Genomic DNA, 72,089 nt, shown 5'->3' with positions numbered 1-72,089 from the left:
AGTTTGTAAAATATGGCGCTTGTCAGTGACTTGCAGCGTCAGAAACCAACGAAAAAGGCGTCCTTTAACGTTGGCGTGATATGCAACCGGTTGTGGTTATAGTTTAATGGCACCCAGCGGTGTCAGGGGGAAACACAGCGGGACACGGACAAAAGTTAAGGTGGCGAAAGTCTGACTGGGGCAGGCAGGAGGGGTGGAGGATGGGACCAACAAACACCAACTTTTACCCGAGAGAGCGGTGTTCGCGTCCTGTAAGATGCTAAAGCCAAACCCTGTTCTTTGAAAGAAGAAAATGCATGTAACAGGCAGAACTTGACACAGCGTCCCAGAAAGTAAGCAACCAATGCACCCAAGGGTGTCTTGCACGTCGTATGTGGATGTGGAAAGTCCATGACCAAACGTCATTATGTGACGAGGTTGTAGTGAGAATGTGTTGGATGGCGGGACACTTTGCAGGAAAACATTCACATGTCCAAAGCATCACTTGTATGTTTGAGTGAGCTCCTTGAGCCTTAAATTAAAGAGGAATCAATGGTGATGGGATCTCCAATCAGTGTTTTAAAAGAGATAACGTTAGCCTGTTGATGTCACTATTTTTGTGACAAAGGAAGACTGCTAAAGCAAGCTAATGCTGGTGAGCATTTGTCATCATTTTTTAATTGTGTTGTGGACAGAGTTATTTAGTGAAATGAAGGCTATGTGCGCAGAAATATTTTTTTTACAACCAAGGAGAAAAATATCCATTTTCAAAAATATCTGTGTTGGCCTACTTGTAGACAGGGTCTGAGGCACTCATGTACCCACATGGATCTGTTTCCCTTTGTCCAGTCCTCAAGTGCCTTCCGCCTCTCATTTTTTATGCAGATTTAAAGGTATCCAGGAGGTTACCTCACAGAAAAATAAAGAAGTGAAGGACATGTGATCTAATGGTTGCCTGGCAACAATTTAGAAGAAGACGCAGCAACCTCAGAAAGCGCTCTGTCGGATCGGGCCAGGCTTCAACAAAAAAGGCAGTTCGGTGCGACGTGCTCTGTCTGATCAGGGCCTCATGGGGGTCACAGCACAAGGTTGGGAACCAGCAGAGTAACTGTAGGACATCTATATGTTTTGCACATTTTTGCACATTTTTGCCATTGTGAAAGTTTCAGGGAAACAGACTCTGCTTCTCTAACTATTCATGCTGTGTGTTCACTTCCTATATGTCAGGTGCCGACTCACTCATCCACCAGCCCCCTCACTCGTGCCTTAACTGGCACACATCATCTCCACCCCAAAACTGCTTCTCTTTCAATTTCCTCGCCTCCTTTTGGCAGTGCTGCTGCATTTGTTGATTGAGAGACCTTTGGAGGTTGTAAAGGCTGCGTCGACCCTGCCACCCCCCTCACCTCCCCCCGTCTCCCGCTCTCTGCCTCGTCACTGTCACTTGCTTGGCTACATACTAACTTGCTGCGGGAGGATAATTAGTCAAAGTGATTTCCTGCACCCCTCCCCCCTCCTCAGCCTTGCCCCCTTTTGCTTGCATCTGCTTAGCACAGCTTGGCATGGAAGTCATGGAAATGTCATCACCCGCGCCGTTTGTCTCTCCCTCTTTGACATGAGAATATACACACACCAGATGCAGTAGTCACAGTGAATATATCGTTTGCATATGCCAACTGTGGAGTGATCCGATGAGGGGACACAATGGAGATAAATATATATGCTTCACATATGTCCAGATGGCATTGAAGTCATGCCTCACTGTATTTTACTGCCATTCTTATAGCTGTAGGATCATTTAGAGATGTTAAAATACAGCAAAATATAAGGGCGCAAACAGGAATTAAAAGCATAACTCTCCTATTAGCAAAATAAAAGAGAATTATTGATTCGACAGCAGTGATAATCTGTAAGGGATTTAAGATGAAGAGACTGTGTTCTCATGGATGCCTACACTTCACCCTTCGGGATAGAGTAAATAAATGCAATTAGAAAATGAATTAATATGAACAGAGTCGCATTTTCGTTATCCGCTAATAAATGATTGTTTACACATTATGCGTGGTTGCTCATGCTTAAAATGGAAAAAGTCCAGCTTGAAACGCTGAAATAAGTTTTATGCCTCATTAAATTCCAGCTGTGAGCTCCAGAGTAAACGGATTTGTCATTGTGCTTTGTCAGAGAATGCAGGTGTGTTTGGAGTCAAAAGGACTCCACTGGGTGTATCAGTGAGGTTGTTGATTTACTGAGCAACACAGCATATGTAGGCACAATGTAAACTTATAAATGTTTATTTGGGGTGCAAGGGGTTAAGACACTGACCACGACCGCAGTGACCGTGGTTCGTAGTGTCTGGTCGGGGATCGTGGCTCTCATCCATCATTTCTTGTCATGTCTGTACTGTCAGCTATCAAATAAAGGCATACCCCACAAAAGTAAGACTGCAGTTTTTTTAAAGAATATTGTTTAGGCATTGTCTGCTTTGTTGAAGTAATAACAGAGAAGGGGGTTGCAGAGAGGGTCACATGCAGCAAAGGAAACTTAAAACTGCGTGGTAAGCCTCAATGTTATGTGCTCTAGCAGACGAGGTAGCAGGGTGCCCATGACTCAGAGTTTTCATTGAGTTAATTTGTTAAACTAGAACTTGAAAGGTCAGAACATTTAAATTATCATCTCTTTCCTCTTGTACGGCAGCCATGTGGTGCTCAAATTATAGTAAATTACACCGAAAGCCACATTATTCAATTTCAGTTTCCTTATTTATTTTTCAAATTGGGGTCACTTCTTTATAACAAGCTAAAAATCCCAGACACTTAACATACTATTGTGCATCACCTTATTAATTTGGAGTCATGTCAAGTCCAATATTCACCCCCTTTTTGCTCTGTTTTGGTCTTCACCAACTCCTGAGAAATTTAACTCGATCTTTAGCTGCTAAATGTCGCTGACTTTGTGCTAAGCTGGTAACATATAGTAAGTTTAGAATAACTTCATCACTATTAAAAACACTCACCTGCCTCACCTGAAGTAACTGTAGAGCGATACCCGTTTCTGCCACAAGGTGTCAGTATTGGCTTTGTAACCTGACTGCCTGGTGCTGTAATCCTAGCGTAGAAGGAAACAAGCTAAGTGGTAAAACCAAAACATAGCACAGTCAAGATGGCCGCGCAGAGAGCAGATACTCATCTAAAACAGTTTTCCTGTTCTGTTTGCAGGTGAGCAAAGTGCACAAGTGCCTAAAACACTTATATTAAGTTTGTCCTTAAGTTGTGGTGCCATAGTTTTATGTTTACAGTGCAATTTATTAGGGATGTAACGATACCAGAAACTCACGATACGATATTATCACGATAAAGAGTCCACGATACGATATATATCATGATATTTATACAAGGGGGACAAAAGAGAAAATTTATTGTTAAAAATAGCTATTTTATTCAAAAATAGTTCATGTACACTGTACAGCATGTTATTTTTAACTTGGAAGCGTATCATAAACAAATTAACACACAGTTGAACATGTGCTTTCATTTCCCCCCTATTACTGCTAGGCAGGCAGACATTAAAGTGCCATAACAAAGTCATGTCAATTAAAACTATAGTGACAGAATATGAAAATGGAAACATTCAGTATTTTTTAACCTACTCTGAACAAAAGTAGTGTAGTACTGTTACTAGAAAGTCATCTGAATGACATTAAATTATGAGGATAGAGTAGTCATAATATTCATCAAATATACAGAACTTAGAACAATCAGACCCTGCAACAACAACAAAATTAACAAATCAGAAATAATGTAAACTCAATAACACACAATCCCTCACTCACAGATACACAGAGAGAGAGAGAGAGAGAGAGAGAGAGAGAGAGAGAGAGAGAGAGAGAGAGAGAGAGAGAGAGAGGTGGGCAGAGATGTGTGTAAAAGAAAACCAAAATAAATAAAGCCCAGCCATTTCCCTGGAAGTCATAGAAAAACTCAAAAACACACATTCACTGTTTGTTCACGCCAGGTTGACAATCTTGACATCAAGGAGTCCCTAACACTTTCTCAGAACAGGAGATGAGGAGAGGAAAGCTCTGGTCCTGCGCTTTCATGTGATATGCGTGGCATTTCTGTGCGACCCTGCATTCGCGAGTAATCCATCCAAAAGTAATGTGTGTGCAAAGCTGTATGAAAGCTTTGTTATACATTATTTTAGTGTAAATTTAGCATTTTTTTTCGCTGTGAAAACATTGGACTACCGACAAGTGCTTGGTCTTGTCGGAAAGCCACGATTCCGCTGTTTCACGTGATATGTGTGGCTTCTCGCTATGACGAACGGTCGCGGAGAAAATCCACAGAGAAGAACAATCAATCTCCTTACTTTTATTCGCTGTTTCCTCCGGTCACGCACGGGTCAGAGTCGGAGGCTGAGAGGCTGAGCTGCACGAGTCTGCTCTCACCTGCGCGCGCAGTTGCATGCAAAGGATTATGGGGAATGTAGTCGCACAGTCATATTACCGGCTCTGTAGGAGAACGCAGCTATATAACTACCGTGGCATTCCCACGACGGTATCGAGAATTTATTTTATCGCGACACCGCGAAATTCGACATATTGTTACATGCCTACAATTTATGTCTGTAAAGAAGGCAGCTAACTGTTGCTAGCCTCAGCTGCTAATAGGAGCATGTTGCGGCTGCCGTAGTTTTCATCTGAGAGCCTTGTGTGAGCCTAAATACTAGTTAATGGCGTTGCGCAGTAATGACAGTGATCTTATCTTGTACTTGAATTATTTATTGTGTGAATAAATATTGCACTCAGAGATTAGATATGAAGTAGCATATATAAGCAGCTACTATGAGCAGTTTTAAACAAGTATTGTGTTCAGTAAAATATGTAGAGCAGCTAATATGAGCAGTTTATTTGGTACGCACACAATGTGTAAACTGGCTGATATGACAAAAGTGAATAGGTTCAGTTTACATGAGCTATGTTACAAATAAATACAATGCTCAATGGCAGACAACAGTAAGCAAAGGATATAAGAAGCTAAAAATATGGAGTTTGTTAGTGTGTAGGCTACATATGTCATTTGTGATTAGTATTTATTTAACTGTAGGACATTAATACTTATGTTGTTTGTTACTGTATTGATTTTGGCTGTAATCCTGGCATAGTAGGAAGCAAGCTCAGTAGTAAAATACTTTCCAAGGACACACCAGTCCTTAGAAAGTATACCATGCAGTACTAAAAAATGGGAGGATACCTTAGACTGCCCTAAACCATGAAAACTGATTTTTGGGTTGATATATAAAACAACTGTTGACTCATTGACAAGGTACTTTCAATTAAAAATAGTTTATAACTTTCTAGCAACTAAAAAATGCTAAACATATGGGCTGTTAGGTAATCAGATGAATGCCGGGTTTGTGGAACATTGCATTTTGGTGTGAGGTTTGAAAAATGTGCTCAAAAATGACTTGAGCTGGATATCTGCTGTGTGATGTTGGAGGACGTTACAGAAACAAAGACCTATACTGTTATTTTGGGTTTTAAATCTAACCAAAGCGGTAGGGGCTCTTTTTCGTTGGCCACTAATCTGTCAGATTTCACACAGACCCTTGTACAAGATAACTCTCTTTAGTAGACAGTAGTTCCAATGAAAACTGTGAGACTGCTTCTGGAAAGACAAACTTCTGCTTATTTTTTTTTTTTTTTTTTGGAAAGAATATTTTTCAGTGCTGTGAGCATCTCACATGAACCTTCAGTCACCTTAATTATATTGGAAATGATGTAGAAATCAAATCAAACCTATCTGCATGGCTAGAAACCACTAGTGAGAAATAATTGAATATGTAATTTGATATTTTTTGTCATTTTGGATAGAGCAACCCTTTAATATTGACTGAATTCATAATCCTAGATGAATAATTCAACTTAAATCAGCTGAAACAGGGACGTCTGAAATCTCACTGAGCCAATCATGGAAACAAATGGGGGTTCTTATTTTTATGGACAGTCAGTTCCATTCCACAGAGATTTCACATGCATTCAACACCCCTTTTCTGTGTCGCGTGGTAAAATCTCAGCGACCCGGGATTTACTGACTTGTGAACAATGGCTTTATTGAGACCACCCACCACGCTTGGGCTCCTCTCCTCATCTGCCCTCCCATTCACAGGCTTGTTACAGCAAGGTACATTTCTCTAGTACAGGATTACTTATGCCCTGCACATCTTTCTTTAAGGTTCCATTCTTAGTTTGGTGGTTGGTGTATGTGTGTGTGTGTGCGTGTGTGTGTGGCAATAATCTCTGTAAGGTTTCTGCAGTAATGGGTAGTTGTGTGGGAAGGCAGACAATGCTTCTATCCCTAAATGTCCTTAAGCCATGTTATTCCTCTGCAGTGCTTGAGTCTTATGTAAATTCAAATCTAATTTAGCGGATTCTAATAAAGAACTTGTACGCACAGTGTGTGTGTTTGTATGTGAGAGAGTTCATCTCCCACTCGCCGTTACACTGCTGCTGTTAAAGGGATCACTGAGGTACTAAGTAAATCAAAGTGTAGAAACAAACCTAAAGAAACAACCTGTGCAAGTGCATCATTTCGAAGGCCACGCAGCATTTGATAGTAGGATGGCTTGTGTTGTACAAAATGGTGAAATTGATCTGCTGTTCAGATGGTATGTGAATGAATACTCAACTGGTGTCTGGTTGTCTTGCTACAGCTCTACAGCTCGGTGGAGTTTGGGAGGAGGTGGCAAGTGGTGCACGAGAGAGTGGCCCCCAATCGTTTCTACTGGTAAGTACAGAGATTTGGACATTGTTAAACAAGTTGTAAGCAATATGAAACTATAAACTAGGTGTAAAAGATTAAGATGTAGTTCAGTGTTACTTGTGGTAAACTTGACAGTACTTGATATTGTTCAAAATGAATCATGATGGTCCAAATAGCATGATGTTAATTGATCACAGATTCATAGTTGCCCATCCATCCATTCATTCATCCATTTTCATTCTGCTTATCCAGGGCTAGGTCGCAGGGGCAGCAGGCCAAGCAGGCCATGGTCATGGTCATGTTGCCATGTTGCCATGGATATTGTTGCCATAAACTATGTTAATAATGACAAACTGTTTGTTAAGATAGCTGGTTCATCTTAGCTAATGATACAGTCAGAAAACTGCCTATCACAAGCTCACTGGTCAAAATACTTTGCCTTGTAACCTTTTATGGTAATACTACTCGTACTCGTACTCGTACTCGTCGTCCTCCGCTTCTCCGGGTCCGGGTTGTGGGGGCAGCAGCCTCAGCAAAGAAGCCCAGACAGTCCTCTCCCCAGCCACTTCGGTCAGCGCTTCCGAGGGAACCCTGAGGCGTTTCCAGGCCAGCCGGGCGATGTAATCCCTCCAGCGTGTCCTGGGGCGGCTCCGAGGTCTCCTCCCGGTTGGACATGCCCGAAACACCTCCCAAGGGAGGCGTCCGGAAGGCATCCTTACCAGAAACCCGAACCACCTCAACCCGGATGTCCGAGCTCCTCACCCTATCTCTAAGGCTGAGCCCAGCCACCCTGCGGACGAAACTCATTTCGGCCGCTTGTACCCGCAAACTCGCTCTTTCGGTCACTACCCAGAGTTTGTGCCCATAGGTGAGGGTTGGAACGTAGATCGACCGGTAAATAGAGAGCTTCGCTTTCTGGCTAAGCTCCCATTTCACCATAACGGACCGGTTAAGCGCCTGCATCACTGCTGACGCCGCCCCAATCCGCCTGTCAATCTCCCGCTCCATCCTACCCTCACTCGTGAACAAGATCCCGAGATACTTAAACTCCTCCACCTGAGGCAGGACCTCCCCCCCGACCTGGAGTGGGCAATCCACCCTTTTCCATCTGAGTGAATCTGGGGTTATGCCGTGGTTACTTCACCTGACCAATGTTGGTGTGGTATCCCTAGTTACATTGAAATGAATCATAGTTCTTTTGCCAGTCTGTACACATGTTCATTTTTTGCCGTAAATTTGGACGTTTCAACATGGATGTCTATGGGAGCCACCTTGGAGCCAGCCTCAAGTGGCCATTTGAGAAACTGCAGTTTTTGGCATTTCCTTGTTGGCCTCATTTTTCAACCCAGTCTGACTCCGAAGTCGTCGAAATCCGGTGCTTTGGCAGTAACATGCAGCGCCAGACACTGATGAAAAAAGGTGTTCTTTGCCTTCGGCATGATGTGACCAGTCGCTGTTATAGTTTAATGGCGCTCAGCAGCGTTATGGGAAGCGCAGCAGGACAAGAACAAAAATTAAGGCAACCAAAGTCTGAGTAACGTGGGTGGGAGCGGTGGTGGATAGGTCCAACAAACACCAATGTAAGATGATAGAGCCAAACCCTGTTCTTTTTTCTGAAACGCAACGTCATGATTTTGTTGCTTTTACCTAACCACAAGTGTTAGTTGTTGATGGAAAAATGACAATTTGCGGCATTGTACCGATGTAGTGTTTTAACATTAAATTTCCTTTGAAAACGGAAGTGTATTTTGAAAGAAGACAATGCATGTAACAGGCAGAACGAATCAACACACCCAAGGTACCTCGCATGTTGTATCTGAACGTGGAGAGTCCATGACCAAACATCAGTATGGGACGGGGTTGGAGTGAGAATGTGTTGCATTGTTTAGCTCTAGAGGTTGCCACTTGGTCATTTCCACTTAACTAGTAGTAAGCCAGCTGGTAATTAGTTCCTGCATGAAAATGATGAGATATAAACTGCCAAATTTTTATTGACAAAGACTTCACCACTTTTTTGGTCTTTTGAAAAACAACAAAACAAAACATTTCACACTCTACCTTTCCAAATCATCAAAGTGATACAGAATTCTGTTTCCTTTTTGAGGAAACCATCTTTGACTGTGCTTTTTTTTTTTTTGTACCAGCATGCAGAGAGCCCGACCAGACAACAGCCAAGAATTTCATTTTGCAGTTTGGCCACCTCGCAGAAATACTGTTTATTGGCTAGCAGACTGAATTTGCAGGCGACAGTTGTCATGTCAATGGGTACAATAAACTTTCAGCAAGCAAAAGTTTTCCTGCAGCTTTTGAAGAAGTTAATGAAAATAAATAATGATAAGTACTTATTCAAAATGCTGTTACAGTATAAAGGTAATCAATCGTTCTGATGGTTTGAATGATCAGGTGAAGTCATTTCTACATGTATAGCACAGAAAACTATTGAATGTGTACTTCCTTTTTGATACTGTATACAGTATATTTCATACAGCTCTAGACACACTGTACTGCTGTTAAAACAATACTTGCGTGACAACTAACTTTAGTAGAACTACTGTTAAAGTCAAAACCAAATGAAGAGTACTTTTGACTTTGTAAATGCCCCGGACATATTACGTCATTGCCTCTCCACAAATTGAGGAGCAGATAAGCCAGAGAGGTTTTTAAGATTTTCATTATTCATGTGTCTGACATGCCTGATCTTCCTCTGTGGCAGACAGTTACATTATGTGACCGACAGTGTTCAGCTGTGCAGAGAGGCTTCAAAATCAGTTCTGGGTGCAATCTGCGTATTGCTATCCTTTGTGATGAAATAAAATATATGAAGACTGAAATAACCTAATGGTTCCTTTCAGCGATGCCTTTGAAGCCAAATTGGGATGTTAAGCATCTTGTTGCGTAGTCAGTGTTATACGGGTGTAGATTTCAGGGGGGATTAAAGGGACACATCCTCCTTGATATTAAGAACATGTGCACTTAATTTGTTTCCCCCCCATTTGTTGAAACAAATCTTTCAGATGAAGACTTACCCAACTTTTAACTGTTACATTTAACGTTACTGCTCCCTGCCCTCCTGTCTTTTCCCTCAGCTAAATGGTCTCGCCGTCATCAGGTCACAGGTGCTGTCCACCTGACTGGTATCTAGCATGTCTGGCCTCTATACAGTAACTAACTGTAACAAAAAGCTTTCACCTCAACAAACTGTCAGGGTAGTAACAAGCTGGGCAGCCAGGAGTGAAGGGAGCCTGGAGGGCTGATACTGCAGAAGCTGTCAGAGTTCTATTTTTGGGACGCGCACTGTGCGGTAGGTGTGGTGGTAGCCCTGGTAATGAGGCTGCAGAGGGAGCTTATATCCGCTGTGCACGTGGCCGCCAAACATGTAAGGACAGAGACGCGTAAGCTCATTTGGTCATCCTGAGCGGCGCTCTGTCACACAGCGCAGGTCGGCTGTGTGAAGCGCAGACTTGAACAAGCGGCACTCTGAATTCCACCGCATTCAGCTGTAATCAGTTTGCAAGCTTAGCTGGTGCAGCCGTGAAATGCTTTGCATATGACATTACAAATCTCTACAAAAACATCTGGAGCTGCCTGTACGTGATATCTTTGCTAGGCAACAGCTCCGGCTCCACCTGTTCTGACATCAAGTGTCCTCAGAGACCACACAGCTGTCCAAACTACTGTCATGCATACACAGAGACACTACAGTAGGCCGGCAACTTCCAGGCTGAGCTCTGCCTCCCGTCACTTAGCGGTGAAGATATACTCGTTTAAACAAACCGTATAGCTCCGCTAACTCAGAGAGGTATTGTTTGCCTGCCTCGCACTGTTCGTGGGTACCTGAATGGATTATTCAGTGAAAATGGAAATGCGGTTTGGATAAGTAGGCCATCCTATTCACAGCTGTGTTTCATCTGGGAAATCACCAATACTACCAATAAGTACCATGATTGGAAGCTGTGGTGGTCTCTCACTGTGTCTGCTTCTCATTCCCCTCGCACAGACCCCCCTTTATTTCTCTTTCCATTAATGTGTGTGCTACCTGTGGACACATTCTCTCTTTCTCTTTATCTTTCCCTCTTTCTCTCCCCGGTCTCTCTCCGCCTCCCCGTTCTGCCTCCATGTGTGTGCTGCCTTTGCTTCTCCTCTGATCCCCCAGTCTTTTTAATACATATTTAATGCCGTAATGATTATATGCTATTCCATCTGCGGACATCCCTACTGTAGAGAGAAAATCAATGGCTTTTCCTCTCCTAATGATGTCAGGAAACATCCTCCTCCATCCGTCTGGAGGGAAAAGGACCTTCTGGGCGCTCTAAACATTTAGATCACACAGTAAACCTGAGGTCCTTTCCCCCCCCTCCACACACACTCTAAACTGCCATCCACAATGAAGACAAAGACACGGCAATTCCTTCACCCAATTCCTGCTGATGTTTACCACAATTGCCACAGCCGATGACTTAACCTCTCTGTAGTTATAAATGTGTATGACTTTGCAGCGTGCAATCTATCAGGTCGGACAGCAGCTACGGTAGGTGGCATCTGCCTGAAGGCAGAAAGACCAATGGTGATGTTCCTGAAACACATTTGTCTGCCTTTCAGGTCGAAAATGGGTTTGGACAAAGAGCCGGGCTTAATTCACCTGGAAACCAGCATCTCTGAAGGACGTGAGTAATTGAATTCCGAGTTCAGCGCTCCATTTTCCCGTGTCTTTGTACTGTATCGTGAGCATTGTGCTAAAGTAGAGAGGAATTGGGAGTTGTGTGGACAATTCTGCTGAAGGGTAATGCGAAGGGACAGCGGAAATGGCCGAGTCTGGGGACACACAATGACAATGGAGAGAAAAGTAATGCATATATTAGAATGCTTTTAAAAGCAAGTGATTTAGCTCAGTAGTGCTCACATAGGTATAGAGAAATATCACTCATCCACCTGAATGACAATAGACACTGGGATATTGAGAGGTTGATATATAGTATTTGACTTGATTTGCTTACTGAGGCTGATGTCACAATCCTGAGGGGGAAAAAGGTAGTTTTAGTCTTTTTTACCCCTAATTCCTTCGTTTTATTATCTGTTAGTATTTGTCTGCACAATTTGATATTCGAAACAAATCACGCATTGACAATCTACATAATAAACTTTGATAAAATCCTCTTTCAAAAGGGAACTCCACTGATTCTATATGTAAAGGTCAATTTGTAGACATGGGAAGTGCGACTCAGCATGTAAGAATTGTCATATAATGTCCTCTGATGCCTAGAAAATGATATCAGAAAGTTTGTGTTACAACCTAAGATGTGGTTGTTAATCAGGCAGGTAGTGAATGACAAAAAGACTAATGGGTGGAGCATGATTATAACTCATTTATTTTCTGTAACTGCTTATCCTGTTGGGGGTCACGGGGGGGGCTGGAGCCTATCCCAGCTGACAGTGGGCGAGAGGCAGGGTACACCCTGGACAGGTTGCCAGACTATCACAGGGCTGACATATAGGTCCTGTTTATACGACAACGATTTCAACTGAAAACCGTAAACTTTAGTTGCGTTTTGGCTGATAGTTTACACGACAGCGGCGTTTTAGGTGCCTGGAAACGTGGTTCCAGAGTGCATTTTTTTGGAAACGGCAGCGTCTCCATTGTCATGTAAACTTGCAATATGCAGTTTTTCTGAAAACGGAGACTTTTTGCACATGCGCATTACAGTTCCAGTCACTAGGCATGCGCAAGAAAGTCGACCATCACAACAACAATGCCGAGCTCTGTTTGTGCTGCTCACACTGTTGAATTTTTCTACTGTAGCAGCTCCACCTCGTCGTCCGTCCAGACAAAGTTATCTGTGCATGCTTTCGCCAGTGTGTCTTCTTTGTTTTGCATTGTAGAGGAAGGCGCTTCAGCGCAGGCACATGGCGTCATGCCGTGGTGTTGCTTTGCAAATTTACACTGCCACCCATTGGCCTGGCATGCATACTACAGCATTTCCAGTAGATTTTGTGGTTCCGTGTGAACGGGGATCGTTTCAATAACGTTGTCATATAAACGCGGAAGTTTTTTAAAACGTAAAGGACAGACTTTTCCGTTTTTAGAGAAACCGTTGTCGTCTGAACAGGGCCATAGAGACAGACAACCATTCACGCTCACATTCACACCTACGGACAATTTAGAGTCACCAATTAACCTGCATGTCTTTGGACTGTGGGAGGAAGCTGGAGTACCAGGAGAAAACCCACACTGACACAGGGAGAACATGCAAACTGCACAGAGGGGCTCCCCCACCCCTGGGTTCCAACCCTCCACCCCCAGGTTCCAATCAGGAAATGTCTTGCTGTGAGGTGACAATGCTAAGCACTGTACCACCTTGCCACCTATGTTGTTATTAATATTATTATTATTGCAAATATAGGATACAGCATTTTTAAAGCATCACCCATACCAGGGACTGAATAAGTCCTTTATTGGGTCAGGTTCCTGTGAGAACCTGCCGATGACCCAAAGAAAGGTGATTCATGGGTGGTATTTTGGCTTGTTTTTATTTCCAGGTTTTGTTGTGGGTGAAAAATAATCATGGGGGTCAAATAGCGTTTGTCGGGTGATAAATTTATTAAAATAAAAGGAGAAAAATAATAGTTAAATTTAATGTTTTAATCCTCTGACTGCTGACTTTGTGTGTTGGCTCTGTCTTCTGTGCCAGCTGGAATGTGAGAGCTGCTTCAGCCAGGAGAGATTAACAATGGAGATGTGCTGCTCAATATTTGGAGAATAAGCAAAAAAGTATTCATTTAAATTGTTTTTCCTGAATTACCGTTATTTTAAAATGTAACATCTCAGTTTCACATGTATCAATTGTCCCAAAATGGTCACTTTGAATGTGCTGCGTAACAGAATTATTTGATTAGCATGTGTTTGTAACAGAATTTGTGGTTTCAGGTTGGCCCACAGATCGATAAATACTGCAATCTTTCCCTGTTTCTTAGTTTCAAAAGGCCTTTAAAGTTTCAGTGCCACAGTTCTGTCAGAGCGCTCTCTTTGAGGCCAGCACAATAGAGAAAAGCCAATCATACAAACACACCTAGCAAACATCAGTCATGTCAGATGTTACGGTCACACAGCCAGAGACTATCACTATTGATCATGTGCTTGTGGACGAAGCCGACACATAATTGGCAGAGGCTAACATGTGGGGACAGGCTCTCTCCCAGCGCTGCTATTGAAGGCAAAGAAAGCAATTGGCCTCTCTGGTCATCTGTCTTCCCCTCCGTCCGGCTCCTCCCTTACTGGGACCACTTTTTTTGACACGAGTAATGTGGGAAGCCACAAAAGGCCGCTTGGCTTTGGGTGAAGGCTGCCTTTCTTCATTGCCTAATACCATCACTGATGCCATGGCTTGACGTGTGTGTATGTGTGTGTCTTTGTGTGTGTGTGTGTGTGGGAGCAGAGGCGCTGTATGTCACCTGCAAGCTGCAGAACTGCACGGATGCCAACAAGGGCAAACCATTCCCCGGCTACATTGACCCCAATTCTCTGGTGGTGCAAGATGAGTATGTGTTTGTCCAGGTAGGTAATTGACCAGTTTGCTCAGTGAGAAACATTAGAGCGGTGTATGAGGCACCAAGTGTGAGGATTTTGTAGTAAATTTTTCAAGGTCGTTCTTAAAGTTGTTGTATTAGTTCAGCTTTATGTGTTCCTGTGGTGGTGAAATGCTTTGTCTGTTTTCTTTATGTGTCTCCAAAATGTTTTCACTCAACGGTTTCATCACCCTAAGGTGTCAGCTGCAGGAAGGCCGATCTACTATGTGTCTGCTAAAAGAGACGTCTTTACACCGATGAAGCTGCCCAAGTACACACTGCCCAAGGTAACAAATATACCACCTGATTAAAATTCAATTAACATGACCAGACACTCATGATCCTGATGATTAAGAAATAATGAATTAATCCGCAGTGAGAGTCCATATTTTATCACGGGTCACTAAGAATATGTGAGACAAATTTCAAATTCAAATGGAGGCGCTGCTGTTTCATGGAAACGTTTCTGCATTCAAAGACACATAATATGCTCCCAGCTCTGTTTGGTATGTGGGCTAAAGTTGCAGTTAGGCGTCAGTTCATCGCCGGCTCTGCGTGACACTCTCTTTGTTATTTATGGGCAAATCAAGGCCAAAAGTAACTCTCGCAGTGTTCCCAGAATTGTTATTCCATGCTGCTCGGCGTGCGCATGGCCTCGCTTGTCACGTCCCCATTGACAATTAGACATGTTTTATTCAATCAAGCCCTGGGCACCCCGGGTTGCTGTCGGCTCACTGCAAGGTGTTATTGGCACAGTCAGAGGTAGATGAAGCACACAACCAAACAGCATGGCCTCAGCTGCTTAATCTCTGCCCAATAAGCCTGACATAGTGCTGATGATTGTAGTATCCTCTTAGTTAAGATACGTGAATGTAGAAGACGCAGCAATGCTGATTATTTAATATGATTAAACCCAGCAGGAGGTTAAAGCAGTATACGATCTAAAAGTCTGTATATTTGTCATTGAGACAAAAGAAATTAAGATTTTGATTGTAAGGTGCAAATTAAACCTTCACAAATGCTAACTGCAAACTAGAGTGTGTTCAAGTTACGTGGTTTTTATGCTATTAATTTTAGAATGAATAAATAGAATGAATAAAGATAAAAGGTGAGAAATTACTGTATACTTTCTTACGAGATATATTTGGTCTTTGCCTTAAAATAACCTAATAAAGTTTGAATTACAATTCTCTATTGAAAAATACAACACACTACAGCCTTATTGCTGCCACACTACAAATACGCATTCTGCTCAGTTTCTCGCTTAAACGGGCACTGTGTAGGAATTTCTCCCCTCTAGTGTTGAGATCGTATATTGCATTCAAGCGGATAGCGCACTCTAGCGCCTCACTGTTTCAAATGCATATTGCAACAACGGTAGCCACTGTGTACCAAAAAGCTATGATAACATTGATGAAACCATGTCATCCGATACTTCATGGAGTATTCATTCAGGCTCCTACACAGACACACGCGACGCGAGTTGACAAACCCCCTCCTCACCATGCTGGCTGTGTTTACAATGTAGGACTGTTGGGGCGGGTGTAAATCGAAACAAACCAATCACGTCTTGTCTTTTGACAACTGACAAGTGGCTAACAGCACTAACAGCGGCTAAGAGCTGTTAGCGGCGCTGGTCGCTAACAGCTGTTAGCCGCTGTTAGCTGTGATTCTCCTTCAGCAGCTCTCTCCACCTGGGAAAGGCTACCCCGATGTTGACCCTCGTTTTTTGAAATCGCCGGTCACGTTGCCTTTTTGCCTTTTTTCAAATGCACCGGCACTTGTGACTAGCCTGCTTGCTGCTGCTTTTCGTCACTCTACCTGCAGGCGGAAACCGGAAACCGACAAGTGAAAACGCGAAAGGCGATTCCGTATTTCTCAAGTATGTCCCTGTACGTACCTGTATTTTCAAGATGGCGCACGTACATGATGAGACACCGGCCGCAATGTATATGTAAATGAGAATTTCGGAGCTTACGGACATACTTAGATACGCTGATGGAGGTAAATACACATGTGCTAGGACACACTTTTGACTGTAAAATTTGTTTGTCTCAAAGAACAACTGAAATTGTTACACATAGTGCCTTTAAGCAAGACAATGTGTCACTTTAAGAGATTAGATTATGTTCATGTTGCAAATTGATATCGATAATGTCATGATGCCATATTTTTTATGCCTCTGCATTGACTATAATCGTGGCTTGAGGCATTATGTTTTTGGGGTATCCGTCTGTCCATGTGTCTGTACATCCATCTTATTCTCATGAACATCATATCTCAAGGACGCCTTGAGGGAACCTCTTCAAATTTGGTACAAACATCCAGCTGGACTCGAAGATGAAATTAGATTTGGTTGTCTAAGGTCAAGGTCACTGTGACCTTGTGACTCATTCTCGTCGAAAGTTTGGCACAAATGTCTGTTTGGGCTCAAGGATGAACTGATTAGAATTTGGTGGTCAAAGGTCACTTTGACCTAACGAAACAGGTTTTTGGATATAATAATAATAATAATCTAATTATGGCAAAATTTCACACAAATGTCTAATTGGATATAATTATGTAGTAAGGACATTTTAAAGGTCAATGGTCAGCTTCACTGTGACATCATAATGCTCTGCAGAAACACTTTTCTGGCCATTATTCATCATCATAAGAGAGGAAGAGGAGCCATTTGGTGAGATACTGAATTAATGACCCAAATCTTAGGTGTCCACCTTGAAACTGTGCTGATTGTCAATCCTCTTTGCTGCTGGCTTGAAAATGTGTGTGAAACCTTCATTTTTGAAGACATCCATATTTGAAGTCTATTGTCATGGCTACACACTGTATGAGTCTAGACAGAACTTGACTGGTCCGTGGAGGCACACAACCGGCGGTGAATCTAGTCTTAGATTGCAGCTGCCTAAAATGCCTGATAATGCTGTAGCTTTTCTAAAAAATTGAGATGCATGTTGCGTTGTTCTTAGGCACTGTTCTGGAATGAAATTGCAGGAGCAAGTGAAAATTGCAGTGAGAATAAACCCACACTGCTCTGAGATTGTGATTTATACTACACTAATGTTACCTCTAACCCTGCATATTTAATTTACCTCTCCCTGATTCTTCATCACTTACAATCGATGTGGATGCAACAACCTCTGTCATAGTGATTTGTCTTATCTAGTGTCCATGCTTTTAAGCCATTCTTTGGGTGTTTTTTGCATTGGAAAAGTGTTTAGGTCCCACCACAAAGTTGCACACGTTGTAAAACAGTTGTTTACCCCTGCTTTTTTGCAGAACATTAGGGCATTGCCTTATTTGTTCTTTAGCAGTAATTTTTGTTGGTAAATGTGAGACATTAGTGTCGAACATGTCTGAGACTTCACACCCAGAAACAGGGATTGGTGAAATTCATGGAAAACTAAGACAACTGGTCAAATTTGCAGAAAAGATGTGGTGATAAGACAAAATTGCAAGGTCACGCGGGATTGAACCGGATTGTTTTTGTGATTGCGATATTGCAGCATCCTGGGAGGGCTGGGGCTTATGATTACATACCAAATGACTCAACCAGAACCTTTTCATTGAAGCAAGATACAGCTTTATCTTTATCCTCATGTACAAAATCAATATATCTCCACATGTCTCACAACACTACAGCACAAAGGTAAAGAAAGATAAAAACAGTCAAGCCTGCGCATTAAAACCAAAACGGGACAAAAGGGAATTTTAAGAAGACATATGAAAGAGTTATTTTATGTACCATTGTAACCCCATACTGGTGTTAACTTTGCCCCTCTGCCAGGACCTGCATGTGATCAGCACAGATGAAAACCGTGTGGTGGCAGCCGTACAGGAGTGGAACCAGAACGAGACCTACAACCTGTACGTGTCGGACACGTCGGGGGTCTACTACACCCTGGCTCTGGAGAGCGTGGTCAGCAGCATGGGCCCCGAGGGCAACGTCATGGTAGACCTATATGAGGTAAACAAACACCAGCATGACATGGCATAAAATCTGTGTAGTTAATATCATGCTGTGCTCTAAGTAGAATGACTCTGCTTTACTTAAGGATTGGTATGCTGAGCACGAGGCCTTACGCCCCACACCCCACCCCACCCCACCCCCAAAGTCTGCAGTATTCATTCTGGCCAATTTCTTCTTTTTAAATAACAGTATCAAATAAAGGCCTGCTTGATGAGCGCTCAGCCCGCAAGTTTATTATGAACACTGATCAATATTTTAGAGCCAGGAGGCAGAGATGATGAAATGTACTTGTTTTGTCATTTTGGAAACAACCCCTGCTGCTGTAGGCCTACAGTCTTCAGAGCACATTGTGTGAATACGAAGCAGCTTCAAAGTGCTGACACCAACAAAGGCAAGAGGGGATTGTGCCAGGGATATAGATTTTTGGGAAGCTGAGATTATTTCTTTCTTTGATGAATAACTGCAAATATTACTTCACAAAATGCACCTAATCCAAAAAGAAAGAAAAAAAGTGTGTTAAGGGCTAATGTTGAGGCACTCCAGCACTTAGGTATGATTTTTAAAGACATAGCAGCACAAAATGTAAGCTAAAACTATATGTGTGAATCAAATAATTAACATGCTGATGATGCTGTTCATGTCTTGATGTGGCCTTGGTGATAAAATCAAATCCACTGTCTTGATTGGGGTCGCCACCCAAAACGTAGAATATGCTAAATCTCTCCTCCAAGGGAGATTGAAGTATCTGTCAATTACTAAAGTGGAGTTTCATCGCCTGATATTACTATTGCTGACTCAATTCAGTATCCCTGAGCTATTCCTGGGGGCCTCCAACAAGGAGTCAGATTCATTTAAGACACACATTGATTACTCAAAAGTCCCCAGACAGTCAATCATTTCCCACTCAGTGTCTGTGGCGGTGTTTGGTTTGTTGGGAATACAGAATAGGTAAGTGTGTGGGGCTGCATTGCCCCAAGGCATGCGATTTGCTTTGCATTCATTTCCTGTAACGTGACTTGAAGATATAGGGATGCTTAATATCTTTTTGACATGTGCAAAGTCTGCTTCTGGAGCTGTGAGCTGTTCCCTTTCTAATTTCCCAGGTAGCAGGAATAAAGGGGATGTTCCTAGCCAACAAAAAGACGGATAACCAAGTAAAGACGCACATCACCTACAACAGAGGCAGAGACTGGAGGTTACTGCAGGCCCCGAGCAAAGACCTGAGGGGCAACAGCATTCACTGTGTGCTAGTGAGTATCTGCGAGCGTGCTGCGTTCATACGTGTTTTTGTATGTGCGCGTTTCCATCAAAGAGAGGCCTTGACAGGAGTTGACTGATCCCAGCAGCAATGAGAGGCCCAGCTCAGAAAGAGCAGCGCCCGTCAAAGCTGAGTGCTCTGAGGCTGCTGAGCTGAAAGGTCAGCCATTTTGATTCAGTCCAATAAGCTGACCTCCCATTTAAGAAACACAGAGAGAAAGAGGTGTCTGACAGCAAAGCAGACGCTTCTTTTTTTTTTTATGTCTTTCTTCCCGAAAGCCTCTGAAAGTTAGGAGCCTCTCACGTTGTCGAATTGAGTTTTCACTCAAAAGCCAAAGTCGGAAATTTAAAGTAAGGAATCTAACTGCATGAGTTTTCAACTACATATGAGGTGTTTGTTGTTTGGCACACCCACCGCAATTGCCCAAAAGAAGCCAGACTGAGATGACAGGGTAGATTTGATGGTGTGTGTAACTGCTGCATACTTCATGATGTGCAAAGCGCATTAGCAGATTCTCTTAACATGACTTTATATAAAAAATAATCACCCTTTTTTGATAAACCAATTAGTGATTCTGCGGCGTGCCTCGCCTTCTACCCATATTATACAGTCATTTGTCAGGAAATGTCAGAGTTTTAATAAACCTCTAAACAGCCCGTCACAACATGCCCTGCACTACTGGCATTTTGCTGGGTCGTAATGAGAATTGTGTCAGTAAAGGTTAACCCAATCAAAATTAATGGTGAAACCAGCCAATGGGGAAATGGTGTTTGTGATAAAAACTTATGACTTGGGAGGGTTGTGCATCCGAGTCGATGCAACAGACGTTTTATTCCGAAGCGTCTTTTGAAGGACTTTTAGTGATGCTGTTTCATTGCTTTGATAACTGACTTTGTGATTTATTTTTCCGCAGCCATACTGTTCATTACATCTCCATCTTCACGTGTCTGCGAATCCCTACACATCTGGAAACATTGCCAGCAGGGACTCGGCGCCGGGGATCATTGTCGCGTCAGGTGGGTGAGAGGGATTCTCTTTTGAGTGGCATGTTGTTTCTTTCTCTCTCTATCTCCTTTGAGCTCTGAGGCTTTTTATCTCATAAAACAAAAAGCCTGCTGAAACTCTTTGACATTTTTGTTTTGTTTATTACAAAGTAATTAGATGAATTATTTGTAGCTTTTGACTAAAAGATGAAACTATCACTTGCTCACAGTTATTTTTATTTCAAGGTCCAGTGGGTAGGATTTAGGAGGATATATTGGTAGAAATGAAGTAAAATAAATATGTCTCTTTAAGTGTATAATTGCCTGAAAATAAGAATCATTGTCTTCTTGTTACTTTAGAAGGAGCAGTATATATCTACATAGGGAGTGGGTCCTCATCTACGGGTGTTTCTACAGAAGCCCAGAACGGACAAACCATAGGGCCATTCCCATTTTGACATGGGCCACTTAAGTTAGCAGCCCCTCTGCTTTGAAAAGATTGGAAAATCAAAGATATTACAATGTAAAACCGCTTTCTTCAATGTGTTTACCAGTTTAAATCACAGGGTCAGTTTGTTTTGCGATCGACCTCCTGAGCGTCTGGATTTTTAGTTATTTCAGAGGAAAAAAAGTGAGCACATGCCAAACTGCGTCGTAGAAGCAACGATTTGTACAACGTATCCTCATATCACAGTGTGATGATATCCTACGAAAGTGCACACACAACAGTTCGTATTATATCCTACAAATTAGCGTCCCACGAATAACGTTACAACATAGAGTTGCATAATTAACATGAAGTTACAGAGGTTAGTTTTAGGCAAGTAAAGTTTCCATGGTTGGGTTTAGGAAAAGAAACATGGTGAGGATATAACTTAAAATGACTCAAAGTACACTCAAAGTTCATATGGTGCCAGACTCAAGTCTCCGTGGGAAAGTACCAGGGGAAAGACTTTGGTTTTGTGACCGTGACCCATCCTCCTCCTCAACCTGCTTCCTTACAAGACAGCCTGAGACCGCTTCCTCATTTACTCCCATCAGTGCATTGGTCATGTGATTGCAGCCTTCCAAAAAACATGGGTTATGCACGAATTACTGGCTCAGAATTATGTAGGATATGTACAAATTAGGATGTATTACTTTTCATAGTTTATGAGAACAGCCTGATTTGTAATTTTAACCACCAAGTCAGTTTGTTTTGGAAAGTAAGAGACCTCTGCAGATAGTTCTGCTCCTGATAAAAACCTCCTGAATGTCTGGATCTTAAGTTATCAGAGCAAAAAAATGAGCATTCAGTTGCAGGTGCTGGGCTGGCGGTCCATCTCTGACAAGCACAACAGCATCAGAGAGATACAGATTTGAAACGTGAAATTGCTTCAATCTGTAATCTTACCAGTTTTAATCACCTGGTCCATTTGTTTTGGAAAAGAAAGAGACCTCTGTGGATAATTTGCCTCTTGCTTCAGGAAGCTTTTACTTCCTGTTTCAGCTGGTTACAATCTGCAATCCTCACCACTAGATGCCACTAAATCCCCCCTAAATCTCACACACTGGACCTTTAAAGACTCTGGATTAAACAGACTTGCATTTCACTATTGAAAGACAATTTACACATATTGCAGAAAGGAAGTCCAACTCGAAAAGAATGTTACGAGAATACAAACAATGGAGTTGGTGGAATGAATTCTACATTGTTTTGCTTGCTTCAGTGTTAGTCAGCACAAGACAACAAAGGAGACACCGATGTGCTTTTTGCCCGAGTTGTGTTTTTATTGGCAGTGGCATTCGCAATCAAGTAGTGCATCTCCTTTTTTTTGAGTTTCTCTTCCCCATCCATGGACGCATTTGTGCTAACTCAAGGAGGCAAAGACCACGAAAATCACTTAGACAGACCAAGCCAGAAAAATCTGCCTCTTTGAGTTAGTTGAAAATCCTGGCACTCAACATTTCAGTGCAGTGATGCTTTCAATATGGCACTGCAGCTCTCATCGCATACTTCTGTGGGATTGCATTCGGCTCTTTGCAGGTTTTTGCTCTTTACTTTCTGCTTTCAATAGTTTGTCCCTGTTCAGCATCAGTGTGCACAGGCTTCTGACAACATGCATGTGTCACCTCACCTTTGAACAGGGCAAATGACACAACAGAAAACTATATAATCTTCGTGTTTTAGCCCTCAGAGCATCGTTGTTCCTCAGAGCTCAGGAGAGAAAGCAAGGAGTCTCATTGACTCAGCGGGGAGAAAACAAAGAAATGGAGGAATATGAGATCAGCAGCCCCCCAGGTGAATTCACACCTCAGTGATATTTACTCCCGCGTGGACCGGCACTGTCAATAACACATCAGCACACGCCTCGGTGTCTGGAGAAGGTGTCTGGACCTGTGAAACAATGTGAATTAAACAAGTTTCAGGGATGTGGGAATAGAACAATGGGCTGATTGTGTTTGATCTGTGTCATTATTCAAGCTACGAAATGGCCAAAATGGACAGAGTGAGAGGAAAAGTGGTATTTTTTTATCATTAGCTTGTAAAATATGCAACACCTCTCGGTCTTATTGTGGTTTTACCTCCCACTTGAGATGCCTGAGAAGAGAGAAATCCCATCGCTTATCATAACATATTACTCACCAGCTTCCTAAGTGAAATCTGGGGATACAGAGACATTACACAGTGCAAGTCCAACAGTGTAAGGACTGCACAGAGGCACACAGTCAGGTTGTTCACTCACTAGCCACTTTATTAGGTACATCTGTTCAACTGCTAGTAAATATAGTTATCTAATCAGCTTATCACATGGCAGCAGCTCAGTTAATTTAGGCATGTAGACATGGCCAAGATGATCTGCTAAAGTTCAAACCAAGTACAAGAATAGAGAAGGAAGATGATTTTGAACATTGCATGGTTGTTGGTGGCAGACGGTCTGGTTGAAGCAGAAGCTGATGATCTACTGGGATTTCCACACACAGCCATCCCTAGGGTTTACACAGCATGGACTGAAAAAGAGAAAACGGCCAGTGAGCGGCAGTTCTCTGGGCGGAAAATGCCTTGTTGATGCCAGAGGTCAGAGGAGAATGGCCAGACTGGTTCAAGATGATAGAAGGGCAACAGTAACTCAAATAACCACTTGTTACAGCTTAGGTATGCAGAAGAGCATCTCTGAATGCACAACATGTCCAACCTTGAAGCAGATGGGCTTCCACACTGGGTGCCACACCTGTCAACTAAGAACAGGAAACTGAAGCTAAAGTGGGCCCTCCAATACTGGACAGATAAAGTTTGAAAAACGTTGCTTGGTCTGATGAGTCTGGATTTCTATTGTGACATTCAGATGGTAGGGTCAGAATTCAGCGCAAGCAACATAAAAGCATGGATCCATCCTGCCTTGTATCAACTGTTCAGGCTGCTGGTGTAATGGTGTGGGGGATATTTTCTGGGCACATTTTGGACCCTTAACTGAGCATCATTTAATCTCAACAGCCTACCTGAGTATTGTTGCTGACCATATCCATCCCTTTATGACCACAGTGTACCCATCTTCTGATGGCTACTTCCAGCAGGATAACGCACCATGTCACAAAGCTCAAATCATCTCAAACTGGTTTCTTGAACATGACATGAGCTCCCTGTACTGTACTCAAATGGCCTCCACTGTCACCAGATCTCAATTTAACAGAGTTCCTTTGAAATGTGTGTGACGTCAATATAGAACAAAATCTCCAAAGGATGTTTCAAGCACCTTGGTGAATGAAGGCATAGCGATGCCCAAGGCAGCCATAAGTGTATCTGTGTGACCCACAGCTAAAACACAATGTAGCATGTTTTTTATGTTGCGAAACAATCAGTGTGAGGTTGACGCAACAAAACTACTTGGTTAAATTTAGAATAAAGATCCTGTTTTAGGTTAAAAAACTACATTTGTTTCGTAACATGACATAAATACATCCTTTGACTGATATCAGCATGCGACAACCATTTGTAAATTGCTTTACGTTACATTAAAACCCATCCACCTCCCCTCCCTCCCACTCTACACAGACTTTCTCGCTCTTTATACTACATCACCTGCTCTCAGTGTCTGGAATTGGCACTGCTGGGTTTACATTGGAGTTACATCAAAGTGTGGTGCACTTCATAAAGACACAAAAAAGTGCCTTTTGCGTCAATGAGTGCGTTTACATGGACAGTTTTATTCCCTTTTCATTCAGAATAAAAGTTCATTCCTATTAAAAGTGATCTTGTAAACACCTAATTCGGAATGAAAATGGACAATGCAGTTGAAAATTCAATCCGATTTAAGGGGCTGGAATATTCCATTTCTAATTCTGAATGAAAGAATTTCTCAAGATTCGAGATAGAGCAGTTGGACTCGTTGCACTCACCGGTTTCCATTCGCCAAAGCACGGTCATCTGTCTTTCTTCTTCGACCTTCTACCTCTCTTCTCCTCCTCAACAGACGAAGCATTAGCAGAACAAGGTCGTTGGGTGCCGTAGCATTGTTCCGACCCCTCATTGTTCCGACCTCTCATTAGTCTGACGTCCCGTTGTTCCGATATGTGATTATACTAGGCTATACTGTATTTGTGTACCATAGAGGATCAGCAACGCAACAAAAGTAGGCTACTGGTCGAGATACAAGTGTCATAGAGAGGAGAGAATGAAACACCATAACCTCCTGTTATTAACTCTGGGGTCCGGGTTGTGTGGGGAGCTCTCCGCGGTGCTGAACGGCTCCCGGCGGGCGTATTTCTGCCTTGATGGTGCGCCGCGACCGGCTCTGGGTCAGCTGGGAAAGGCTTGAGGCGAAGCAGGCTCACGGCTTATGTGTTTGCCACTTTCTTTTTCATTTTAACCCACACCATGATCTTTTCCTGACCCTAACCAAGTGGTTTTTGTGCCTAAACCTAACCAAACCTTAACCACAGGGCATCATGATGATTTCAGGACTTCGGAACAATGGGTTTAATATGGTCGGAACAATGGGATGTCGGACCAATGGGCAGACCCCGGTTGTTGTTGTACTGCTGCTTCAAGAATATAAGCAAAACAAGCCCGAAAAAGGCACTAAGAATGGCATCGTCAAGCATCTTGTTATCCGGAGCGAGGACTACAGTGTTGTCTTCCGGTAAACGTAACCACGTAACATCCGCCTCGCCCCCTATCCAATCAGAAACCTTCCTTGCCCCAAACCTTGCGTGGACCCGAATAAAGGCAATTAAACTTAAAAACTTTAATTCCTAATGATTTCATTCAGATTTAATTAATTCCGAATGAGAAGCCATCATTTAACCGCACCCAGTGTCACATGCCGAGGGGTGTGACAAAGCGGCAGTATTGGATGTCCTGGGAATGAGAACATGCTGGCAGTTCTGGGGCCAAAAGGAGGTTTAACCTGGTACAAGGGAGGTGTACCTAAAAAAAAGTGGCCAGGAAGTAGTTACACCAGATTTTGTAGAACTACTTCTGAGTTCAGCTTTGACCTAATGGACTTACTGTAGTTTTGCACACAAACACACTCACATTTTTTCTATGTAATAAGTTATTGTAACTCATTGTAATTCAGTGCACACACTTTTTTGGTTTGAGGACTCAAAATTGTCACAAGGATTGAATTTGAGTTCCAGCCCTGCTCATTAGTCAAGAGGTGTAGTCTATACGCCTCTTGTCTAATGATCGATGGCAGATACACTGTATTTGTCTGGTGTCAGGGAGAAAGATAATATGTGAGAGAGCTATGTTTAGCCTTACTAAAACACTGTGTTAAGTTTGTCTTTACACAGTACCTTAGCAACAACTTGTGGTGTGTTGCAAGTGTACTGTACATGCACCTTAACTTTTGGAAATCAACCAAAAGGAGATTTTAGCTGGTGTAAGGTTACTCTGTAAATGTAGGGTTTGTATGTAAATTGTTTCTCCATAAGGGTTCAGACAAGGGAACAACCAGGCCTCTGAAACAGTCTCAGTACTTTCCAGCCTGGTGTTTAACCACCTGGCACCAATTACAAGCTAAATTAAAGCAATTACAGCAGTCTGCATAGCATTAGGAAAGCTCGTCTTAATATGGTCAGAGCTGCTGAAAGATGAATACAGTAATCTGGATTTATTGGTTAATTTAGGGGTATGGGCAAATGTCGCACTGCACAGTCGATCTTCTGGAGCACTGTAATTACAGCCCCAGTCTGCAGTTTGAGGCTGAGGCCCCCTGCTGTACTGCTGGTCCAAAGGCTCCTTACAAAATTTGGGATTTATTTGATCTCAAATAGAATTCATTCCCTGTGTCTGCATTATGCAATACCCCAACTCACACACTTACTGTAGTTTGTCTTCTCTCTGTGTACCGCCTCACCTCCAGGCTCCATCGGCTCAGAGCTGACAACCAGCAATGTCAGTGTGTTCGTCACCTCGGATGCAGGAAACACATGGAGACAGGTGAGGGTGTTTTTTTGTAATAATGTCCCACTGTCAACTATAATGACATTGCAGCTTTTTCTTTTTCAATTTTAGAAAATGAGAAAAGAGTTTTTGGAAATAATTGTGAAACAGCCTCTACCTTCAAAGGGAAAATTGCGGCTTTTTATGTCAATGTTCAATCAGTGTTGATGCTAAATGCAGTCTTTTGAATCATTAAATCCCTCAGTGCATGTTACACTGACCGAGAGAATTGAGTTATCCTGCTCGCCTACACGTAGCAGGATCCATTGCACACAAGCCTCTGACACCCAACATTTACCCAAGACACTATAGGTGAATCTGACCTCTCAGCCCTGCAGGTCTTGGTTGTCTTTTTAAGTTTATCTTTAGGATCCATAGGAAGATCTCCTGCACATCTTTGTCTAAGTGAGGAGTAAAACTTTTATGCATTGTAACACACAAACAAGCTGTCTTGGGGTTGTCATCAGCGACAGCATTCAACAAAAACTGCCCACGCTGAAAATCATTGCAGTAGAATGATTTAGTTTCTGCTGGCATCGGAGGGCAATTTGAGCAGCAGCACCACCAGTTGGTGTTTGCTTTAAGAAGCTCAGGTTCTCGATGGTCCCTGCCAGCCATATCCTCTTATTCAGCCACAGCCTCGGCTGCTCTCAGCTGCAATTCTTCGGACTTCGAATAAATATTCCTGAATGTGTGAGTCAGCCAAAACACTGTAAAATGCATCCTCATCCATAATACCCATCATATTTGGGGATTCCATTTTCACTGTTGGAAACATAGCTAGTTTGCCAAACAAGCAAGAGAGCGCAGGAAGTTTTGTTTTTGAGTGGCATCTGGAGCACGCCCCCCTGGTATGTGTGTTATTATTGCTGCAGTGAAGTTAGCAACTTTGTCAGTGGGAACTAAGTGGCATCCTGAAGATAACACAAAGTACCAAAAACTGCAGTTCTTTGAACGGCCACTAGAGGCTGGCGCCGGAGTCAATCCCCATAGACCCTCATGTTAAATTGCCCAACTTTAAAGGAGAAATAAACATGTTACATCTTGGTATTAAAATGGTGTTGGTCTCTTGCTAATTTCTGAGTTAATAATAACTTGAGGGGTGAATTTCTATATAACTTACCCATTTACATTTCATTGCGGCTTAAAGTTACACTTTGAGTAACAAGCTGTCTGTAGAAAGTATCCTCGAGTTATCCGTCCCTTGCTCCTCCACAGCTCCATCCACATATGGTCACTTCTGGCTGCAAAAGGCCAAGATGGCTACAGCCAACATGCTAAATTCGAGGCTTCAAAACAGGAGTCCACAAACCAGTGGGTGATGTCACAGTGGCTACGTCCATTCATTTATACAGTCTATGGCTGCAACAAAAAAATTCACGACCACTGGAGAATACTAATGTAAATGTTTTCTTATTTATGATGACAATTTTGAGTATACACGGATTAAAAACAAACAGTGCTTTATATACAGTATGTTTACATATATATCAGTTTTCGATTATGGACACTGTTGTTAGCTGAGATCAGCTCCCATCTTATATTCCACCATGTTCACTGCAGCAATTATATTATATTATTAATATTACAGACTTGCACCTTATAATTAATTTTTCCAATGATGTGCCCAATTGAATCACAGCCTCCATATGGAGGACCATGAACCGACTGACCTGCTATCCTCTCACTAAAAATTATCCTCCTCCTCACTCTCTCTCCCTGATTTTATCATGTAGCCTTTTAATCCTCATACAGTAGCCAGAGCTTTTTAAGGTCGATAATCAAATGAAGTTTTAAGAGTTATTTGATTCAGTCCCTGCATACAGTGCCTGTGGGCCGCCCCTTACCTCACCTGATCCTAGAGCTTTCAATTGATGGGGCTTGTTTCTAATTAAACACGGCAATGAAAAATAATCATTTGGAGGTTGATGTGGCACGTACTAACCCTGATGCATACTGTGTGTGTGTATGTGTGTGTGTGTGTGGTGTATTATTACTTTGCTTGAATGATACAGAGTGGGTGTGTGCAGACGTGTTGATCATGTACACGGGTGACAAGCTGCTGAAAAGTGAGCGCTGTCTTGTTTTTTTTGTCCCCGCAGATCTTCGATGAGGAGTACGCTGTGCTGTATCTTGACCAAGGTGGAGCCTTAGTGGCAATAAGACACACTCCACTTCCCATCCGTCACCTGTGGTGAGTCATCGTGACAGAGATGTCATTTGTCACAGCATGACTTATTTCCCCCAGAGGAAGCCCTCGAGTCTTAAGTTAGTCAAACAAAGGCAAATGAGGTTGTGTTTGAAACTGTGAGACAATATTCTGGTTAGAAAACCCAGCAGCCATGGAAAAGTCTGCTTTGACAATTGTCATTCAATTTCACCTTTCCGTGTTTGAAGCCATAATGAGTCTCGCTTCTACTGATCAGTGTTCACTGAGCAGAGAGCCTCAGCCCTGCGCGGAATATGAAATAAAGTTGTTAGACAGCTCTCAGGGTCATTAGCTTGTGCACACAGTCGGGGGTTAGCGTTAGTGGCTTGTGCGAAGGCTGTTTGTGTTCCCAGGTTGAGCTTTGACGAAGGACGGCAGTGGAACAAGTACAGCTTCACCAACACGCCTCTGTTCGTGGACGGGGTGCTGGGAGAGCCCGGGGAGGAGACTCTCATCATGACGTGAGTCACAGAGAATTGTCAAGTTGGAATTCTATCAATCACCTGAAAAATCAAAGTAACAACAATAGTCTGTGTGTGTAGAGGGGGTTGTGCTCTCATCTGCCTTTACCCATGTATCTCCATCTGAGCCTGCTTGATTCAGCATTCCTGACTGCCTGTTTTCCTTTTCATGAATTAAAAAAAATTCTCTCAAGGTCTACCCAACATCAAAACTGGCTGTCTCCAGATTATGATCACAGGAGATCAATGCTTTGGCAGCCAGCGACAGCGTGACTGTCCATTTGAAGAACATGAAGGCAAACGATCAAAAAAAATGCCTGAGAAAACAGACAAGAAACTTTGGTTTTAAAAAAAAGTTTTAACAGCATTTAAAAGTGGGAAGAGCAGTTAGTATAATTCGACATGTCCTCAGAAACCACATTTATGAAGATTCTTTTTGTGTTCTTCCACATTTATTATTAGAATAGCCCAGAGCTGGAGTGCATGCATATGGTATGACACAGCACCACTCTCATATTGCAGTAGAGATTTAGGACTTTGGGATGTGTTACGAAAGGGTTTGCACAGCCATTACATCAATGTTTCAAGACACCTGCCATAAATGACAGACTGACAGTCGGCTCTGTAGTCAGCTCTACAGGAGAGTGATAGGACGCAGCTGGAGAGACGGAGAGGGGGAGAGAGAATAGGAAAATGCACGGCAATCGTCTCAGCAAGAAAGGAATAAAAAACAGAGTTGGGAAAAGGGGCAGTGTAAAGACAATGCTTGCAGGTTTGCATTGAGAATAAGCTCTCGAGCACGGAGCCTCTGGGCTGGCAGACACACCATTAGTTTTCATAAGTCCGCACTGTTTTCTTATCAATTTGTACTCATTTTTACAGTAAGTGCCTGTCATGGTCGGGTGCCTCCAGAGCTAATTGACAGATTGATTGTGATAAATATGTTGTGGTATGAATGGTGAGGGGGGTCAGCGCAGAAAAACACACCCACTCAATTTAGCCGGAGATGGAATATTTATCTGGTTAGTCTCGTAACCTTGGATTCTGTTTTGTTTTTGACCATTGAAATATACGGATATTCATTATGATTAAGCTTTCAGAGGAAATAAGTTAATACTTTTCAATATCAGTTCAAACTTGTTATACAAAAAAAAAAAACACCTTAAAGATGAAAAGATGCCAGAGTCGGTGTTATATTCCAGGTTGTATCTGTACTGTTAACAAATCCTGTGAAAAGTCCAAAGCCAACAAAGTGTTGAGGCACCAATATGTTTCGTCAAATTCCTTGTCAGATGGTCGAACAGCTTTGAAATCCTTCATCCTCCCACACACACCTGATGTCGAAATTTAAAGAACTCCTTTAAAGCCTCCTAAAACTTCTGTAAGTTGAACAGGTATAAACACATTTGTCTCAAAACATGGTCGAGCAAAATGTCATACAGGCTAGTTGTTTTATAGCATAACTACCCTACGCTGCTTTTTCTGGGACTTTTTACTCTCCCTAACTCAGGCTCTTCCTCAGCTGATTAAGTTTTCATTTTTAAAAAAGGCTCAGCACCTTCCTAAAATAGCTCGGTTAACCAAACAGGAGTACACAGTAGGTGAGGAAGTGTTCAGATCCTTTACCTAAAGAAATACTTCACCCATAAAATGACCGTTTATGAATAAGTTAGTCGTGCTGTGTTACTTTGAATTCATTAGAAAACAGTTTTCCTCGCATGCCTCCACAGAAAAATAACAAACATCGATTGTTGATCACATTTAACAATAGCAAAATCTTAAGAACTATATCGTAGCCAACTGGACTTGCTTGAGTTTCTTGAGGCTTCTTCAGTTCTAACAGGCTGGTGCAAAGTCATAGGCTTTAAATTCTGTGTGGGTGTGAACTCTTAAAGAGGTCACATGTGAGTCGTTGACCTATCCGCCCATCATGTGTGTCGTTAGGGTGTTAAGTCGTCTGGGGAGGGATCTAAGGACTGCACTGTAGGTGGGTGATACTTTAAGTGGTGTCATAGGCCGCCTCCTCTGTTTAACGATGGTCGCTCCAGTTTGAAGTAGATGGCGTCTTTCATGCCTCCAAGATGTGTACATGCTGTCCTCGAAGGAGCATCCCTTTTCTTTAAGATGTAAATGGTCAGCCAAGTCTTGACCTGAGGAGCTGGCTCTCCTGTGTTGTGCCATGTACTTGTGGAATGGTTGTATTGTTTCCCCAATGTACGATATAGCACTTACCATGACCTGGATGACTGAGAATCTTCACCGACAACAACAGCAAAACTCTCATTTATCCAGTCGTATGCTCAGTACTTCCCACAACACATGCGCTTTCAAAAAAACATAAGTAATGGAGTCTGGCTTTGAAGAGAGCATGGATAAGTTTCACTTTCAATCCAGTTTTAAATAGCAAGATTTTAGTGAAAATAATGTGTTTGAGAAGTACTGGAGACTTAGATTATACTGCACAAGTTGTATGAAGGTTTGATGTTTTGCTAGTTTTACTGTTGTTAAAAACGGTCGCCAATCAATCAGTAACCTAGGATATTCGCCATTTACCGTGGAGGCATGCAAGAAAAAAAAAGTTTTCCTCATGCATTCAAGGTGACACAGCATACACTAATTAATGTACAGATGTTCATTTTGTGGGTAAAGTTTTCATTTAATCCACTGATTGATTTGTTTGTTAAAACTCTGAAGATACTGAGAAATGCTGCACAATTACCCAGAGCCCAAGGTGACACCATCGCAATGTATGTGTTTGTTTATCCAACCAGCACCACAACTTTAGAAAATTAGAATGAAAAGCAGTGGAGCTGGAACCAGGCTGGTAGAAAAATATTTCCGCACACTTACATATATGCAGTGTTTGACTTTATCATTGAGCTTTCGGTCTATTAGACCTTCATCAGAGCAAACATAAGGCAACAATGGACGGGCTGGTAAAAGTACTCCGAGGGCGTGGGGCTTCTATCTCTAGGTTGTGCACAGGTGTGTCACATACAGCCAAGTTTAGACTGAGATTGGTTACTTTTACCAGCCTGTCCATTGTTGGCTTATGTATGCTCTGATGAAGCTTCAATAGACCGAAAGCTCAACAATAAAGTCAAACACTGCATAGATGTAAGTGTGTGGAAGTCTTTTTCTACCAGTCTGGACTTAATGATGTTTCCACCACCTTGCCATGACCAAGCTGGGTGGAGCGGAGGTTACTCTGCATCATGAGATGGAACCATGAAATAGTTTCAATAGACTCAAACGATCATCAAAATAGTCGTCTATTAATTTTCAATCACTCAACTTATCATTTTAGCTGTATTCTTATACACTCTTGGGTAGTTTAATTCAATATTTGATCTTTCTATATAGTTTTTATTTTATATAAAAACCTCAAATTGTAAAGCAACTAGTAAGTAAAGCTGTCAAACAATTGTAGTGAAGTAAAAAGCACATTAATGAATGGAAAGAGTAGCCTCATTAAAATACAAGTGCCTCAAATTTGTACTAGAGTAAAAGTACTCAGTGAGATTCTACCACTGGGAGTAAATAGTACATTTGTCAGGGACTGTTTTCAGCTGTGGATCAATATACACTTTGTGCACTAGTGTAGTTCAACAGTGTGGTTCACTCATGTGTTGTTAGAAGCTTTTGGACAGCACTGCAGCTCTATGTCCCAGATAGATAAAATATACTGTATCTTAATAGTAGGATCAGGTCATTGGTGAGTTTGGTCTTCTCCAGGAATTTGTTGACAGTGAGAAAACATAAACTATCACCAGCCTAATGCTTTAACACAAATTCTGTTGGTCATTATCTGCAGCATGTTTTGTATATAACCAGCAACAGCGTGCATGGCTATTTTCCAGGATATTCGGCCACGTCAGTCATCGCTCGGAGTGGCAGCTGGTGAAAATAGACTTCAGGTCCATCTTCAACAGGAGGTGTACAGAAGCGGATTATCAGACGTGGCACCTACACAACCAGGTACGGTGTGTGCCAGGACAGAAATAAAGACCACACTTGTTTATCACACACCCCAAAAAAAAAATGTTTGTGACGGCTGGTGGAGAAATCTACATGTGAGGCTCAGATGGAAGAATCTCACACTAATTTACTGTAAAAGCTTAACAGCCAGCATCATTTTTATGTAACATATTTTCTTGTATGAAATTACAGTTTAAAGCAAGTGGTGTATCACAATATTTAGAAGATCTTTTTGTCAATTGATCTGTATTTAAATAATTGGTGCTGCAAAATAACTCCCTTGGTCACACATTTAGTATTTCCTACAGAGCAAAACACAGGATTTACTCAATAGTGAGCAGTAATTGTGCATAAAAATACATAACTTACAAGTCATCATCATTTTACACCATCACTGACAGGGTGTACACTTGTAAGCCAGAATATAGGACTGATTAGAGTTGTGATATCTCTCTAATTGTCAATTAATATGCAAATCTTCATTTAGGTGATCGTCTGCAGTGACTTTTCTCTCTGCAAACAAAATACACTTTATCATGGGACACTATGCAAAATGTAGGAAACCATCACAGGAAACCCAAAGTGTACTTTAAATTCTCTCTTTTTTGTTGTAATAATCAAAAATATACAGGGTTCACACAGAAATGGAAAACCTGGGAAAGTCATGATATTTCAGAACCTAATTTTCCAGGCCCAAAGTCATCATAAAATAATAAATTCCTTGAAAATTGTTGAAAAAGTCGTAGATTTTGTTGCGTGTATAGTGATCTTCTGTCGATAACCTTCCACGTAATGTAATATAACCGCAAATTTATTTGCTGTAGACTACATGTTGACGTAATGTAGCACTAATATGCGTTGATATGTGACATTTTGTTTACCGTCACGTACATTTCTTCATTTTCTCCAGGCATTCCATCTCTTCCTGCATGTTTGCCACTTGAATCTGATATGTTCAAATAATGCCGAGCAAATGGGACAAAACAAATAATACTGTGACGGTGTGATTTAACATGTTTCCATATCGATGCCCCTTCATTTTTGAGATGGGGCATATGACACGGGAGTCCCAATGCGCTTTTCAGTTTTGTTTTAACTGCTCTGAAAGTAGAGCGTGGTAGGTAGGTAGGAAAGGTATTGGTGTTTTTTGGGGGGTTTTTGTAACAAAATTAACCGATGTTCCACGCACAGTGTCGGCTTTTACTCCCCGTCTTAAAATGCTCATACCCACATACCTATGTTGCTGCATTGTTTTCAGACTTGCATCCAAAATGTGTTTGTAATCAAATGCATAAAGATTACACTGAGTGTGTTTACATGGACATGAATAACCCGTTTATTATCAGGTTTTTTGATTATTCAGTTTGTGTTTCAGCATGTAAACTCCATATTCTGTTTATGAGAAACCCAAATATTCTATCTGGAATACTGCTCGTGTTAACACTATACCCTGGACATTCATGTCCACAAAATCACACTCACTGATAGTACAAGCTTTAGAGCCAGTGACAGACTTACATGAGTGCGTGTAGAGCTTTTTTTAAAATTAGAATACAATGTGTTGACTGTGACCGTATGTTGAAGTAATTGGAGTGAATATAAACATAAGTATTAGAGTCTGAAAAGGTTGCTGTTTAATATTCATACATTATAGTATAGCCTACATTATACAGTTCTGTTTATGTTGTACGTTGTAAATGGTGATGGAAATTTTATTATAGGTACTTAAAAAAGTCATGGAGACATTTTGAAATTTTTTCCATGAAAACGTGTGAGAACCCTTCAAGTAAATTTCAGATCAGACAGGCAAATGCTCAGTATCCAAAAAGTGATCAGGACAAGTGTTTAACTTTCCAATAAGAAGTGTTAATAACCATCACTCCAAATTCAGATTTCAGACACTTATAAATCATCACTGACAGCTGATTTCAGCTACTGCCTTTAAACGTATAAAAGCAAGGCATTTCAGAAAGTAATGCTATGTGGGAGTTAGTATTTTATGTAAAACACAGTTCGGACACTCAAATAAAAATGCAGAAAGTCAATAGTGCTCTAGGTAACACATGCGGAGTGACTTTAGACACAGCCTACAGCATGTGCCTTATGTCAGCACTCTCTGCTTATGAATGCACTTCCATTCTGCTGCATAAACAAAATCCCTAAAAGCGGATTAAAGTTTTGACTTAATGAGCTATTATTCCAAAATAAGATGTCAATTCCTTCATGGAAAATTAAACCATCTAAAGTCTGCGGAGCTTGTTTTCTCTGTAGCACTGCTTCTAAAGGTTTGGTTGAGACAGAGTTTAGCTTGATCAAACGCCAGGCTTCAGCGTCTGGGTAATGTGTGATCACTGGCTGCTTTTAGCCCGGCCGTATAGTGAGTGGACTGACGCTCGACATCTTTCAGCTCCCAGAGCACTTATGCAGATTCTCCAGCCATTCCTGTTGATGCTCTGAGTGAACCGACTCTAACTACCTGCATACATTAAACCCGCCTGAGAAACCCCTCAACCTGGCCAGGCCCGGAGCCGAGCCAGGGACTTAGAGCGCGCCTTTATTCATGGCCCCACTCTTAATTGCTTTAGACACCCATATGCTCAGAGCAGGCTAATGATCAAAACATATAGCATGGAAGATGACAAGAGTCCAAGCCAATTACAGGGCTAACCTGCCTAAATGTAGAGGCACTGTAGGTCCCAGTCTGCTGCAAGAATAAACTGAACACTACCTCAAAACAGAGGACAGTGTTTGTGTTCAAAGACCACAGGGAAAGTTAAGGACATTTTCAGGAGCTGGGAGTCTATTTGTGGATACAGCCGGATCTTTTTAAGCATCTCACTACTGACACCTAATGCACGAAGACAGAATGTTCCAGTCATAAAAACATAGCAGCAGTGTAGCACAGAGGATGCAGTGAAACACACTGGTGTTATCTTCTTATCTTTTTTGTACTCCAACTGATTTTATATTCACTGCTCACGCATAGATACAAGGCTAAAAATGGATTTTGGCGCTGGCAGCTTTTGCCACTGAAGCTGCTTCTTATTCGTTCATCTCAATATCACAAAAAAAATCTCTCTAAAAAAGAACTCAAGCAGCACATTCTCCAGTGTGACACTTGCGACGCAGGAACAGTTGTTGAGTTTAGCACACCACACGGCACAAGGCCGTAAATATTCGCCGAACAGGAGTGCACAACGAGCTGAAGTTAAGCAAGCCAACAGTGCTTTTCACACACAGTAAGATGCACACATGGCTTCTTGCATCATGTAAATTATTTATGGTGGCAAGTTACAAAAGCAGCTCATTTTTTAAACTCTCTCTCCTCTCGGTTCTCTCCTGAAATCGGGCCTGCAGGGCGAGCCGTGCCTCATGGGAGTGAAAAGAATCTACCGGAAGCTGAAGCCCACGTCCAGGTGCGTTATGGGAAAGACGTACTCTGTGTCTATGACATCGGGCCCCTGTGACTGCACAGAGGCTGACTTTGAATGGTGAGTATATGATTCTTTTATTTTTATTTTTATTTTTATTTTTTGTCATCCCATAGTCAGTCCCATTTGCACTCCATCTGTATTGTTGTTAAAGGGGAATTTCACGAAATTTTACAAAGCAAAGTCACTCTACTACTCGCAATACAGTTGTATAATGTATTCTCTGATTCTGGAAGAAGCTTTTTGAAAACAGGAGTTTGAAATATGAGTAATGCTGGCTTGATATCAGATTTTCTCTGCATGATAATTGTGGCCAAAAGAGTTCATGATGTTGATATTATTGCGATACCTACAGAAAATTCATCTTCATCGTCAAATTCGTCCTCAACTGTTTATTGTGTGTTTTGTCTCTTTTTTTTTTTGCAAATGAATTAAACAAGTGTGGGGATGTAGAGAAAGAGAATCTGTAACCATACCTGTGCAGAAATTTACAAAAAAAGGCAACCAGATGGTGTTTAGGCAGGGAGACAAAGCGACAACAGAAAGACACATGTATTATTTCACGGTTATCATCAGTATCAGTACATCACGTCACCCCGTGATGGTGTTGTCATGGTGTTGACAGGGCAGGTGGGGTTCAATGAAAAGACGAAAACAGTCCAGTGTTTTTGGATCTTGACCTAAACTAGGGACTAAAAGTTCTCCTCCTTCGTTGCTTTCATTTTGACAGTTCTATGTTCAAAATGTCTCTTTTGAGCCCCTAACTTTAGCTGTATACAAAAAATCAATGTGCAGGAAATGATGCAATGTATGTGCTGACAGTCACACAAACTGCAGCTTTGCAATGCTAGAAAAGAAAACAAAATGGTTTTGTAAAAAGTTCACTCTGTCTCTGGTTTGTTTCCTGAGATCTTCAAGTTCTCTCAACACCATCCACATTTTTAATTTCATTAGTTTTTATTTATTTATTTATTTATTTTTCGCAGCTGTTAGAAGCATCTGTCTGTGATAACCAGCCCTGAGCCCTTTGGGCTCTACTAAAGATGAAGTGTAAATGTCACAGACTGTATAAAATAATGGATGTTGCTGCCGTGACATCACCCATTGGTGTGTGGATTCCAGTTTTGAAGCCTTCTGTTTGGCATTTTGGCCATCGCCGTCTTGGATATTTGGAGCCAGAATTGATCATATTAGGACAAGAGGGCAGAGGAAATGCTAACGCTAGCTGCTAGCTTGGCCAGCACAGCTATGGTTGACTGTGATCATGCTAATGGTAATTTTTGCCACCAAAAAACAGGCTTAAAACCATTAAAACAAAATGTACTTACTGTAAAAGCTGAATATCTGACTCCTTGGAGGGTCTTTTAATACAACCAAATGCTGAACAAGACATTTTAGGCAACCAAAATGTTACAGTTAAGATTTAATGACTTAAAATCACATTGAAATAGTGACAGATTTTGCCATACCTATACTTTGTGAATCTGGTGTTACGCCATTGTTACGTTACCAAACCAACGTTGTTGCTGTGGTCACAACTTTACAATAGACAGCAGCCACCTGTCATTTAAAGTAGCCATGCCTTTAATTATGCGTTACTTTAAAATGTAATCTGTGTAGTTAAATAAACATTAACTCTAACACTAACTTTGATTAGCTACAAAGGCCAAAACTGTTTTTTGTACCAGGCTGTAACATTTTAATTTGGGAGTCTATGGGGATTGACTGGCTTCTGGAGCCAGACGGAAATTTGAGGAACTGCGGTTTCTGGCTTCATTTTTCTTCCCTGGAGGTTGACACTTTGTTAATTCCTCAGAAATGGCTCATGAATCAGTACCTTTGGAGCTAAGTAAGCTCCTAAAACAGCTGGGTACTGTAGTTTGTAACAGATGTCATTCAAAGAGGAGTAAAAAGCACATTTGTTGGGGACTTTCCTCAGCTGTGGATAAATACCCATTATTGCATTGTGGGATTATAGTCTACATCAGGAGCGCACTAAAACCTCAAGTGTATTCTACATACTAGCATCTTTGAGTACACAGTCTTTTTCACAAGGTGTCAATTAATTAATCACAAGCAGACGTAACAAATGGCTTAATCTGCAAAGTGCATTTACACACGTTCACACATTCAGACTGTATAATTCTGTGTCCCTTAACAACTCCCTCTGTTAGCTGTGTTGGCAGTTCTAAGCTATTATTCCTCACCAATATGAACACCAACAAAGAAAGAAAAAAACTGTAATGAATACACTAGTGTATTTTTTCATTACCAGTGCCTGAATTGATTCCACCTGAATAGAAATGATAATTCATAATAATAGATGCTTTTGTAGCTGCTGTTAGGGATTGTTTCTATTACAAGTACAGTTACAGAGAATTTTGTTTAACATCCTTACAACCTGCTTTCTTTGAATTATCAGCAGTACTAATGTTGTTTTTTTTCATGCTTTGGTCGCAAATCTGCAGGTCTCCTGAGTGAGGCAGCTCTTGGAATATGCACCATCAAAACCATAAATCACCAAGCCTAATAGCTTTCATTAACAATCACAACACTTTTGCATCTGTGTGCATGTCGCACTAATTGGGGCAATTTGTCCCTATCATTTTGGGGACACAGTGCTGCTCTGCCTTTTAATTTGTAGGACAAACAACTCATGGGCTGTGTTTAAAAAGCACCAAAGAGGCACAGAACAGTCGCTGTAACTTCTGTGTGACTTAAATGACATTAATTAACATGTTGTTCCCCGCAATTCTGTAGGAGGATTTCAATATTCAGTGTGTCTGAAAATACAAAACAGATGATCCTTTTCAGCTGGAATATTTTATCATCCTCTGATTGATTTGTCTGTGAGTAATATCACTCATTTTACAAGTACATGTCACACTTGAAATAGTGCGTTTCTCATTTTGGAATTGAATTTTCAAAACACAGCCTCGGGAATGTTTGCATCCGTCTTGTCTGTCACTGTTTCCTCCATTGTTTCTGATTAGATGCGTTTTTCTGTTTTTGTCTGCTCTGATCATTACAGTGATTATGGCTATGAGAGACGGACCGACGGCAAGTGCACCCCTGCCTTTTGGTTCCATCCATCAACGATGTCCAGGAGTTGCACCACAGGGATGACTTTCCTTAACAGCACCGGGTGAGCACAGGACCAGAGCAGACTAGAATCAGCACACATATTCTCAGTAGTGACTCGCAGGCATTGGGTAAAATAAATGGTGCATTTGAGTTGAATAGCTCCGGGTACATTAATTAGTTTCTCAGGGACAAGAAGGACAGGCTGAGGAAAATGTGGGCTGAATGATCAAACACGCGATTTGAGAATATAAACCATAGTAACGATGTGATTAACTGAGGGTGAAGTAGTGTTTGCGCAACATGTTTTAAAAGCTACAAAAGAGTGTGCAAAGTACAATGGCTTCTCCAGAGTGTACAACCTCACCTCAAGGTCCATTTAGTGGCCGTTATGGAGCTTTTGATTATTTCAATTTTTAAGCCAGCATGGGCAAAAAAGTCCTTAAAGTCCTCAAAAAAGTAAATAGATAAAAATTGTAGTCTGAACTACTTGATCTACATTTCCAAGACAACTGGGAAGACTTATGTGCTAATGAAAACCATGTCAGATGACTAAAAGCTTCAGAAGTTCCCATATGAAACAGATTGAGTTTGCTCAATCATCCATTTGCTAATATACTTCCATAGATTGTATTGAAATAATGGATGTCTCAATTTTGGCATTTTGGCTGTCACCATCTTGAAATTTGGAGCCATATGTGACCATATTTGGACAAGAGGTCGGTGATAACCCTGCTAGCTGCTAGCTTGGTTAGCATGGTGTATTTACAGCTATGGTTAATTGTGATAATACGAATGCTAATGCTAATTTTTGCTAGTGAAAAGTGAAAGTGCTACTGAAAAAAGGCTTAAATATATTTAAACAAAATTTACTTACCAGAAACCAAATATCCGACTCCTTGAAGGGTCTTGTAGAACAACCAAACTGTGAACAAGACAACCAAAAAATTACATTAAGTTTAATGAACTGAAAACACATTGAAATAGCGACATCTGCAGCTACCCCAGTATGCCATGGTAATGTTACCTAACCAACATTGTCGCTGTGGTAGGAACTTGTCAGCGAACATCACCCACCTGTCACTCAGAACGACCACGCCCTTATTCTTGCATACATTTAAGTCTTGATAACTTTTAAACAGGTGCGTTAATTAAATATTCACCACTCGTAAAGTTGTCATGAATGGGTAAATTAGCTGTGGAGACCAAAATTGTTTTTTGTACCAGACTGTAAACATGCTATTTTTTGCTGTAAATTTGGGCATTCTTGCATGGAGGTCTATAGAGACTGATTCACTCTTGGAGCCAGCCTCAAGTGGCCATTCGAGGAACTCGAGCCCCGCAGGTTGCCACTTGTTTACGCCGAGTGATTTCTGGCAAAGCATGTTGTTCTGGATTTATTTATCCAACCTCTGAGATATCCACCTTTAATCTAATTTAGTTTCTACTGCTACCCCGGCACAATGGAGGTGATGTTCCCAACACTGACGAATTACGCTTGACAGTTTAATTAGCAACATCTTTTTCATAAAAGCACCCCTGATACTCTGGATCATCCACAGACAACATTGTTTAACAATTTCTGTATTCTATCCATCTAATGGTGACAGAGTTTGTATTCTCCACAAATACACATCTTCATCATTTAAGCCTTTTGTGCTTTTCCACCCCCAGCTACAGGAAAGTGGTCTCTAATAACTGTACAGCTGGGGTCAGCGTAGAGTACACAGCCAGGAGGCAGCAGTGTCCCATCCAAGCACCCAAAGGTCTCCACCTGGTCACCAGCGAGGGCACGCTGACAGCCACCCTGGGCGCCAATGTCACCTTCCTTGTTTTTCTGGAGGAGGTAAGCGCTTTTCTGCACTTGTCAAAAAGCCTCATGAACTGCCACCCAAAGTAAATGTCATTCACAATGCAAACAAGGGCAAAGTCTGAATTATCAGTATTTACCACATACACCAACATTACACAGTGCAGGGAGATCTTTTAGAAGACGATATTCCCTATGATCAGACTGTCACGATACACGAGTAACGTACTCTATCAACAGAAGCACTTAGTAACTTTCCTATTTTATGCTCAAAGAATTTATTGAATATTGAATATGGAATTACAGTTGGAAAATGTCCCCTGACCAGAGACAAATGGAGACATAAATTTTGCTCAGCGCCGACCATGTTATGTCCATACTCTATATATATATATATATACAGTCGCTATATTTTGCATGCTAGTTAGTGTCTAATATGGAGACTTAGGACACTGTTTAAGAGTGTAAAAACATCATTATCTGCCTCAATAGCCTTTGTTGCTGTCCCCAACCAGCAGGACCTTGGCATGGTAACACTGCCATAGAACCATGTAAAGTGGTGGAAATGAACTCCGCAAGTACTGTGTTAAAGGGAACATTTGCACCCTTTTATATGGATGTTCAGTCACTGTTGATGCCATATGAATTCAATTGAAGTAATAAATTCTTCAGTGTGCCTCAATCTTTTAGGAAGTCTTGGTTATATAATTTATTGCTTTTGATCAAACATGTCCTCGCAATCAACTTATGCATTACTACAGTTGATTAGCTAAGACATTTTTTGAGTTTGAAAAATGATTTTAAAAATCATTACCTTCAAACTAGCCCATATCACTAATGTAAGTCCTATTCACACAGGACTAGTATTGCCAGGAGACCTCATGGGATTTAGAAATCATCACCATGTCTTTGCTGTGTGTCATGCATTGGCAAAGAATAAGATGAGTCATTGTTTTACTTAACTTACTGACATTATCTTCTGGAGACGATGCGCACAGACATTTGTAACTCTACTCAACACAGAAACTCTACAAACACCATTAGCTGTCATATAGAAGCTAGAGGCTAGCTAGAAAGTTATTAGTTGTGACACTCAAGCATTCCAACACCGCACATAAAAACACAAGACACAGGACATTCAGTGAGGATGTACAGTGTTAACCTCCTTATTTTCTTTTAAATATGGGTTCAACTAACCGATTCTGCCACACAGTTACACATTATTCATCTCATCAACTTTCAAGATTTCGTTCTGCTGATGGATTTGAGCTTAGTCTTTTGGTAAGTGGATCTGCATGCTGTGTAGCGAGACGAACCTCCTGCACCCAAAGTGCTGTCAAAACCTTCATTGATAAACGCAGTCCCCATAATTCTCTATGAGGAAAGGGGCAGGAACAAGGCACAGAGAAAACAAAAAAATCTAAATGTGACCACAAATCAGCATTTTGCTGATTTACACGGTACTATTATCACATGACCTCTGTCTTTGGCTAAATATAATAGGTAATTTGGGGTGGAATATTTACTTGATAAATTGCAGACATGGCAGATTTGCATAGGGTCAAGATCACAGAGACCTCCGCAATTCTTACAAACGCATGGGGTCGCAAGGTAATGCTAGTCATGTGTGAATAGAATCGGGCTTTAGAAAAGGCCTAACACATAAACAGCTATTCACAAATGAACTCTGGCTCATAGGGGAGTAGTAATTCAGCAATACATCCAGAAATCCACGCAGATACAGTGAAATACAGTCATACAAATCAAAGATCTTTGACCGCATTCACCAGCTGGTGGACCCATCTATCTAAAGTACCAGATATTATGAAGAGCAGGATCACAGTGACAACCAAAGCTCTGACTCTTGCAGCAAAAGTGTCAAGCTCTAGGACATAATTACACATCTTATCCAAGAAGTACAAAGTGCTCTGTGCTGGTGGAGTGTAATATAACAAGTGACTTGAAAACCTGAGTGAATCTGTGGGTGATGAAAGGCCAAACCTGCAGATTCCCCTCAAAGTGTCTCTGCTTTGCAGGGCGACGGGGCGAGGACAAGCATCACGCTGGACTTTGGGGATGGCCACGCTCTGACCTACTCCAATGTGAGCTCTATTGAGGACGGGATCAAGCACATCTACAAAGCCGTGGGAATCTACCGGGTGACTGCCACCGGAGAGAACAGCCTCGGCTCAGAGACTGTCATGCTCTACCTGCATGTAACATGTAAGATACTGAGGACATTGTAAGATTGGTGTTACAAATGTGCATATGTATTTATTTAGATAAGAGAATCTCCAATTTTTATGCTCATGCTTTTGGCTCTTTCTGCTTCCCACTTTTTATCACATTCAGTGGAATTGCAGCTGTCAGCCTGAACACAGTGTGCCACATTCTGTGCTTTATCTCTCCACAGAACATGCTCCCCTCCTATAACCAAACAAACAAGTGAGATAGAACAAATCCCTTTACACTTCCACTCAAGTCAGCTTATGCTCCACAGCCGCTCAGCCCACGGAAGCCACGGAAGCCTTATATGTAACGGGGCTGACCACCCCTGGTGTATTCGGGGGGTGACAGATGTAACGGAGCTGACTTATTGATCAGGGAGCGCCATTGCCCCCGCCAATCTGTCAATCCTATGTGCCAGCCGAACAAATAGAGCCGCCGCAGGCTCAGGAGTGCCACGAATGAAAAATAACACACAGATGGCAGCCAACGGTCCCAGCGCAGGACAGAATTCTGAGCAAACTCACCCTCTCCACCTATAAACCCACGCTCCACCTTTTTTTTTCTTCATTGGAGAAAAAAAAACAAGTTGTTGTTTCTCCCTTTTTTCTCGCTGTTGCACAGTGTGGTGCAGTGCATAGAGTTCACTTTGTGATGTATATGTGTGCCTGAGTAGGTCAGCTGGAGTATATCCATCTCTCAGCTCCCTTTGTGGCGGTGAGGAATAAGGAAGTGAACCTGACTGCTGTTCTGTGGCCCAGCCAAGTGGGAACGGTCACCTACATCTGGTGGATCGGAAATAACACAGAGGTACTGTACACTCAAGACTTTCCCACTTCTCTCTGAACTTTTACTTCCGCTATGCCTTTGCACGTTTGCGATTAAATAGGTTGCTGACTCTGAAATGTAAGAATCAGTATTTTGTTTTGCTATTTTTTTGTGCATCCAGGTATAAAGAAATTGTTCTTGTTAATCAGCATCAGAGCGTGCTGATGTATTGCAGACACAAAGCAGTTTAATTACTGATAGCCAGTGAAGTGTATCCCTTACTCATGCTTACTCTAAACTCCTCCAACTAAGGTCAAAAGCAGAACTAAGACTGAATAATACTTTTGGATTTGCATGGTGTAAATAATGAACATAGCAACACTCGTGGAGGTTACTATACACCACAAACATAGATACGTTGAATGACAATTATTTGAAAGCCCAAGATGGTTCGAACATTGTTCCAAAATGAAAATTGTGCCAACACTGGGAACGTTACCTGGCTATCAGCTGGACCTCCTTTCCTGGCATACTAGCAACAACAAAATACAACATTAAAACAGATGGGACTATTCAGCTGTTCTGCCAAAGTTAATGCACACAGTGTGCATTCAGCAGCTTTATACTTCCTAACAACTAAAATAATAAGTGAAGTATGTCTCAAAATGATAAACCTACCTTAATTCACACAGGACACAAACACCTGGGGTCTCCTGGGTGAAAGTTCTGTGCTTGACCCATTCATCCACCACCACTTCCTCCCGATGTGGACTTTGTCTTTCCTTAGTTCACCTTACGTCCTGTCAGAAAGCTCGAAGGCACCTTGGATAAAGACTTTTGACTAAACACCACAAGCTTAAAATGGTGAAACAGGAATATAATTTACATGTAGATACACATAAGCAGCTTCAATGTGTTTAACAAATGGGTGTCAAGTGATAGTATGCCCATCTGATTACAACCATTTCACAACCAAATAAATTGTCAATCAAAGTTCGTTGTATTAAAACAAAAACAAAGAAACATACATTTACTTTCTTCATAGCAGTAGTATGTATAATATTTCATTGTTTTTACAAAGGGTCTGGCTGAGCCATTATTGGACTTGGAATGTCACCATCTGGCTGTCCACCTCATAACCATGTTGCAGTTTTTGGCATCTGACTTGGACCATTTTGGTCAATGTCACCATCTGGACACTGTTTGCATAAATCTGAGATCACGGCAGAAGAATGTGACAGCGGCACCATTGTGCATGGTGTGTAAGGCTGCTATATACAGGTCTTGCATCCAATATTTCCCAGTGGTCACTCGTGGTATTGCAGTGGGGGGAAAATCCCAGGTGGTCCAACGAGCATTTTCCAGATAGACCAATATTATTACACATCACATACTTCTGCTCTTAAATAGATACTATTATTGCAGTTTGTTGGTGTTGCAATCAAACATATTTTGCTACTAGTAGTTTGTTGTCACTTATTATTTTATGTATTGTTATTTATCTTTCCGTACTTTTGAGTTCTTACTAACTTGTCAACATTTTATTAGGTGGAGGCTTCAAATAATTTTATTTGTGCAAAAAAAATCAACTTTAAACTATAAAAAAAACATCTGTAAAACACTTCAAACTGCAAACCAGGTAAATTATGACTCTTTCTATACAACCTATTAAAGTCTGTGAGAGAAGTGAGAAAAACTACAGCACAATGGGCTGCATAACCCAAAAGTAAACCGGGAAGCTAGAAATATTTTTGGTGTATGCACCAGGTAAACAATTCTCATTGGATGAAAGTGGCACCATCTTCGAGTCTGGTATCCAGATCAAATAATACACCCACGTCTAAATCAAACAAGTCGTGACAATAGCGAGTATGTTTGCCATATTGCCCCCACTGTTAATGTGCATATTGCATCTCACAGACGTGGTGTTAATTACTAAGGACGTGCACAACCAACGCTCCAAACGCAGCCATCAAGCGTTCACGAACATGTTGATAAAAGCAAGTGTATCTCCAGCTTAAGATTTAATGTTGTGTTTATTAGGAGGCATTAGTTTACCAACAGTCATTGCTTTTATCAGTTCCTGAGAGCTCCCTGAAATTGTAGAGACTTTTCCCTCCAAATGTACAGTAAAAAGCCCTAAAAGAGCAGGTTGAATATTTGTAAGATGTTATTTTGTAGCCAGGAGGGACTGTAAGATGAGTGAGACACTAAAAAACCAACCTCCACCTCTGCGGACCAACAGATGCACTGTAAGCTGGAAGTCCTGCATGCTCCACTCCCACTATCTGTCTTCATAATTGTAGTTGTGTAAATGTGTTTGTTCAACACCAACAGGGGCCTTCCACAAGGACAGCCAGTTATATCAGCTGGTAATAAAGCACAGCATTATTAGCATCTTATAGCTATTTGAAGAACAAATGGAGACGTGAGTAATGACAGGCAGGAGCTGCCGGTGTCACAGAGGGAACTCTCTGTGGGCCTCAACACTGTATTCAGCACAGCACAGATTATTGCCAAGCTCTCGACGTATGCTCGTGCGTGTGTGTGTGTGTGTGTGTGTGCTGAGTGTGTGCCAGCAGGCTCACACCTCTGTAGTGTAAATAACAGCAGTGTGAGACCAGCCATTGATAAGAGTCTCTCACCAGAGCCCCCAGACTCTGACTCTCTCCCTCTCCGTCTCCTCTGCCTTCTCTGTCTGTCTCTCTCATCCTCCCCCAGCAGCCAGTAATCACCCTAGAGGGAAGTGTGGCATGCACATTCTCCCGGGAGGGCATCAACACAGTGACTGTGCAGGTGTCTGCAGGGAATACTATTCTGCAGGACAGAAAAACCATCACTGTCCACGGTGAGTCAACTCCGTGACTCCATCTCCACTGGGATTCTGTAGCTCTGCACACACAAGATGTCTCATCACGATTTAATAAAGAAGATACAGGTAGAATTAATTGAAATCATAGTTAAAGGAGAGTCAACTTAATTACAACCTTGGTCTACTGTGAATAACTTACAATAAAGTAATATTCAGAAGTTTTGAAATGAAGAACTCAGCATGATGTAGGACCTGCAGCCTTACTTTACCAGCAGGTCTCTAAGCTCCTCTGATCAGGGTTTGATGGTTGCTCCTTGCTTCAGGTTTCCAACTGAAAAAGACTGTGCTTTAGAATCTGTTGCTTCTCAACAACAGGCACAAACATTAAATCTGTACCTAAAATCTTTGGCTCCTGCGGACATCTTTAACAAAAACAGCTCGTAAACGCCCTGTGTAGACTTGCCTTTGTTCAGTTTCGTTATTTTACTCAGAGATGCACCACTTTGATCGGTGGTGAGGCCAGCACTGACTTTATTAGCAGTTTGGCTTTTTACCAGATGTGACTGATCCTCATGAAATACCAACAAAGGCTCACAGAAAAACTGAAATGGACATAACCTTTTACCAATGCATTACATGGTGATGGGACAAATTGTGTTAAGATTACGTAATGGCAACACGAAAACAATGCCAGTGTAAAGTCTAGGGTTGGGTCGGTATGAGAAAAAAAAAAAAAAACGGTCAGGTTTTTGTGAAAAACCGCATCAAGTCGGTAATACCGGATTTTCGCCACTTGGGGGCGCAATTGACTCATTTAAAATTAAAAACGACCATAGGACAACAGAGTGACAGTAACACGTTGTTTCTTTAATTCCTTTACAGGTTTAGCTTACTCAATCAGTGCAAACAAGGGTTGTCCAAGACGGAGTACCGAACCGAATTGGTATTACCGAGAACCGACCCAACCCTAGTAAAGTCTATTATTGGTAGCAATTGTAAATATGTCGTTAACATGGTCAAAGTTGTGAAATGCTAGCAATTTGGTTAGTAAAGGAAAACACTTGTTTAGGTTTAGGAAACAAAAAAAGTTCTTGTTAAAGTTCAGGAAAAGATTGTAGTTTGGGTTTAAAGAACTCTGTATGGGCCCGGAGTAACGTAAACTAACATATCTTGTGTAGTTGCATATTAAGTACTTGGTATAGTTACGCAAAGTCCGTAAAGTAATGTAACTACGTTGACCTTTGGTCTCACACAGACAATCAGCAGGTTCCCGGCTCGAACTATATACTTAATTCCTGTGTCGCTACCACAACAAAAAATCCTCTTTGACTTTGTATTGGCATTATTTTGGCATTGCCAGCATGTAATCTTAACACATTTCATGCCCATCACCACATAATGCATTATTTGTGTCCATTTCTCATATTTCTATGAGCCCTAGCTCTCGATAGTGAGCACTGCAGACCCGATGGTCTGCAAGGCGCAGTGTCTGGACAGGAGTGTAAGTATCCATTTGTAGCACAACTAGCCACAACTTCAGCATCTCGCCGTCCGACAAAGGCAGCCTATGAAAGCTGTACGGGGTGTAGCGCGACATCCTGTTCTTGCTTTCGGGAAAAAGGCCCATTTATTTGAGCACTCCAAAAACTCTGGTAACACTCCAGGGGGTAGCACGTAAAAGACTCCGTCCCAAACTCTGACTCTTCTAGCGTAACACACACACTTCATACACACATACTCACTTACAGTACCCAGCGGGGCCACCCTCCCCCTCTCTGCTCCAACACTGACTGACAGCTGACTCCACTCTTTCACACACACCACTGCCCCAGGGCCGCTACAATATGCTATTTACAGAGATAGCACTGGCGATCTGAACCGGTCAGTGGCGAAAAAAAGCACTTTTATACGGGACGCATTTGCCCCCGTTACCGTTTTAGCTCGTTTCGCGCCTCAATACTGAACCAATTTTAGAACGAGTGGTACCCATGAATCATACGCACACATACACATGGGGAAATAGAGCCCAGGTTGAAAAATACCTAAGTTATCCTTTAAGCAGGAGTTCATGCTTGGCACACTGGAGAAGTTTCAACTGGTTGCAGTCTGCAATCCTCACCACTAGATGCCACTAAATCCTACACATTGCTCCTTTAAATTACTATTAAGTACTATCGTTTTTTTTTTGTTCTATGGATCTGTACATATGAGATGTACATAGGTAGCAGTTAGGTAGCAGCGACCCCCCCAAAAATGTAACTCTTAAAACAGAACAGGGTCAATATATATTTACATTTTTTATACATATATGTATGTTTCCTGATTATACATTGAACAAATACTAATGTCCCACTCAAGTACCCAAGTGCTCACGTTCATCCCGACTGTATCAGTAGATACCCCGTGTTTCTTGGACTGTGTTGTATTGGTGACACTGTACTTTGATGAGATCTGACATGATGGCCAACATTACGAAAATAAACACAAGTGTAACTATCTGGAATTATCCTCTAAAGAAGGAGCTAGATTTTGGTCCATATTGGCTGAATCTTAAGGCTGACAAATGACAGATGAAAAGTAAAATCGTCTCACACATTTACATTCCTCCCTGCAGAATATTTCCGCTCTCATCTGCTCGCCTTTTCATCAAACCTGGATGACCACAACCCTGATGTTGCAGAATGGAGACTGGACGTGAGCCGAGTCATCAGGAACTCTCTGATCCAGGTAAAGCTCTCTCAGGTCTTTTCGTGGAAACCGTTGCTTTACCCTGGTAAATACTGTCAGCGCTTGACTGGACCTCTGACGGTCTATTAGTGCAGCGTGACCTCCCTGAGGCTCCTAGACATGAATCTGACTTTTATGATGATAAATGACAAGGCAAGAGGGAGGAGAGGGGGATAAATGCTGTTCAAGACCATACTGATTGCCGTGGCTCACACACACTTTGCGAGTTCAGGGCCATACAGTAACAAGGTTGTGGGTGTTGTGTACAGAAGAATAAATGTCCGTATGCTTAATTTGTGTTCTGCGCTGACCTGAAAGGACGATGGGAGTCGAGTTCTGCGCGACCTGTCAAATGCAAGACATGATTCAAACCCACGCATGCCATGTCAAGTACAGATTTCGCCTCATTAACTTTGTTTTTTACAACATCCTCAGGACGTCAATACTTTTCTGATTCCTAGCAACAAGCAATCTTGGCCTTTCATCATATTTTCACACTTTTTGATCCTACAAAATCAAAATAGATGCCAAAAATATATCCGGCTGTTCAGTCTTCAGTGAACATGTCTGTTTTGTTATTTGTTACTGACATCATTTTTTCATGACAACCCCAGCCTGGAAGGCAGAACACCAAAAAAAAAAAAATCAGATGAAAATATGACATGATAGCTTAAAACATTCACATTCACAAGATTCACTGCAGCAAAACCATGCAAGAGCTGGATCAAGATGTTGTTGCAGTAATCAGTGAAAACATGTCGTAAAGTCTCGTGTTCTCTATTTGTTCTACATTCCTGGCAGACTGAGTAGAACAGTGATACATGCATCAGAATTGAGCTACATGATACTAATTATAATGCTTATAAAGTGTCCGAATAGAGCTGGTATACATAGATGTAATATGAGATGATGAATTCATATTCACAGACACATAAAAGCCCTCTGCCCTTGTGCTCAGTATGGACAGGCACTCAACATTAAAGGCAAGGGCACGGGCATTTATATCAGTCTATTACTCTAACAGATTACAAGTTATAAAAAAAAAAAAACATGGTTAAGCATGCTTTCCATACGAACTGAAGTTAAAGAGAAATTACAAATACTATGTAATGGCAGAACAGCATTAAGCATGTCAAGGTAGCAGAGGAATAAACTGATGATGCACTAATGCCCTATAAGCTTCCTTAGTGTCCTTCATAGAGACCTCATGCTAGATAAATAAATATAAATAAGAGACAGATAGACAGACAGACAGATAGATAGACTGACAGATAGACAGACAGATAGACAGACAGACAGACAGACAGATAGATAGATAGACCAACAGATAGACAGACAGACAGACAGACAGACAGACAGATAGATAGACTGACAGATAGACAGACAGACAGATAGATAGACCAACAGATAGATAGACCAACAGATAGACAGACAGATAGACAGACAGACAGATAGACAGACCAACAGATAGATAGACCAACAGATAGACAGACAGACAGACAGATAGACAGACAGACAGATAGATAGACTGACAGATAGACCGACAGATAGACAGACAGACAGATAGATAGACCAACAGATAGACAGACAGATAGACAGATAGACAGACAGACAGATAGATAGACTGACAGATAGACAGACAGATAGACAGACAGACAGACAGATAGATAGACTGACAGATAGACAGACAGACAGATAGACAGACAGATAGACTGACAGACAGATAGACAGATAGATAGACTGACAGATAGACAGACAGACAGACAGACAGACAGACAGACAGACAGACAGATAGACTGACAGATAGACAGACAGATAGACAGATAGATAGACTGACAGATAGACAGACAGACAGATAGATAGACAGACAGATAGATAGACTGACAGACAGACAGACAGATAGACAGACAGACAGATAGATAGACCAACAGATAGACAGACAGACAGATAGATAGACTGACAGATAGACAGACAGACAGATAGATAGACAGACAGATAGATAGACCAACAGATAGACAGACAGATAGACAGACAGACAGATAGATAGACCAACAGATAGACAGACAGACAGATAGATAGATAGATAGATAGATAGATAGATAGATAGATAGATAGATAGATAGATAGATAGATAGATGATGGAGGGAGGGAGGGAGGGACGGACGGACGGGCATTGTGTTTCCATCTTTACTACAAAGAACACTGTCCCTTACTACCTTAGTGAGCACTGAGATTACAGTAGGGGTGAGGGGAAAAATTGATACAGAGTAGTTTGGCAATATTTTGCATGGCAATATTGTATCGATTCGCAGAGGCCATGTATTGATTTCTTTGTGTCATATAAATCAACAATATTGCAAATCCAGATTAAACTTTTGGTAGCCTACTGGAATAATGAAATCAGCTGCTTTTTCAGTCCACCAGATTCATTTTGCTGCAATATGAATGACTGAAGTGAGACAAACAGACTGAAACTTAAACTTTCTTTAATTAATTCATGCATTCGATCATTTTCTGTAACTGCTTATCCTGTTAGGGGCTGTGAGGGGGCTGGAGCCTATCCCAGCTGACATTATAAGAGGCAGGGTACACCCTGGACAGGTCACCAGACTATCACAGGGCTGACACATAGAGACAGACAACCATTCACACTCACATTCACACCTACGGGCAATTTAGAGTCACCAATTAACCTGCATGTCTTTGGACTGTGGGAGGAAGCTGGTGAACCTGGAGAAAACCCACGCTGACACAAGGTACAAGCAAACTCCGCACAGAAGGGCTAACCTACCCTGGGGCAGCATTGTCGCCTCACAGCATTAGATTAAACAGAGGTTGACAAAGTTTTACTTTGGGGACATAATTTGCAGTTGAAAAACAAGGCAATAAATCGCAATATATAGTAATGTATGTTATTCCAATACTCAGCATATTGCGAAACATTAAAAATTGCAATTTTGCAACCTCAATATTGATTCTTACCCCAAGGGGATGGTGATAATTGAAGCCAACCCCAATGACAACATCAACATTTTGATCAACGCAGAGCTTCTCTCATGCGGATTTTGTGTTTTGCAAAGAAACATTTTATTGTGTAAATCAAACTGAAACTATAAAAGTAGGGGGAATGAAAACAGAGGACACATTTTGAGCCCTGTCTCCTAGAAATTATGTTTATATACAACTAATTTTAAACAGCAAATACATTTTAAGGGGAAACATAATGCCAAGCAAATGACGTTTTCTTTTAACATAACGAGCCTGCCTGGCAAGTCGGAAATTGTTGATACTGAACGCATCAGCAGAATGTTCACTGACATCTGCCAAAAAAGGTAATCTTGCAATACACCATCTGCTCATAGTAACTGCAGCATTATTTTTTATTAACATTTAACTAAAACTGCAATCTTTGCCCAACCAAAGTGCTTTTGTTGCCTTAACCAAACAAAGGATAGGAGCCTGAGCATGAACGCAGGATTCTAGTGTCACAGTCCTGCACTTTGTATATTCGCCGTCCACCCCAGTGAGCACCATGCAATCCGAATGTGGTGCATAAATGTAGTATATCATTAACTCAAAGACACCTTGTGATACAGGAACGTTTTCCAAATTTTGTATTAAATGAGGAACTATTTGTAGAAAGAATCACAGTACAGACACATATGAATTAAAGCATTTTTCTGTGCACTTTTCCATACTGTGAGCACATTTCGAATGAATGGATGAACTCGTGTTTTATTTTTAACTTTTCTTCTTTCCCTTTCCCTCTTCCACAGGCTACAGGCGTGCCAGAGGATCAGCTTCTGGTCACCATCCTCCCAGGTTTACCCACAGCAGCAGAGTTTTTCCTCCTCCCTGACAAACAGTTAACTGAGGGGAAACCAGACAAGAGCGCTGCTCATTTAGATCAGGTGAGACAGCGACCGCTGCTCTGTCTGCCACTGTGTGTGCAACAGAGTCATCCCTTTAGTCCCAGACAGTGTTTGTGTAGGTGGATGGATTTCACCTCATTATCCTCATTCTAATTCTGCCATAACACCATGCACAAGTGCGAAACACTGTTTCATCCTTTCTGTTTCTGTGAGTCATGGTTCATCCTTTTTTTTTTCTCGAGCAGCAGCTTGTCCAGTAATTGCTCCCCGAAAAAATAATCCCAAATTTAAGTTCCCTCTTCCTCCAGCAGATGTCAGTATCGATCTATTGAAGCATGTCCAGGTCTTTCCATGAGTCTAATTCTAGAATACGCCTGAGGAATCTCTGCAATAGACTCATCAATAAGCCTGACAAGTATTAACAAGTTATCAGGGGGAACAGCTTTTAAACTCCCTCAAGTCACATCCTGTGGGGTGTTGAGGCAGGAGGGGGGCCGGAGTCTTGAGCCTAAAGAGCTAGACAAAGAAATTGTCATGGTTGATCAGTTCACTAAATCACCGACATATCAAGATGAACTGAATTAGCTCTGAGCCTCACGTAATAGATAATGACTGATAATAACGTTGGATCTACCCTCCGTGGGAAGAATTCCACGGGCATGTGTCGAAAAGGAAACTGGGAAGGAAATCAATTTGATTTTCTTCTTCCCTCCCTGCTCGCACCTGGTTGATTGCCTGGAAAGATCCTCTCCCCTACAAGCCAGCGATAAATCCTCATTCAAGGTTGGCATCCTAAAAGTGTAGAGCGCGCTCTGCTTATTAGAATGTATAATAGATTTACTGACCCTGGTATACAGCGGGAAAAAGTAATTAGTCATAGCATAGTCTAAATTTAAACTGCTAAGAAATATAAAGGGGAGGATGAAGCACTACAGAAATTACTCATATCACAATTAATTTGGCAAATGAGGCAGATAAGATAAATGAAGCCTCTGCAGAGGAAAAACCGGGATCTGCAGATAGAAAGTGGAGGATTTTGTTAAGTTTTGTGTCTTCTCTATGCAGCTGCACGTGCTTGTGTCATGAGTTCAGATTAAACAGAGGAAAAAAACAGTTTTATGGTATTGGAATATCATTTTAAAAGAGGTACATTTCATTTTTAAATTGTGCTTAAGGATTAGAGCCTCGGGATAGAGATTTATAATTGCATGAGTGAAAGGATCTATGTGGGGAAATAGATTGAGAGCAAAAAAGATTGGACTCTGGCTTTCCATGGTTTACCTTCGGGTCAGGGTAATCTGCCCGATTTATATCAAAGTTAGATGTTCTCAGTGCAGAAGGTTGCTTGCCAGTCTGAAAAGCAGAGATCAAGTGAGGCTGCATCCTATGCATTATGCATCACAGTGGAAAGGTCCCACAGACAAAGACTCTTACATAAACAGGAAAGCTCAAAAGGGGTTGTTGGTGAAGGCAGTGAGGTTTTTTGGGTCATGGGCTCTTACAAATAATGCAGGTAAATACGCACATTATAATGTTCAGTATTCAAAGTGCATCAGAGTTGTGTCGCTCCAATTCCACGGTCATTTAATGCAGTGATGTACTTCAGTCAGTGTTGCTGAGGGTGGATATGTAAGCACTTTACCTCTTTATCTTATCATCTTCTACTTATTCTACCCCCAGAACTTAAGAGCTCTTTAGCTCCTTTTAGCTCATTAGGTGTTTTCAGACCAAACTGTTCTGGGGACTCCCTGACAGGAACAGTCCACTGGTGATCTCCTGCGAGAACTACATACCTCCAAGGGTTTTTTTTGTGTTTGCATTCACACTGCAAATTAACACGCTGTAGTTACGCACTGGAAGCCAGCCGACAGTTGGCATAGCAGCATCGCTTTGGTTTTGACGCATCAAAATCACGTCGCATTTCAACCTTCATGTTAATACTTAGTTCACTAACAAAGACCACAGCAATAGAGTCGTAGATTGCAGTTAGTTTATTACGTATATTGGATGATGGGGATGAGGAATGAGGGTCGATGGAAGTAGGGAAGAGGATCAAGGGATGTGGGATGAAGGGATGCAGGTCATGGAGAGATAAGGGGATGTAAGGACAGGGAAGGAAAGAAGGTGGGATGATTTATGGGAGAAATGAGGGTCCCCGACAGGTGGAGGGTGGAATCTAATGGCGGTCCAGTGTCGGCTGAAGGGAGGAGAGCGCAACGGAACCAAGGAAGTTCAAACAGAGTTGGGGAGTCATCTCTTCACCTGCTCTACCATGGACAGAGCCCCCTGGTGATTTCTGTATTCTGTAGAGAAAAAGAAAAAGAAAAGGGGTTTTGGGGGAGGGATGTGAGAATGGGGAGTCAAAGGGGAGGTAAATGGATAAGGTGTGCTTAAATACTTTTAGTGCGGAAATGGATGCGATTGAGGTGTGGTCCTTGTTCCCGAACTTAGTTATTAAACCTCATTGAAGCCTGGACTACACTGTTGCTTCATTTGTCCGTGTTTTCTTCCATTCCATTGTCGCGAGCTGTTGTTTGTGTTTTGTGTCTGTTGTTTACACATCTAACAGGTTTTTAAAAATGGCCGTTGCCAGTGTTACAATGGTTGTTGTCCACCACGGACCTTACACTCACTCATGGTTCCTCGTGTTGGGAGAGTACTAGTCTGAGTGGACGGAAGTTCACTGCATAGATCAGCCTCTCATTGGGCGAACGAGCCACCCGCTGAAGTCCCACCCTACCACCTCCGGTTGTGTAGCAGTTTTCAACCGTTTTCAACACGTCCTTTACTAACTTTTGTGGTGTTTGATCTTGCGGGGATGTAGCCATTTTTCTGCCATGGTTCGCGTCCTGTAGGCGATATTTTTGTGGGCGTGTTAAACCAAAACCTGTTTCCCCCTGGCAATATTTTTGCAAGCACACCGTTGCTGTGGCACCGCCCAGAACGATTGTGATTGGTTGAAAGAAATACAAGCAGCCAGTGCATTTTTTTCTCCAATCTTAAAGTGAGAGTCGGCCCAACCAGACCTTTCTTTTCTTGAGAAAGGTCTGGTGAGCGAGACTAGGAGAGTACCTACTCTGCAATAGGAGCTAAAAATTCCCTCAAAATGGCAGTCTAAGAACTACAATTCATCTGAGTACTTGCAGTGTTGATGCAACAAAAATGTTCCTCCAGTCCGAGAATGCCTATTGTTTTGGTTTTCTGGCTGGCAAATTTAACTTTGATAATCACTCAGGCATTCGCTGCAGCAAAAAAGACAGAAAAACTGCAACATCAACAACAAAAAACACTTCAATTATCTACCCAGCACCAAACAGCAGGCAGACAAAATTAACGACTGGCTGATGAATATTCTGGAGCATTTAGCAGCTAAAAAGCCAGATTTTTCTGTCAGCGATTAGAAGAGAGCAAAACAGAAATACTGTATGACTCCAGCTGAATGCTAATGCTGCTCTGTGTCTGCTGGATGTGTAAAGTTTGTCAACTTGTTTGCCATTTCAGCTTTACAAGGTGAAAAATGTCATATGTTGTGTTTACAGCCTCTTCTGCTGCCCCCAAGTGGCCAAAAAAACTTTTTTATGGAGCTTTAATTTGACTCAGTTGTGGATCTCAGTGGTACCCAACCAGTTTTGGCCCGTGATCCTTCAAAATGTCTGGTTAATTATTTATGTCACAGAAAACAATCAAAGTCATAAAATATTGCCATCTATGCAGCTTCCCCTGTTACTTTGACTCAAGATAACTTTATTTATGATGTGCGTCTGTTATCATGTCCAACCTCTGTACTCTGTAGCAATCATTCACAAACTGACTCGGCAGGCATTTAAACCAGAACACCTTTGAAAGTGTTGTCAAGGGCAAGTGATATTTGGACTCAATTATTTTTTTCAGTCTGACATTAATAAATTGGATGAATCCGGGCAAAGATTGATCAAGACAACAAACAACTTTGCTCTGAAATGTCAGAACAGAGGTAATAAATGTCGGGTCAAAAGCAGAGACAGATGAGTCTGAGGTTTGATGATCTTGGGAATGACCTTCCTGATAGTTGCATTTAGTGTTTTCTTCAAAATAAAGCTGTGTTGTTCACAAACTGTCCCCGTCTGTCTCCCAACAGCTCTCTGAGGTTTTGCTCAGCGCCTTAAATCAAAACCTCGTCCAGTTCACGTTGCGACCAGGGGTCCAAGTCACCGTGTACGCAGCACACTTATCAGCAGGTAAAGAAACACAGCTAACTGTGTATGTTTAGAGCTACCCAGGAGGGGTTTTGTACTTCATGTAGCAAGTGGGACAGAACATACTATCAGGAGACCTAGATACAGAGGACAGTCAGGTATATTTCTATTATTTTTGCTGCCCCCGTCAACTAATAACCCTGTGTCTGATTGGCTCCCCACCATGTAGCTACACAGAGACATTCAGAGAGTGAGCATCGTTACAAGTATGTGTGCCTCTTCCTTTTGGGGATGCTGCTACTGTCCTAAAGGGGCTTATAAGATAAAGAGTAAGAGAAGTCCATACTACTGTATATTAAAATGATTCATCCATGATTTATATAGGTGTCAATTGTCCTGTTGACTGTTCATTGCATGATAAAGCTGGGTGGGAATACAGGTTGTGTTGGCTTATTGTGTTGTTTATTCTCTGTGGCTCCTGTCTCCCTGTCTCTGCAGCGCCCCTAGTGGACACCAGCGAGAACCACAGTGGCTCTGCCATGCTAATGCTGTTATCAGTAGTGGTTGTGGGTTTAGCTGTATTTGTCATCTACAAATTCAAGAGGTAAAGTGTTCATGAAATGTCATGTCTATATAGTCATCACGCTGTTCGTGATAGGGAGGTGGTGAAAGGCGTCACGGCGTCCTGACAGCTCAGTAAACAAAAGCTGCCTGCGAGGCTACAGAGAAGGCTGATAGCTGCCTGTCAAACATCTTCGCCGGCATACTCAGCACTCCTTGGCGGAGAATTGGCTTTGTCCTCACACATCTGTGGGAATCCTGTGGAGATTCTTTTGTCAGGTCATTCTTTGCAAAAGAAATGTCAGTCAGCCTTCAGCCGCTATCAATAATAAGCCCTTTGAACGCAGGCAGTTGACCTTTCTGAAATGTTAAATTATGTCCAAGGTTCAGTTTCAAGGAAAAAGGGCAAGGAAGGGTCATGAGGATTTACAGAGACAGAAGAAAACTTTGGATTTACAGACTTTATCACTTTAAGTATTTGTATAATTGCTGATTAACATGCAAATGTGCTTAACTGTGTCATCGGAGGTCACAAACAAGTTAAAGCTGGGGTAAGTAGAAATCTGAAAAAGGCAAAACCAAAAAAAACTGCTGAATTTGAAAGTACACCCTCCTCCTGCAGCTCTCCCCACTCTGTCCTAAGCCCCTCCCACCAGACAACTACCAGCATATGCAAGCATTTCATACAGTAACTGAGTGTTTCCCATACATTGACTTATTATTCCTATTTTATTGTAGAGACGCCGGCAGTGCATTCACCCAGCCCCTCCTTGCTCTGCTCTCTCTCTGTTTATTAGACCACAAATAAAACAAGAATTAGCTAGCTAGCCACCCCACTGTCCCTAAGGAGAGCAGGCAGCTTGGGAGACGGACCTTTAGTCGGCGGCTGCTCAAATGCGGCCAATGCAAACCCCAGAGGGTATGAGTCGCTGATCCAGTCGAGAGTCTGGGCTGTGTGGTCCCTCAAAGCTCGGGTTTGTGCTGGCTGCTGTGCCCACTGACTGGGGCTCCACCTCCAGAGTTGCGGCCCACTGTCCTCCCAGTAAGGTTGTCTGTAGCTGCGGGGTGATGAGGTAGACGGCACGCTGTTATTCGAGGCTCTAGCTAAATTTAGCTATATAAACACTAACTTGAAGCTGCAGCTACAAGCCTTTGTTGCTAAAGCCCAGTTCAGACCAATGATTCATGACAAGACGAAACCATTTTAGAACGTTGGAGAGAAAAGTTGCAGCCGTGTGAACTGGCCGGTCTGAGCTCGACTCAAGCCGACTGATGATGTCACCTGCGACTCAGCTAGTCAGATTGCTGCTGGCTGGTTTTAGAACGTAAAGCATGTCTCCTATTTTACAGCCAATCAACTTGTAGTGAAGTCCCCTAGTCAAGTCAAAATGACCGCAGTCGGCGTGTTCGCTTGTTGCGGCAGGTGCGCCGTCCCCATAGAGATGATACACCGTCTCATCTCGATGCATTGGTGTGAACCGGCAGTACACTGCAAGTAGTTGCATGTTTCAACTGGTCTCGTTGCCAATCTTTGGTCTGAACTTGGCTAATTACCAAAAGGCTAAACTATTAGCAACATTATTTGTCCATCTCTGAAACGCTTCGCTGATGTTGGCACGTTTTATTTTGTTTATTGACGGACTCTCTTTTCTTTCTCATAAGGTGTCTTCCTTGTTTGGGTTTCTTTGCAGTGTCAGTTGTTGCCAGTGCTGGAATAGCAACTTTCTCTGCAGGATTCTCCTCCATTGAATCAGACTTTCACCACAGTGATGTGCATCTGCATTTGTAGAACCACTTGAATGAACGCTCTCTATCTGAAATGACTTGTGATTGGCTAAGGTTTCCCACCACAGCCTAGATTCTCTAAAGCCTAAACACAGAGCCAAGAGTAGGTGCAGAGCTCTAGTGTTCTTCCTCCACAATCAAACTGCTTACCCCAGCTTTAAATGAGAAGTCTTTTGTTGATGGTTATATAGAGCATAGCTGCAATCCCTTGGTTGTTTCCTTGCTCTCGTTGTTTTAGTTAGGCTCTTGTCTTTATCCCTTTGCCTCACTGTAAATCTTTCCTCAAGGAAGATCCCAGGCCTCAACGTCTATGCGCAGATGCAGAACGAAAAAGAACAAGAAATGATGAGTCCAGCTAATCCAACAGAGGCCACACCCAGCTCACAGCGGGACTTGGTGCATTCTTTGGAGATTCTGGACACAGAGTTTAACTCACAGCCCATAGGTAAGTATTCACTCTGATTTGAGCTGGCATTTTAATTTAATTTTCTCCATTGCTCACTCCGCACCATCGTGTGTGTTGTTTCATGAGACTCATACTGTGCTTTTCGTTGTTTGTTTCTCAGAAGTGAAATGGTCCAGGCAAGGGGTGAACGAGTGCTAAACAGAAATAAGTATGATGGAAAGTTCAGCTACTTCTCGGTAGTACAAGGAACATATTGTTCTCCTTAATGCCGTCACAGTTTTAATCAGCTGAGAATACAGATGGGTGACAAATTAATGAAGAATCCACCATAAAGTGTCATCGTAGGGTGCTGTCATGAGCTTCTAGAGCAGCTTCAGTGCCCCTTGTCATAGATTATCCATCTGTGTATCAAGTTGCATGAAAATCTCCCACAGGAAAAATCTCTCCGGGTTCAGATCTGGTATTAAGAAGGTCACAGCATGTGATTCATATCATTTTCATATTCATCAAAGCATTTGTAGAAACACCAGCATTTTTATGTGTCTCTGCTCATTTATTCAGGGTTTTCCTTTGATTTGTCACCCATCTGTATGTTCTTATATATACTGACTGTGATGACCTAACATGTCTATTCTTACCCAAGCTTGTTAATGTTGTTAACAGTCTTTGTTGTTCGGGGGTATAGAAATTCTGCTACATTTCTTTGGCTCTTTAAATGTGAATTTTAAGGATTAACACTGCTATCTGTTTAACATCAACGCAATGTTATGACAACATATTCATATTTTGTATTCTGTTTTAATCTCCATTAAAGTGAGACTATGTACATTTTGAGAAAAGACATAACACACTCTCCCACCTACAAATGAGAAGTTGAATTAATAAGCAGTAACATGCAGAAGTCCATTCCTTCCTCTGAGAACAAAGTTAGCATGCTAGCTGTGTAACATAGAGTGCATGCATAGTGGATCACACGTCTGTAAACTAAATATTTCACAAAACTGGCCACATGTGTGTCAGGACAACCTCCCCACTTATTTGTCACCCTGCATTATTGGTCCTGTTTTTTTCTCTTTACTGCTACATGTGCAGATTCCACATGATTGGAGAGCAAAACAACACTCAAAAATAAGTTTACTGGCATTTCTGTGTTTTCATCCATCCATAACGAGATGCATTTCCTTGCGTACGCTATGGAAATATGGACACAGATCAAAACTGTGTGGAAACAAGGCCTGACTAAATCATCTTCTCTTTTTGTGCTATTGTAAGCACAAATTGCCACCTGTGGCTACAGTGTTTGCTGTTCACAAAACTTATATAGTCTCACTTTAATTGCTGCTTTTCTCTTTTCCTACGTCCTGTCTCGTCCAATTTATAATTAATCCAAAGTATTTCAAATGTCTTAACACCTTTGAACTTTTGCATGGATCTTACAGTAACTAAACTAAAGTATATATCAGTTGACATGTCTGATGAAATGAGCTTTAAAACTGCACAGATCAATAGGTTTTACATTGATAATGGCTCAAATGGCTCTAACCCAAAGCTAATTTTCACATCATGTTTGTCATGTTTGCAGTACAGTATAACCAATATCTGGAACCAAGTAATGTAAACACAGTAAACACAGAGGCTCCATGCTCTGATGCATGAACCAATACAGTAACACTCTTTAATATTTTTCATGCTGTCACGGCGGCACATTACCACTTCACTTCTTCCATTCTGTACTTTTCACAATAAAAGACGAACTTAAATTACTCAAAGTTTTTTGCTAAGAAGCAGCTCAACAAAATGTATGCATGAAGTCCTATGGCTTTATTCACTTTCCTCCATTTTGATTCTTGGTAATGTCAGGGAAATCTCAACTTGATCTCAGTGTTGACGGGCTTACACGACATATCATCACATGAATTTCTCACTTGAGTTGAAAAATTTCAACTCGCGAGTTTGCAATGCAAATAGTGCTTATTGAGCTTCTTCGTGTTGTTCTTGTCACGTGGTGAGAAATTGCATCTATCCGCAACATTACATTGACTTTAAAAGCAAAGCACTTGCTTCACATTCAGTGTGAGCACACCGGTATGCAGAAAAGCATTGGTTACAAAGACTTACCACCAACTCTGCAGATCCCCTGAGCTCTGCACGGCATTTTAGCCTCTTTAACTTGATTTTGTTTTATGGTCCACAAATTTTACTCTCTTCAACCTTTTTCCCTGCCACAGCAGACATCCATATTTAGAGGAAAAGCTCTAATGACCCCTCTGTATGCTACTTCCTAGCAGGTGGAAAAAGTTAGCAGCTAGCATTGGACTTAAATTGATCCAGTGACCAAAAACACGACTCCAAATGAATGCTAATGTTGCTCCATATCTGCTGGATGTCTTAATAGGCAACTGCTTGCTAACATATTTTACATATAAATATATCAGATGTTGTGTTTTCAGCTTATTCCTCCGCCCCCTGCTTTTAAGTATCACCTTCTGCAATGCGAGCAGATAGTAATCTGGGTTTTCTCAGCTTCTCGTACAAACATATTCTCTGACACCTGTTTCTCTCTCTGTCCTGTTTATCCCCAGGATGTATGAAACCTCATGTACATGTGAAATTCTCCACAGAACTCCCCACATACATCGTCTAAACTCTGGACTGGATTACCACTCCAGCTGCGTCATGGATATTTTTTACCATTCGGGACACAATGGTTTTGAGCTTTATACCTGTGCATGTTGGACCCTGCTGACACATACTGTGCTCTGTTCAATCCAGAAGAAACTGTGTACAGGTTTTTAGTTTCCTTTCAACATACGTACGTCCGATGAATTAAACATTTGAGAAATCTATTTTATTTATACAAGTCATAATTCAAAGGAGCGGCAGCATGAACGAGAGAGAGTAAAAAACAATGAAAAAAAAAAGAAATAAGCAACAATGTTTTGGTTTTGCTTACATATCTGAGATTGGTTTGCTGTTCTACGAAGCTAACAGCAGTAGTGTATTATTTATTCATATGAATATACTTTTATGAAGTATGTTATTGAGGTGAATTACACATTTGTTTTGTAAATCATGAATGTCTATGTTATAAATTTGTGTATTTTAATAACAAATGTCATACTAAACAGAAATGCTGTTATAAAATATGAATAGGGTACTTCAAAGCTTTTGTTCCATCGTCTCTTGTAAAGCTGATTTATGGCACAATACACATTTTTCTACTGAAATGTTTCTTTTTTTCTGATTTTAATTTGTTAACAAAAATACAGGGTTTGATTTTCTGGATTAATTTAACATGTGCTGTTAATCTAATGCTTCTGGTACTATTTATGATACATACCAGTTTGTAAAATGTTTTGTGCTTCAGAATAAGGGGTTACGTAATGGCTACGGTGCTACACTGCACCTTCTGACCGCAAGTGATCCCCAAATATAACCATTACAACTTTTAGGAAGAAGAAAGGGGGGGGGGGGGGGCGACTATCCCACAAAGCAAAGTATTCCTGATCACAGCCAGAGGCAGAGTATAATTTGTCAAAGCTCAGATTTAAGGTGGCAGCTGGAATGAGATACAGCTACTTTGTGAGAGAATCCAGAGAGCATGGCAGCGAGAAAGAGAGAGACAGAGAGAGGCTAAGAGAGATGGAAGAATGCTTTTCGGGGCCTTGACGCATTAAGAGCGTTCTATTGGACGGAATAAAAAGAGGTTGACTTCTTGAATACTTAATGTGGTCAGTCAAGCTCAAGGCTGGCCAAGGTTGGTGACACATTTAGGCTAATGTCCTGACCCGCTCTGGAGTAGCACCCATCTTCATCCCTGCTCATTATATCGCGCTGTAGGAGCAGGAGAAGTAGAGCGCAGATGCTACCAGGCTACACGGATGGTTAGCTTGCTCAGAAGACTGTCAAGCCCTGCGGTACTTTGTGTGTGGAAATCTGACAGATGTAAATGCCTGATTGATGCCTTTCAAATCTTCAGAGACAACCTTTCCGGATTAGTTTTCCCTCTTTTGACTTTGTGGAGATGTAAAAAATACAGAGGGTGTGTGTGGTTTTGTCAGCTCTGGATGAGCTTTTCTATGATTGTTTAGCTGTAGCTGTGCAGAAACGGCCGCAGTAGATACACCTACAACAGGATCAGAAGAGAATGTGACCATAGACTGGCAGAGGAGTGATAATCAGACACTTACATGCAACACACACTGGCTGCTTTGTGTAGAGTTGCTTTATTTGACCTGGTAACAGCAGGTTCATTTAAATCCACCTGTTTTTATGCACATTTTCAATAAAGAAATAGTGGGAAAAAAAATCATGAAATATTGAAAGAAAGGTGGCAAAATTGGTGTATGGATAAAAAGGTTAATGGGACTAAGTGCAATGGAAACAGACTCAGTGAATATATGATTATGTGTTGTCATTACGCTGTTACCAGAACTCATCCACGAGAAAAGAGCTGCAATATTAGTTGTTCAAAACTCTTATTTCCATCGTCCAGTCTTCATTCATTCATTCATTTTCTGTAACTGTTTATCCTGTTAGGGGTCGTAGGAGGGCTGGAGCCTATCCCAGCTGACATTGGGGCGAGAGGTGGGGTACGCCCTGGACAGGTCACCAGATTATCACAGGGCTGACACATAGAGACAGACAACCATTCACACTCACATTCACACCTACGGACAATTTAGAGTCACCAGTTAACCTGCATGTCTTTGGATTGTGGGAGGAAGCTGGAGTACCCTGAGAAAACCCACGCTGACACAGGGAGAAAACTCCCCCACCCTGAGTTTGAACCAGGAACACTTGCTGTGAGGCAACAATGTTAGCCACTGCATCACTGTACTGCCTTTGTCCATTGTGGTCTCCATTATTATACATCCTTTGTTTCCCTTCCTTCATCTACAGTGGCACCTGACTGGAGAATTAGCACCACCTACTGCTTGTCTTGATGAGGCAACTCTCAATATTTGGATAAAGCCCATAAATTAGCATTTTTCTTTGACCGATTTTCTGCAAATTCAGTTAAAATTTGCACTTTAGATTGACTATTGAAGACTCACTGAAGTGCCAAATAAGAAGTTTGCATTGATTTTATTAGTTATTGGTGGGATGCAAGTGCATCACTTCTCAAGATGTTGTGAGATGTCAGGGGAGTGGGGGTTACCCAGGGATAAAAGGATGGTCAAAAGTTGAAAAATTAAATCTAAATGAGGGGGTTTCTTGGTAACTCTGTGGTGATTTGCTAAAGAAATTGACAGAATAATTGAGGCACTGGAGTAGGAAGTTTGTTTACCTGCTTGTGAAAATATCATAAATTGTTGAACTGGTTGGTTGCGCACAAGGTTGGGCTACCAGCCATACAATTTGGACGTCTCGTTTGCGAGTGTTGGTTGCAGTGACTAGTAAACAGCTACAAAGTCAGTGATACTCAATTGTTACGCTTCCAGGTTCTCCATCGTCACACACACACTGGATGTGCTGTTCAGATAGAAAAAGCAGTCAAGGGAGAGAAGATGGGGTGTGTCATTGCTGATAACATTGCTGCTTTCCTGGACTGTTGATGCGAATCAGTGCTAGGAAGTAGGATGGTGGCGAATCATGGCAGTGTGCTCACATGTAAAGATACAAAGAGCATAAAGCTTGAGGGCATGTTTGTGTTGACAATGTGAGATGATCCACAGCCACACTGGTGCACATTAGTTAATTTCCAGAGTAATGTGTTGCCATGCACTGTTTATCGTATTCAAGCCTCTGTTGCTTGCACCCAGGCTTTCGACCAACTCCAGTGTAAACCCATTTGTGTCATTGTTGAACATACAGAGCAACCAATGTAGTATAAAGAGCAGGAGTCCCATTCGGGTGGGTGGGGTGGGAGCACAAAAGGACTGGCCCGAGAAGTACAGGACTTTGACCCAGGAGACTGGTGTTTGTGTCCCATGTGAAACTAAAAGCTGCGTCAACTTATTTTGTCACCTGACTCAATAGTCACACGTTAGTCACACAAGCAGACAGACATAATTAAGATCAACCATGACCTTTCCTAATCATAACCAAGTAGTTTTGCTGACTAAACCTAACAGCAGACCCCTTCTAAAGCGGGATTTATACTTGTGTGTCAGCTCTATGCAGAGCCTACCCTGTAGCAGTTACACCTCCAAAACACTAGTTGGCGGCAGGGTTTCTGTGAACTGCTATAAAGTTTAGTTGATTCAAAACACACATTAAACAGAGACTATTTCGAACACAACTACCCAAATCAGCTTCACTATAACTCACAGCATTCACAGACAAACACTTGTCTTTATCTGGACACATTTTCCCCACAAATACAACATGCTAATGTTATTAGCATAAGCCTGTGGCATTTTACATTGTATAAATTAGCCTATCAGCTATCAGACTTTTCCTGTACTCATATGAAGCCAGGGACAACAGCAACATTTAACAAAGGTAACGTACAACACACGGCTCCATTACAACTCACAAGGTTCACCGACAAAACAACTGTCTTATACTAAACACATTTTCCAAACAAATATAAGGTGCTAACGTTATTAGCACAAGCCTATGGCATTTTACATTGTCTAAATTAGCCTAGCGATGAGCGGATATTTCCTTAGCTCACATGAAACCAAGATAAATCCCAAAGTAAAAATCCCCAAAGAATAAATCACACACAAGACTTAAAATGCTATTTTGTGGAGGCTTTACTGTCTTCACAATTTATTGTTTCTTATCGGTGAAATTAAAGTACATAGCTTTAGTAAAAAGCTTCCTTTCCACTGAGGGAAATGGTTTTAGCTTACAAAAATAGACAGGAGGTCTGCATCACTGCAACGTGTAGTTACATCTCTGGGGAAGTGCATGTTAGGCTCCAGCTTAGGGTACAGCGTTGGCTCTACATCGATGCAGAGCCTACGCAAAAGGCTGCCCATGGCATCATTATAATAATGCTGGAGGCTTCTGCCAGTGTCATACTACCATGTTCTTCTGTTGTAAAGGGAATTAAGAAAAGCATGATTGGTTGTAGATGGTTACTCCAGCACCACCAGCGCCACTTGTCTCCTGTCAAGTCTCGAGTATTCGAGTCCATACACACGAAAGGGGCGTGATATGTCAAGACACAGCCAGGGTGTGTTGCCCTCAGTTAGAGCAGTTAATATTTTTTAGATAAGGTGATAAATCCGTTTATATTTCAGAGCTGCATGCTAAGATGATTTCGGTAACAACTCTGCGTCCATCTTCATTTCCATTGTAGCTGTGTGTGTTCCATCAGAGGCTGCAGGACAGAATTTGAACTCAGCTATGAGGTGACTTATCTTGTGCCATTGCATGGTGTATGAGAGTAATTTCACAAACTGGTTATTGGAGTTTTGTAAATCAGCAACATCAATGAAATGTCTAGGAATGTAGCAATACAATAATAATTGGGATTTTCTACGCTTGGGGGAAATTAAGGGTTTCTTTTCAAGTTTTGCAAAGTGCGGATGTAAAGTTGTATACTAAGAGGATTTAGTTCACATTTCTGATTTAGATAAGGGGTTCTGGCTCTGACTTTACCAGCCTGACCGGTACAGTACCCTGTAACCCGCGGCCAGAAGCGGCAGAGTACTCATCCTAACCTTAACCCCAAGCAACAGGAAATGACTCAGACCTGACAAGATCAGGAGGTCTGTCATGATAAAAGCACCTTCTGTCTTTGGGTTTCACTGGGAGGAGGACAGGTCGGACAGACAGGAAGTCCTGCTAACACGAAGGATCTCTGGCTTCCTGGTTAGGAGGCGCTGTGATGTGACAGCACCCGAGGGTGTGGGGAAACAGTATCGAGTTGTAAACTAATTTTGAGCTATTCTTTCTTCCTCTCTCTCCCACTCTCCTTCGCTCTATCTCTTCCTCCCCGCAGAATTAGCAAGATTATTATTTTTGTAGAGAAATATTAATAACAATAAAAAAAGAGTTTTATTACTGTACAGCTTTTGTATAAGAACAGACGGTAAGGTGTTACAGTGTTTTTGTTTGACCTCAACTGTGCTGTGTGTAATTGTTTTATGCATTTATAATCATATTTATTAAATGGAAAGAAGTCTGTTAACTGTGCTCTCATTTTCTTACAATATTTGTAAAGAAATACTATGTATTTGCGGAAGTAATATTCAGCCTATAAAGAAAACAAAACAAGCATGTGTCGGTATTTTCTTCTACACACATACAGTATGTATTTATTTACATCTGTTTGGACGTTGCTGATATAATATGGATTAGAGCAAGTTCTTTTTTGACATTTGCCACCGTGTAACAAAATAATGTGAGCTCAAATGTCAGCTCAATTTTAGTGTGCTTTCCATCGCATATTAGTGTCCTCAGAGAATTCACATGGCTCAGGTGTCCACACTTAGGTCAAGTGATGACACCTGCGGCAGCTCCTTTGCTGAAGAAATCAATGAGATGTGATTGAAAAAACTCACAAGCATACCTCAGAGCTTTGTTGTTTCCCATTTTGACAATGCTTTAAAGGAATCAGCAGCGTACTAAGTAGCCTTTTCTGTCAGAGCACCAAAAGGCTTTCCAGTTAGTACCCAAACAGTTTGTCTGCTTGGAAGATTCAGGTAACAACCCTTACAGTAGAAAGGGAACATTGCAATAAAGATGCCCATCAAATATTGTATGGATACAATCACTGTACATGGAAATCGCCACTTTCACTGACCAGGGTTTCCAAGTGGCAGTATTGTTTGTGGATTGCTTTTCACTGCAGTTTGTTTGTAAAGTTACTTTGGTTGTTTCATCATCTGCCATTTCTGCTACTGGAGACAGTAACTGCAAAGAACTTAAGTTGATACTGTCCCGTAAGTTGGGATAGTTACAGATAACTACTCGGGAAATCGTACCTGGTAGCAGACAGAATTGCATAGTGTTATTATTCTACAGCCAAAAAATGTACTGTGTAATGATAAGTTAAAGGTCCAGTGTGTAAGATTTAGGTAGATTTAGTGCCATCTAGTGGTGAGAATTGCAAATTGTAGCCAGCTGAAATTTCTCCAGGTTAGAATTCCTTCACTGTTCATCATTCAGGAGTGTTTTTTTGTTTTGTTTTTGTATCAGAAGCTGATACAAAAAACAACAACAAATACAAATAGCAATAACACTGAATAAAGCAGTTCAAGTTACAAATCAATGTTTCTCCTGTTCTCCTGCACTGTTTGGCATGTCACAGGCGGGCCATTAGCCCAGCACCTGCAAATGTGTGCTCACCTTTTTCTCAGGTGACTTCATAAAAAATGATCAGGATTTTTTTTTTTTTTTTTTACACCATTTTACCATGAGTAGCATTACCCTTGGAGGTCTCTTCCTCTTTTCCCATGCTCTTGTCCAGGAGGGGCTGCTAACTATGGTGGCCGAAGCAAAAAAGTGAATGGGCCTATCTAGAGCCAGTGTTTGTGTCTTTTTTGGGCTAAACAAGGACCCACTCCCTATGTAGATAAAAATCATTCTAACTCACCTTAACATAGAAATATTTAAGTTTTGTGTGTGTTTGGGTGTGTGTTTTTGTTTGTTTGTTTTACCAGGAGTCAAATTATCCGTGGAGATCTCTCCAAAATGAATGGACCCAGTGACTGGGTAAATGCGGTAAAAATATTGAATAAAGCAGTTTCATTTGACAAAATCTGTTTTTTTCTGACACTACTCTTAGCAGAGGGGCTGCTAACTATGGTGGCTGATGTGAAAATGGGAATGGCCCTATCTAGAGCCAGTGTTTGTTTTGTCTATTCTGGGCTACTGTAGAAACATGGCGGTGCAACATGGTAATTTCCATGGAGGAGGGCCAGCTCCCTGTGTAGATTTAAACGGCTTGTTCTAAGGTATGAAAAAACAACTCTTATTTTCAGATGATTATACACTGAAGAAAATACACTTAATTATTATATCCCATTTCTGCCAATATATCCCCCTAAATCCAACAAACATAAAGGGATAGTGCACCCAAACATGAAAATTCAGCCATTACCTACTCACCCATATGCTAATGGAGGCTCAGGTGAAGTTTTAGAGTCCTCACAACACTTGCGGAGATCCAAGGGGAGAGGAGGTAGCAACAAAACTCCACCTAATGGAGGCTTACGGCGCCCCAGATTCAAACGTCCAAAAACACATAATTGAAACCACAAAATATCTCCATACTGCTCGTCCGTAGTGATCCAAGTGTCCTGAAGCCCCGACATAAAAAGTTGTTTGAAAAACGTAATTTGAACTCTGTTTTTAGCCTCATTGTAGCCTGCAGCTCTAACTGCCTCTCTGTACACTGCGCTCACGTGTGCGCGAGACCGTGTGACATGGTGTTCATGTGTGGTCACATGCTTTCGCTGGTCTCGCACGCAACTTTTTATGTCAGGGCTTCAGGACACTTGGATCACTACGGACGAGCAGTATGGAGATATTTTGTGGTTTCAATTATGTGTCTTTGGACGTTTGAATCTGGGGCGCCGTAAGCCTCCATTAGGTGGAGTTGTGTTGCTACCTCCTCTCCCCTTGGATCTCTGCAAGTGTTGTGAGGACTCTAAAACTTCACCTGAGCCTCCCTTGGCATATGGGTGAGTAGATAATGGCTGAATTTTCATTTTTGGGTGCACTATCCCTTTAACCTTTAAAGCAAAAAAAAAAGAAAAGAAAAAAAAAAGCCTATATCCACTTTAAATTGATTTGACTTCACTCTGCCATAATGCTAAACAATTAGATCACTGGCCAACAAATTAGATTTGATTTTACTCTCTTTGATTTATACAATTATCCAGACACCAAATACGGCTCCATGTGTCCACCTGGTGGTTAAAAACCTCCACTGGCTCAGCTTTTATTT

General features: G+C 41.6%; 1 protein-coding gene across 1 annotated transcript; it reads left to right on the top strand.

Annotated features, from left to right (window-relative positions):
• Positions 1–14,523: 14,523 nt before the first annotated feature.
• Positions 14,524–64,441, top strand: LOC126390783 (VPS10 domain-containing receptor SorCS1). Its single transcript, XM_050045241.1, has 20 exons — positions 14,524–14,584; positions 18,085–18,264; positions 19,371–19,517; positions 20,439–20,541; positions 26,856–26,932; positions 29,038–29,129; positions 29,498–29,605; positions 33,466–33,583; positions 36,941–37,074; positions 40,046–40,159; positions 41,770–41,941; positions 43,942–44,128; positions 44,808–44,941; positions 47,624–47,747; positions 50,326–50,438; positions 54,215–54,349; positions 58,428–58,527; positions 58,984–59,089; positions 61,119–61,276; positions 63,820–64,441. Exons 1-20 carry the CDS (start codon positions 14,555–14,557, stop codon positions 63,879–63,881), a joined length of 2,394 nt encoding a protein of 797 aa, XP_049901198.1. The 5' UTR covers positions 14,524–14,554; the 3' UTR covers positions 63,882–64,441.
• Positions 64,442–72,089: the final 7,648 nt, after the last annotated feature.

This window comes from Epinephelus moara, chromosome 5 (assembly GCF_006386435.1).
Source record: "Epinephelus moara isolate mb chromosome 5, YSFRI_EMoa_1.0, whole genome shotgun sequence".
NCBI lineage: Eukaryota > Metazoa > Chordata > Actinopteri > Perciformes > Serranidae > Epinephelus > Epinephelus moara.
Note: the sequence above shows the minus strand (reverse complement) of the source record. Positions and strands in the feature narration are given on the sequence as shown.

Coding starts and splice junctions, on each gene's coding strand:
- LOC126390783 (XM_050045241.1), top strand. CDS start 14,555: ATGAAGCTGCCCAAGTACACACTGCCCAAG. Junction 29,130..29,497: donor CTTCCCATCCGTCACCTGTG/GTGAGTCATCGT, acceptor TTGTGTTCCCAG/GTTGAGCTTTGACGAAGGAC. Junction 59,090..61,118: donor GTCATCTACAAATTCAAGAG/GTAAAGTGTTCA, acceptor TCTTTCCTCAAG/GAAGATCCCAGGCCTCAACG.